The sequence below is a fragment of the Delphinus delphis genome, chromosome 1 (assembly GCF_949987515.2).
Source record: "Delphinus delphis chromosome 1, mDelDel1.2, whole genome shotgun sequence".
Lineage (NCBI taxonomy): Eukaryota > Metazoa > Chordata > Mammalia > Artiodactyla > Delphinidae > Delphinus > Delphinus delphis.
In genome coordinates, this window is record NC_082683.1 from 110,244,453 (window position 1) to 110,316,541 (window position 72,089).

The window sequence follows — 72,089 nt, forward strand, 5'->3', positions numbered from 1 at the left end:
AACACCCCCAAATCTGCACGGGTTGCCCTTAGTGGAGCTGCAGAGTCACCCTGAGGCCAGGGATCCACAGAAAACCTCCCTCAAAGGGCTGCACTGGTTCCACCTGCTGTTCTCACCTGTTGACCCACCCAGGCCCAGGGCTGAGTCTCCCCCAAGGAGAAGACTCCACTTCCCACCACCCCTCCTTCCAACCTCTGGCCTTGGTTGGCAGCGAGGGGGGCTGGGTGGGGTCTGGGCACCTATGGATCAAGCCAGGAATAGCCTGCCAGGGTCGGGACCTCCACGGTTCAGCCCTGGTCTCAACCCAGGCCTGGGTTAGCCTGGGACCTTGGAGCCTGCCATGACCTTCTGACATGAGGGAACCCACCGCCAACACAGGATCCCCAAGTGTGGACTCCCTTCTATTTCAAAGCCCAGTCCAGCTGCTCACTCCTGCCAACCGCTCACCCTATTCTCCCCCCACCCATTCACTTTCATCCTAATCAGCACTATATGGTCACAGTCAACATCTCCACAGAAAGTCACAGGACAACAAACAGACCGGTGGGTTTTTCACGCTCACTCGTTTCTTCATTTATTCGTGCACTCCTGTATTTATTAGTTCAACATATTGCTCTGTCCTGGGACCACGGAGGTGAGTCAGGCCACATCCCTGGCTCGGGGATCCTCAGCAGAGTGCAGGAGAAAGACCTGAAAGTCAAGAACTTCAGGCAGAGCAGAGGTCATGGCCTTCAGCACACGCCATGCTTCATTGTTAATGTTCTCATTTTCCTTTAAAATTAGTTCACGAAGGAGATTGTTAAAGATGGCGGAAGAGTAAGACGCGGAGATCACCTTCCTCCCCACAGATACATCAGAAATACATCTACACGTGGAACAACTCCTACAGAACACCCACTGAACGCTGGCAGAAGACCTCAGACCTCCCAAAAGGCAAGAAACTCCTCACGTACCTGAGTAGGGCAAAAGAAAAAAGAAAAAACACAGACAAAAGAATAGGGACGGGACCTGCACCAGTGGGAGGGGGCTGTGAAGGAGGAAAGGTTTCCACACACTAGAAGCCCCTTTGCGGGCAGAGACTGCGGGTGGCGGAGGGGGGAAGCTTCAGAGCCAAGGAGGAGAGCGGAGCCACTGGGGTGCGAAGGGCAAAGCGGAGAGATTCCCGCACGGAGGATCGGTGCCGACCAGCACTCACCAGCCCGAGAGGCTTGTCTGCTTGCCAGGGCGGACGGGGGCTGGGAGCTGAGGCTCGGGCTTCGGAGGTCTGATCCCAGGGAGAGGACTGGGATTGGCGGTGTGAACACAGCCTGGAGGGGTTAGTGCACCACGGCTAGCCGGGAGGGAGTCCGGGGAAAAGTCTGGACCTGCCAAAGAGGCAAGAGACTTTTTCTTCCCTCTTTGTTTCCTGGTGCACGAGGAGATGGGGATTAAGAGCGCTGCTTAAAGGAGCTCCAGAGACGGGCGCGAGCCGCGGCTAAAAGCACGGACCCCAGAGACGGGCATGAGACGCTAAGGATGCTGCTGCCACCACCAAGAAGCCTGTGAGCGAGCACAGGTCACTATCCACACCTCCTTTCCGGGGAGCCTGTGCAGCCCGCCACTGCCAGGGTACCGGGATTCAGGGACAACTTCCCCAGGAGAACGCACGGCGCCTCAGGCTGGTGCAATGTCACGATGGCCTCTGACGCCGCAGGCTTCACCGCATCCGTACCCGTCCCTCCCCCCGGCCTGAGTGAGCCAGAGCCCCCGAATCACCTGCTCCTTTAACCCCGTCCTGTCTGAGAGGGAACAGACGCCCTCAGGCGACCTACACTAAGAGGCGAGGCCAAATCCAAAGCTGAGCCCTGGGAGCTGTGAGAACAAAGAAGGGAAAGGGAAATTTCTCCCAGCAGCCTCCGAAGCAGCGGATTAAATCTCCACAATCAACTTGATGTACCCTGCACCTGTGGAATACTTGAATAGACAACGAATCATCCCGAATTGAGTAGGTAGACTTTGACAGCAAGATTTATTATTTTTTCCCCTTTTCCTTTTTGTGAGTGTGTATGTGTATGCTTCTGTGAGAGATTTTGTCTGTATAGCTTTGCTTTCACCATTTCTCCTACGGTTCTGTCCGTCCGTTTTGTTTGCTTGTTTGTTTTACATTAAAAAATTTTTTTTTCTTAATAATTATTTTTAATAACTTTATTTTATCTTTATTTTATTTTATCCTCTTTCTTTCTTTCTTTCTACTTTTTCTCCCTTTTATTCTGAGCTGTGTGGATGAAAGGCTCTTGGTGTTGCAGCTAAGTGTCAGTGCTATGCCTGAGGTGGGAGAGCCAACTTCAGGACACGGGTCCACAAGAGACCTCCCAGCTCCGCGAAATATCAAATGGTGAAAATCTCCCAGAGATCTCCATCTCAACACCAGCACCCAACTTCACTCAACGACCAGCAAGCTACAGTGCTGGACACCCTATGCCAAACAACTAGCAAGACAAGAACACAACCCCACCCATTAGCAGAGAGGCTGCCTAAAATCATAATGAGGCCACAGACAACCCCAAAAAACACCACCAGACGTGGACCTGCCCACCAGAAAGACAAGATTCAGCCTCATACAGCAGAACACAGGCACTAGTCCCCTCCACCAGGAAGCCTACACAACCCACTGAACCAAATTTAGCCACTGGGGACAGACACCAAAAACAACGGGAACTACGAACCTGCAGCCTGCAAAAAGGAGACCCCAAACACAGTAAGATAAGCAAAATGAGAAGACAGAAAAACACACCGCAGATGAAGGAGCAAGATAAAAACCCACCAGACCTAACAAATGAAGAGGAAATAGGCAGTCTACCTGAAAAAGAATTCAGAATAATGATAGTAAAGATGATCCAAAATCTTGGAAATAGAATGGACAAAATGCAAGAAACATTTAACAAGGACCACGAAGAACTAAAGATAAAACAAGCAACGATGAACAACACAATAAATGAAATTAAAAATACTCTAGAAGGGATCAATAGCAGAATAACTGAGGCAGAAGAACGGATAAGTGACCTGGAAGATAAAATAGTGGAAACAACTACTGCAGAGAAGAATAAAGAAAAAAGAATGAAAAGAACTGAGGACAGTTTCAGAGACCTCTGGAACAACATTAAACGCACCAACATTCGAATTATAAGGGTCCCAGAAGAAGAACAGAAAAGGAAACGGACTGAGAAAATATTTGAAGAGATTATAGTTGAAAACTTCCCTAAAAGGGGAAAGGAAATAGTTAATCAAGTCCAGGAAGCACAGAGAGTCCCGTAAGGATAATTCAAGGAAAAACACACCAAGACACATACTAATCAAACTGTCAGAAATTAAATACAAAGAAAACATATTAAAAGCAGCAAGGGAAAATCAACAAATAACACACAAGGGAATCCCCATAAGGTTAACAGCTGATATTTCAGCAGAAACTCTGCAAGCCAGAAGGGACTGGCAGGACACATTTAAAGTGATGAAGGAGAAAAACCTACAATCAATATTACTCTACCCTGCAAGGATATCATTCAGATTTGATGGAGAAATTAAAACCTTTACAGACAAGCAAAAGCTGAGAGAGTTCAGCACCACCAAATCAGCTTTACAACAAATGCTAAAGGAATTTCTCTAGGCAAGAAACACAAGAGGAGGAAAACACCTATAATAACAAACCCAAAACATTTTAGAAAATGGGAAGAGGAACATACATAACTATAATTACCTTACATATAAGTGGATTAAATGCTCCCACCAAAAGACACAGACTGGCTGAATGGATACAAAAACAAAACCCATATATATATGCTGTCTACAAGAGACGCACTTCAGACCTTGGGACACATACAGACTGAAAGTGAGGGGATGGAAAAAGATATTCCATGCAAACAGAAACCAAAAGAAAGCTGGAGTAGCAATTCTCATATCAGAAAAAATAGACTTTAAAATAAAGACTATTACAAGAGACAAAGAAGGACACTACATAATGATCAAGGGATTATTCCAAAAAGAAGATATAACAATTGTAAATATTTATGCACCCAACAGAGGAGCACCTTAATACATAAGGCAAGTACTAACAGCCATAAAAGAGGAAATTGACAGTAACACAATCATAGAACGGGACTTTAACATCCCACTTTCACCAATAGACAGATCATCCAAAATGAAAATAAATAAGGAAACACAACTTTAAATGATACATTAAACAAGATGGACTTAATTGATATTTATACGACATTCCACCTAAAAACAACAGAATACACATTTTTCTCAAGTGCTCATGGAACATTCTCCAGGATAGGTCATGTCTTGGGTCACAAACAAAGCCTTGGTAAATTTAAGAAAATTGAAATTGTATCAAGTATCTTTTCCAACCACAACGCTATGAGACTAGATATCAATTACAGGAAAAGATCTGTAAAAAATACAAACACATGGAGGCTAAACAATACACTACTTAATAACGAAGTGATCACTGAAGAAATCAAAGAGGAAATAAAAAAATACCTAGAAACAAATAAAAATGGAGACACAATGACCCAAAACCTATGGGATGCAGCAAAAGCAGTTCTAAGAATGAAGTTTATAGCAATATATTCCTACTTTAAGAAACAGGAAACATCTCGAATAAACAACCTAACCTTGCACCTAAAGCAATTAGAGAAAGAAGAACAAAAATTCCCCAAAGTTATCAGAAGGAAAGAAATCATAAAGATCAGATCAGAACTAAATGAAAAAGAAATGAAGGAAACGATAGCAAAGATCAATAAAACTAAAAGCTTGTTCTTTGAGAAGATAAACATAATTGATAAACCATTAGCCAGACTAATCAAGAAAAAAACGGAGAAGACTCAAATCAATAGAATTAGAAATGAAAAAGGAGAAGTAACTGACACTGCAGAAATACAAAAGATCATGAGAGATTACTACAAGCAACTCTATGCCAATAAAATGGACAACCTGGAAGAAATGGACAAATTCTTACAAATGCACAACCTGCCAAGACTGAATCAGGAAGAAACAGAAAATATGAACAGACCAATCACAAGCACTGAAATTGAAACTGTGATTAAAAATCTTCCAACAAACAAAAGCCCAGGACCAGATGGCTTCACAGGCGAATTCTATCAAACATTTAGAGAAGCGCTAACACCTATCCTTCTCAAACTCTTACAAAATATAGCAGAGGGAGGAACACTCCCAAATTCCTTCTACGAGGCCACCATCACCTTGATACCAAAACCAGACAAGGATGTCACAAAGAAAGAAAACTACAGGCCAATATCACTGATGAACATAGATGCAAAAATCCTCAACAAAATACTAGCAAACAGAATCCATCGGCACATTAAAAGGATCATACACGATGATCAAGTGGGGTTTATTCCAGGAATGCAAGGATTCTTCAATATATGCAAATCTATCAATGTGATAAACCATATGAACAAACTGAAGGAGAAAAACCATATGATCATCTCAACAGATGCAGAGAAAGCTTTTGACAAAATTCAACACCCATTTATGATAAAAACCCTGCAGAAAGTAGGCATAGAGGGAACTTTCCTCAACATAATAAAGGCCATATATGACAAACCCACAGCCAACATCATCCTCAATGGTGAAAAACTGAAAGCATTTCCACTAAGATCAGGAACAAGACAAGGTTGCCCACTCTCACCGCTCTTATTCAACATAGTTTTGGAAGTTTTAGCCACAGCAATCAGAGAAGAAAAGGAAATAAAAGGAATCCAAATCGGAAAAGAAGAAGTAAAGCTGTCACTGTTTGCAGATGACATGATACTATACATACAGAATCCTAAAAATGCTACCAGAAAACTACTAGAGAAAATCAATGAATTTGGTAAAGTTGCAGCATACAAAATTAATCACAGAAATCTCTGGCATTCCTATCCACTAATGATGAAAAATCTGAAAGTGAAATCAAGAAAACACTCCCATTTACCATTGCAACAAAGAGAATATAATATTTACTAATAAACCTACCTAAGGAGACAAAAGACCTGTATGCAGAAAATTATAAGACACTGATGAAAGAAATTAAAGATGATACAAATAGATGGAGAGATATACCATATTCTTGGATTGGAACAATCAACATTGTGAAAATGACTCTACTACCCAAAGCAATCTACAGATTCAATGCAATCCCTATCAAACTACCAATGGCATTTTTCACAGAACTAGAACAAAAAATTTCACAATTTGTATGGAAACACAAAGGACTCCGAATAGCCAAAGCAATCTTGAGAATGAAAAATGGAGCTGGAGGAATCAGGCTCCCTGACTTCAGACTATACTACATAGCTACAGTAGTCAAGACAGTATGTTCCTGACACAAAAACAGAAAGATAGATCAATGGAACAGGATAGAAAGCGCAGAGATAAACCTATGCACATATGGTCACCTTATCTTTGATAAAGGAGGCAGGAATGTACAGTGGAGAAAGGACAGCCTCTTCAATAAGTGGTGCTGGGAAAACTGGACAGGTACATGTAAAAGTATGAGATTAGATCACTCCCTAACACCATACACAAAAATAAGCTCAAAATGGATTAAAGACCTAAATGTAAGGCCAGAAACTATCAAACTCTTAGAGGAAGACATAGGCAGAACACTCTATGACATAAATCACAAGATCCTTTTTGACCCACCTCTTACAGAAATGGAAATAAAAACAAAATTAAACAAATGGGACCTTATGAAACTTCAAAGCTTTTGCACAGCAAAGGAAACCATAAACAAGACCAAAAGACAACCCTCAGAATGGGGGAAAATATTTGCAAATGAAGCAACTGACAAAGGATTAATTTCCAAAATTTATACGCAGCTCATGCTGCTCAATAACAAAAAAACAAACAACCCAATCCAAAAATGGGCAGAAGACCTAAATAGACATTTCTCCAAAGAAGATATACAGATTGCCAACAAACACATGAAGCGTTGCTCAACATCACTAAACATTAGAGAAATGCATATCAAAACTACAATGAGATATCATCTCACACCAGTCAGAATGGCCATCATCAAAAAATCTAGAAATAATAAATGCTGGGGAGGGTGCGGAGAAAAGGGAACACCCTTGCATTGCTGGTGGGAATGTGAATTGGTACAACCACTATGGAGAACAGTATGGAGGTTCCTTAAGAAACTACAAATAGAACTACCATATGACCCAGCAATCCCACTACTGGGCATATACCCTGAGAAAACCATAATTCAAAAAGAGTCATGTACCAAAATGTTTATTGCAGCTCTATTTACAATAGCCAGCAGATGGAAGTAAACTAAGTGTCCATCATCGGATGAATGGATAAACAAGATGTGGCACATATATACAATGGAATATTACTCAGCCATAAAAAGAAACAAAACAGAGTTATTTGTAGTGAGGTGGATGGACCTAGAGTCTGTCATACAGAGTGAAGTAAGTCAGAAAGAGAATGACAAATACCGTATGCTAACATATACATATGGAATCTAAGAAAAAAAAAAGTCATGAAGAATCTAGGGATAAGACGGGAATAAAGACACAGACCTACTAGGGAATGGACTTGAGGATATGGGGAGGGGGTAGGGTAAGCTGTGACAAAGTGAGAGAGTAGCATGGACATATATACTCTACCAAACATAAAATAGATAACTAGTGGGAAGCAGCCGCATAGCACAGGGAGATCAGCTCGGTGCTTTGTGACCACCTAGAGGGGTGGGATAGGGAGCACGGGAGGGAGGGAGATGCAAGAGGGAAGAGATATGGGAACATATGTATATGTATAACTGATTCAATTTGTTATAAAGCAGAAACTAACACCATTGTAAAGCAATTATACTCCAATAAAGATGTAAAAAGAAAAAATTAGTTGACGAATCTTATAAGCAGGAGTTTTCACATAAAATTTCAGATTCCCTGGACCTTCGGGAGGTCCATTAACACCTGATCCACTTTCCCACGTGGCTGCCTTCCCCTGAGGCAGAGTACCAGCTGCCCCTTCAAGTTAGGAATGCTCTCATTTGCCACAGTCCTCACCACTCCCTAGTGTCCCCAACCCTGAGGCCCCATGTCGGTTGTCACGAGTCACGCTACTGATGGTGCTCTTGGTGTTCTCCAGCCCACACCGCTTCACCACTTTACTCCAGGTCCCTAGTTCCTGCAAGCTTGTGTCTTGAGATCCTTGGTCCAGAGTGAAATGTGCCCTGGTAGAGGCAGCAGAGGGCGCTGTGGACACACACAGGAGAGGCGCCCTGGGCACCTGCTGGGATGGAAGGATGCAGGCTGCTGTCTGTGCTTCCTCCATCAGCCCGAACAATGGAGCGCAGGTCCCTCGCCCTCCTAAGAGCACTCATCACAGGGCCAGGCAGGGCCATCCTTGTTGGACTGCCCAACATGGGGAGACAGAGTGGGTTGGCCACCTCAGGGGTCCTCAGCCCACCACCAGACACTGGCTATTGCAGGCGGGAAGGCACAACCTCAGCGGAGACAGGGGGAGAGAGGGGTGCCAGAGGAGAGGCAGCTTGCTAGCTTGCTCAGGAAGGGCAGGGCTGTGGTGTGGAGGGGAAGTGGACTAACCAACCAGCTTCCTCCCAAACCAGCTCCGGGTCAGGGCTTGGAATTTCACAAAAAGGCAAAAAGGGCTTTGTGAACATTTCTTGTCCCGGCCCAGCCCCGTTCCTGGCAGTGACACAGCCTAGCTCAGGGTTACCACACTGCTTACCTGTGAAGCAATCTTCCCGCAAGAAGGCTGAGTTTCTCAGCCAGAGGCCTATAAATGCTGGGCCCCCATCTTTCTGTCAAACCCCTCTGTGTGACTCCTGGGCTTGGGTAAGTGAGCTGCCAGTTTCCCCGGGGCCGGAGCCTGCCTGCTGACTCTTTACTCCCCTCACCCATCTTCATTTCAAACCTCCTCCTGGAAGCCCTCCTTGATTGACTGCTCACTTTAAAGCCTCCTTCCCGTTTTCTTAGGTCATGTTCTGCTGCAGCCTCCTGTCCTCAAAGGCTCTCCTTTTCGGCACTCCCTAGATAGTCTATAAACCATTCCTACCATGTGTGGAACAGGGTCATCTCCCAGTTCTGTTGCAGCCCCTGCTTTCTTTTTATTCTGTTTCCCCCCTTCATTCCTGCGTGCGTCCAGTAGGAGGTGTCAAGGAAGCTTAATGGTCTTTTCTTCTAAGCACCAGAACTCTTGCTTCTCCTTTGCTCAAACAGAGTGCAGGAAGATGGCTGACCAACTGTCGCAGCTGGAAAGCAGCATAGAAACCATCATCAATATCTTCCACCAGTACTCTATACGGCTGCAGCCCCCGGACACCCTGAACAAGAAAGAATTCAAACAGCTGGTGAAAAAAGAGCTGCCAAACTTTCTCAAGGTAGGGCTGGACCCCTGTCAGAACTGACCCGGGCAGTCTGGGCTAAGGATGGAGAATAGGGGTGCAATCTGCAATGGTCAAGGAAAAAGCTCTTGCCCCTTCAACCTAGCCTCCAGAGGCAGTGGGCTCCGTGTTTGGAACAGGATTTGGACACTGTCACTAGAGGTCATCCATGTTAGGTGGCACCAACAGACTGAGCATGTGCGGTGTGCCAGGTCCCATCCTGGGCAGGGCGTGTAGTGGCCCACCGGGACCCACTGTCCTGACGGGAGAGACACGCAACAAACGTGTTGACCAATCAAGAACACGGATAGATCCACAGCCAATAAGTACCTGAAAGAAAAACAGAGAGAGCACTGTGGGTGATGTGGGCTGGGTACGGGGAGAGGAGACTAGTTAAATGGACATGAAGGGCCCCTCTAAGGAGATGACCTTTGAGCTGAGACCTGAATTTTGGTGGGGGGAAGCAAGTGAAGACTACCCTTGGCAGGAAGCCAATGAGATTGTAAGCCTCAGATGGACTTGGAGTGGAAGACCCCAGAGGGCTTTTCTAATCCAAAGGCTCTCTGGTAAGAAACAAATGAACAGCATGTGGGAAAGGACCCAGCCCAGCACCAGTGTGTATAAAGCACTCAGTAACATGTTAGTTTATTTCCCTGATCTGAAAATGATTAAGCAGCTCTAAGAAAAGGAGGATTCGTTCCACAGGATCTTTTTGTTTTCTTTACAAATTTGGTGACTTTGGGGACACAGAAGACTGGACTAAGAAGGGTGGGACATCTAGGTCCCAGACTCAGTTCCATTCCTGGAGCGAGATGTTCCGGGATAGGTGGCCAGCCCTGCCTGGAGCCCCTCCCCACCTTGGAAAGGTGGAGAATCACAGCTGTCGGAGGTACTGGGGTTGCTGACAGCTCCCTGAAATTGCAGACCTCAGCAAGCAGGACGCTCGGTCAGGGTAGACAAGAGAGGATACAGCCAAGAGGTTGTGTGGGCAATGTTTTCCTTTGTGAGACCCCTATCCCACCCCATCCACCACGCCCCACATCCAGAGCAGATAGGCCAGGATGGGAAGCTGGGCCCCCTCCTACGGGCTGCTCAGGAGCCAGGGATCTGCCAGAGTGATGCCAAAGGTGCAAAAAAGCAGATCACGCTGAAGTGTTGCAGAGTGGGAAGGGCGTGGGAGGTGAGCTGGGCACCTGCAGTTTCCCAGGAGGAGCCTCAGCGGGGCTGCCCCAGCCAGTGGGAGGCAGGGCTGGAACCCAGTGGGGCCTGGACCCTTCACCTCCCCTCATGCCCCCTTGCACACTTATCACACCACACTGCTCTCTGTCCCCATCTCGTTTCCCTCGGGTGCTTTTCCGCCATGCAGGCTGAAATGAGTGTCACTAAGTAGTAACCTGGAGAGGGAGTGGGGAGGCAGGAAGAGGAGGGCGTGACATGGATAGGAGTAGAGGGAACGGGACAAGACCGGGCTCTGAGCCAGATCGGAATGTGCGTGTCCACCCTTCTGCTCCCAAGCCTTGTCAATCTGCACAAGGTAATTACCGTTTGTACGACTATTTCCTCAAGTCTTCCTCAAGGAAGATTCCAAGTCTCCCTATCATTGTTATAAGGACCAACTGAGGAGACATCTCTGTACTTATGAACGTGTGTGACCTCAGGCAAGTCACTCGACCTCAGTTCCTCTCCTGTAGAATGGAGAGAATTGTGGTGGCCAGGAATCAGAAAGTGTCCAGCAGATGCTCAAACTGAGGCCCAGGAGCCTGGTGTCACTCTGCCTTTGCCATCGGGTCACTTGCTGTGCTCCCCGTCCTTAGCCCTGACCACACCCAGCCCTGACTGCCCTGTGTCTCCCACCGGCAGAAGGAGACAAAGGATGACAAAGCCATAAACGAGATCATGGAGGACCTGGACACAGATGTAGACAAGGAGCTGAACTTCCACGAGTTCTCCGTGCTGGTGGGCAAGCTGACGGAAGCCTCCCACGAGGAGATGCACAAGACGGCGCCCCCAGGAGTAGGCCACAGGCACGGGCCAGGCTTCGGGGCAGGTGGTTCAGGCCACGGCCACAGCCATGACAATCACGGCCACAGCCATGGCAATCACGGCCACAGCCACTAATCGGGTCAGGCCACCAGCCCCTGCCCACCTAGGGCCACGGGGCTGCCTTAGCTGCAGGGCAGGGAGATGGGGGTGAAATATAAAGTCTTCCTCCAAGCCAGTGTTCTGTGTGCTTCTTTCCCCACCCCCTTCCCAACCTGACCTTCCTGGAGGTCTGGGGGTTTGACAGCCCTGTGGCTTAACTGGGCCTCAATGTCTGCATTCAGTAAGAACAAAACAAGAAGCAACAAAAATGTGGGTCTCTTCTGGGCCCTTTGGATTCACCTCCCTGACCGTCTCCCCACCTCTGACTCTAGGCCCCCCTGCTTAGGTCCCCGTCACCCTTCCCCAGCTCAGGACCTCTCTGTCCAGACAGTCAAAGTGGCCCTTGTCACCATAAAAAGCAAAAGGGGAGTTTCCCTTCCCCTCAACCTTCCAGCCACCCCCCAATCCTGCCCCTACCCCCTCTTCACCTAGTGCTCTCCACACGGCCATCTCTCTCCTACCAGAACCTTAGTCCTCTAGACAGAACGTGTCTGTGGAGGAACACTGAAGTCCAGGACAGAAGGGGTGTGTTACCCACAAATGGAGTTCTGAATCCACGGGGGCATTGGGTGTCTCTCAGCAGACCTAGGGTCCTCCATGGATACGGGGGTAGGTAAGCACACGGATGGGAAGCAGGGGTCTGGCCCCGGGTGGACAGGAGTGTGAGAAGGGTACCTGCCTGCCCGTTGGAAGAAACAAGATCCACCCCTGGCTCTGCAGCTACAGAGCCTAACCACCGAGGGGCGGAGGTTGGACACTGGGTCCAGAGAGCCTCTCAGGCCTGAGGACTCTTATCCTAAGCCTCGAGGGCAAGCTGACCTCCCTGAGACGGCCGGGGTTCCTCCAGGCCCCAGTGGGTGGATGAGACCTCAGGCCAGCAGAAACCCTGGCTCCTCTGCAAACTCGCGGCTGGCCTGGCTGCCAGCTTCCCTGCAGCTGCTGCCTCTGGTCCTCACCTCAGCAGCCTCCAGACCACTCACTTCAGAGACATCCAAGGGACTCCAGGCCTTAGAGCAATGCCGTAAAGTCCCCCTACTGGGTCATTACCGGGCTGGGGTGGGCCTTCCAAACTCCAGAGCCCAAATCAGGGTCGTCTGCTCTGCCCTGTGCTTTCAGCAAAGAGAAAACTCTGATAGGATTAGGATTGGGGGTGCTGGGAAAAGACGGACAGCATCCATCCCCCAGGTTACAAGTGAAGAAAGTGAGGCATAGAGTCGAGAAGGGACCAGTTCAAGGTCATACAGTGGTGATTGGTGAAGATATTACAGAGAGCCTTGAATCCATCTTCCCTGCAGCCTAGATCTCACAGCTCCTTCCCCAGTGCTGAGCATGAAGCCAGGAGCGGCGGTCAGACCCCAGCTCCTCCCAGGCCACTTGGCTGTAGCCTGGCCCCTGGCCTGCCTGCTGTGGACCGTGTAGGCCCTGTTCTAAGAGCCTTTGCTGTGGCGACAGGGATTTCCGGGCTCCCACTTGAGGGTATGAGGGTGCTTCCAGGAACCACTCCAGGCTGTGAGCTTGGGGAGAAGGGTTCAGAAGCCCCCAGCCCCTGGGGGATCCCATAGGTGGGGAGACTCATCTCCTGACAGCCCTGCTAACCCACCCTCACGTCCCTGCTGTGCAGCTTGGTGCAGGAGAAAGAGAGCTGGGAGGCCTGGGTTCTACCAGTGGCCTGGCCAGGACTAGATACCTCAGGTAGGGTAGGCTCCCCCCAACCCCTCTGCCCACACAATGTGTCATAAATATGTCTATGACTCTGCTTCCTCACTAGACTGTGAACTCCACGAGGTCAAGTCCATGGCATCTGTCTTATTCTCTGCTTTATTCCGAGCACCTAGAGAGGTGGCTGATACACGGTAGGTTCTCAACAAATACTGACTGTATAGATGTTCTAAAATTCCCCACATGCTCCAGGCTCCCTTCTTGGGGGCAGGTGTAGAGAAAGGAGGGAGAGGAGGTGGGCTTAAAACCAGCAAAATGTCCCCACAACCAGTCGCCAAAGCTTCAATAAAATGCCTCAATCACTGTGAAAAAAAAAAAAAACAGAAGGCTCTAACTATGGAAAACAGTATGGAGGTTCCTTAAAAAACTAAAAATAGAACTACCATATGACCCAGCAATCCCACTACTGGACATATACCTTGAGAAAACCATAATTCAAAAAGAGACATGCACCACAATGTTCATCGCAGCACTATTTACAATAGCCAGGACATGGAAACAACCTAAATGTCCATCTACAGACGAATGGATAAAGAAGATGTGGCACATATATACAATGGAATATTACTCAGCCATAAAAAGAAATGAAATTGAGTTATTTGTAGAGAGGTGGATGGACCTAGAGTCTGTCATACAGAGTGAAGTCAGAAAGAGAAAAACAAATACCATATGCTAACACATATATATGGAACCTAAAAAAAAAAAATGTTACTGATGAACCTAGTTGTAGGGCAGGAATAAAGAGGTAGACATAGAGAATGGACTTGAGGACATGGAGAGGGAGGGCGAAGCTGGGGCGAAGTGAGTAGCATCGACGTATATACACGACCGAATGTAAAATATTTGGCTGGTGGGAGGCAGCAGCATAGCACAGGGAGATCAGCTTGGTGCTTTGCATTGACCTAGGAGGTGGGATAGGGAGGATGGGAGGGAGACTCAAGAGGGACGGAATATGGGGACATGTGTATGCATATGGCTGATTCACTTTATTGTGCAACAGAAACTAACATGGTATTGTGAAGCAATTATACTCCAATAAAAATGTATTTTAAAAAATCCAGGGCTTCCCTGGTGGCGCAGTGGTTGAGAGTCCGCCTGCCAATGCAGGGGACACGGGTTCGTGCCCCGGTCCGGGAAGATCCCACATGCCGCGGAGCGGCTGGGCCCGTGAGCCATGGCCGCTGAGCCTGCGCCTCCGGAGCCTGTGCTCCGCAACGGGAGAGGCCACAACAGTGAGAGGCCCGCGTACGGCAAAAAAAAAAAAAAAATCCAGAAGGTTCTGGATGTCATCATGGCATCTCAAACGGGAAGGTAAGGGCAGCAAGGGGATGGGACTCTGGAGCCCCCTCCTCAGCTTTATTCAGTCTTACCAATTCTGCCTTCATCTGCTGCACACTAGAAGCTTCCATTTGAATAAAGCGATTTGTCTTGAAAAAAGTTTGAACATTATTTGTTTAACCCAACCTGCCTCACCCTCATGCTTGAGTGATTCTCCCCAGCATCCCTGCCATGCGCTTGGCCCAGCTCTGCCTGAACTCCTCCAGGTAAGGGAGCATCCTCCTTTGGTGCTGACACTTAGAAAGTCCTTCATTACACGGAGCCAAAATCTGTCTCCTCACGCCTGCCAAGCATTAACCCTGGTTTCCTCCCACACCACTGGGGATGCAGAATAAATCTAACCTCCTCCACGCACGCAGCTACCCATCCACTTCTTCAAAATCACATCCAGGCTTCCTACAGCCTCTACACAGTTGTACCAGGAATGCTCTCCCCACCCTGAGATCTCTAGTGAGTCCCTTAGGGCCCATGAAGTCCTAGAACCTATGTCACCACCTCCATGAAGATTCCCCTGACCACCCACCTTCCTCAAGCCCATGGGGGCTTCCTCCTCCAGGCCCGTAGAACTCTCCGGTACGTCTACCTTTGCACTTGCAATAGGGAACTGTAACCCCTTATCTGCAAATCTGGCAGTGGCCCTGGATGCAGGGACAATGGCTGATTTGTCCCATGTCCCCAGGTACCAACGTGGAAAAAGCTCTCAGTGAGCATTTCAAATGGGCAAGGGAAGGTAGGGTGGTCCTAGGACCCTGTGGAGCTGGAGGGTGAAGCTGGAGCTTGCATGAGGAGAGGGTAAGGTGGGGACTGCTTTGGGCATAAAGGCTGTGCCCTTGGTCTGGCGATCTGGAGGCCAGGAGATGGTGGAGCCACTGGGCATCAGGATGGCAGGGGACAGAGCTTCATTGATCCCAAGTGTTCCCCCTTTTGCCTATCTCTCTGCTAGCTTGGTCTGAGAGGAGGAGGCTGTTCTAGGCCCCGCGGGAAGGTCTACAGCAATCCACTTTCACAAAGCCCTGTAGGATTTTCTTAAAAAAGAGCTGATCGAGGTGACTTAGCCCTTCCATCCCATTAGTCCCCTTCACCCCCAAAAAGACTGGTTTTATTGAGTAGAGAAGAGCTGGATTCTTCCCTCAGGTAAAGAATAAGAGTGTCAGGGTGAAGGTTAAGATTCCCACTCCAAGTGAAAATTGCTGACTACCTCTAGGATTAATGAGTCCTTTCAAGGAACAAAAGCTTTGGGGGTTCCCCAGCATAACAGTGATTAAAGAACAGAGAAAGCCTGTTGTCAGATGCCTGTCCCTCAGTTCCTATAAGAGGGAGTTGCCCTCCTTGGCAGTGGAACCTGAACTTCTGTGTACCTTTCTGGGCATGGTGAAGAAGTACAGTGGCAGCTGCTGGATGCTGCCCAGAGGCTTAACAACGCTCAGAACATGTTCTGGGGACTCGGTGGTATGAAATGCTTCCAGAACTGGCCACAGAGATGAATTCTTATAGCATCTACTCATTTGTCTTCTCATTCACTCATCAGACGTTAACACCAGACTTGCTGTATGTCGGGCTCTGTATAATGCTCTGAGGGGCCCCCATGATAAATATGGCTTCATTCTGTCATTAAGGAACTCCCAGGACTGCAGGGCAGACAAGACAGCTCCTCAAATGATTCCGATATGAAAAAATGAAAGGCCAGAAAGGGATAAAGTTCTGTGAGGCTTAGAGATAGGAGGGCTGTCCTTCAGCTGGGCGGTCTCCCTGCAGGGCATGAGTTAAGTCTGGTGGCCACAGGCATCCCGGGAAAAACGTGCAGATGCTTCAGGAGGAGGAGAGCATGTGTGCAAAGGCCTGGACGTGGTCAGATGTGGGGTTTGAGCAACAATGAGGACCCCTGGGGGTGGAAAAGGGGGAGGTGGGAGATGCAGAGGAGAGGGGGACAGACACTAGGCCACAGAGCTACAATTTCATCCGGAGAACGGAGGGCAGAAGCAGTGGAGGTTTGGGGAGGGAAATGATATAATCATACTTGTATTTTAGAAAAGTCTGTCTGTGGTGTGTGGGATGATTTGGGGTGGAAATGAGACAGGTTAGGAGGCTGCTGCGATAGTCCAGGTGAGGCTAGGAGAGCCCGAGATGGTACTTCTCAGAGAAGATGATGCCTTCAGCCAGGGTCTCAAACTACCCAGGCCCCAAGTCAGCAAGGCAGGCATGCCCCACAACCCCTAGAGGAAGAAGAGAATTGTGTGCTGTTTCCCAAGACCTTGCCAGAAAGAAATGCCTCAGCTTTCACCAGCCGGCTGAGGCAATCTTACGCAAGCCTGACACAAGCCCTTCTGTGAAGTACACTCCAGAATCCAACCTCTACACCCTGCCCCCTCCCAGGAACTACTGAAAACATGGTTTAGAAAGCCCAGTGTCATAGATTTTGACACTCCAATTACCAAAGGGACAACAGAACTGAAACAATTTGTTGCTCAAGTCCTGTTGCCTCTTGGGACTCAGGCCTGAAACAATTCCTCTACCCCAAGACTCAGGTCATCCTCCTGGCCAAACTGGACCCCCAACCCCTGTCCTCAGAGGTCCCCACTGCACACACAAGACAGGGAAAGTGGACACCAGGGGACGGCTGGCCTCCTGTGAGCGTCCCAGGGTTTCCCTTTTCTCTGCGAACTCTCCCACTTTTGCCCATGTACCCAGAATTGTCACATGTATGGTGAGATTGTACAGTGAGAGGGGGACTGTTGCCAAGACCTGAGGCGAGGGGTGAAGAGGAGGATGATCCCCGGACGGGTGCATCAAGGTGGCAGGATTCCGGCTTGGGGCACGGGGCAACCCAGCTCACTTCCGTCCATCCCCCTCCTCTCTTCTCCCTCTCCCTCTTGTTTGTCCCTCTCTTTCTCTATCTTCCCTTCCTACATTCTCTCTGAGTCTCTCCCTCACTTGCTGCTTTCTGCCCTCCTGGTCTCAGGGCTGAGGTGCAGTCCCAAGGTGCTTGGGTGCTGCCAGGGAGGGGAATGCCTTTGAGATGTAACTCAGGGTCACATCTCACCAGGGATGATGCCTCCAAAACAAAAGATGCTCAGCTTTCAAGATGCCCATTAACAATGAAAGGAGAAAATCACAAAGGGAAACAGTTGAAGGCTTGAGAGCATTGAGCCTGGAAAAGAGAAGCGGGAGCATGTCCTCTCCACAGCAAGGTCTCCAAAGCCTTCTGTGATGGGGCATATTTGCTGCCAGTTCCCCCCACCCTCCATCACAAGCATCTCACTTTTTAGCTGTTGGTCCCTTCAGTTAGCAAACAGTAACTCAATTCTACTAAACCAACATTCATCAGTTATTCATTCATTAAAGGACCCCGGTAGGCAGGACACTGTCACAAGCCCGTAAAACACAGCAGGTCCCTGTTCGGTTGGAGCTTATGCTTAGGGAGACTCAGGCAAGAAACAAATGGCGGAAGAAAGAACAGATCATTCCAGGTGGGTATGAGCTCCACTGCAAGAGGAAGACGTGCTAGAACAACTACTAGCTGGGCTGGGGAACCAGACAGGGCTTCCCTGGGGAGGTGACAATGGAAATGAGACCTGGGTGACAAAAAGCACTGGAGAAAGTCTGGAGGGTCTTCGTCAGGTAGTGACACATGAATTATGTTTGGCCATCATGCTGGCTGTTGTGTGGATGAGGGGTTGGGGACCAGGTTGGAGGCTGTTGCAGGGATTTATTGAGCCCAGTCTTTGTGTCAAACACTCTGCTAGGTCCCCTGCCCTCAAGGAGCCTTCAACCTAATGGGGGCAACAGACACCTAAATAGCTATTTTCAATATTACGTTGTGGCCAAAAGAAAAGCAACGGTAATAAGGACCAGATGCCCCGGGAGCACAGAGGAGGTGCTTTTCTTCTGTCTTCTTGGGCAAGTGCAGGCCTGCCTGAGGGGGAGGAAGGATTAAGGAAACATTCCTCAGGCTAATGCTGAAAGGGCGAGGGTTCTGCTTGCCTGGGGCTGGGTTAGGTAATGAGAGAAATCAGAGAAGCATAGGAAGTCAGGGCCTTGCCCTTCACAGCCTGCTTTGCTTCCTTTTAACTTTGAAGACTTTTATATTGACCAAGTTATATGAAGAGTCCTAGCCATTCTTGCACCAGGGGGTCCCTGTAACCATCCCATTGAATCCAGATCCTTCTCCTGACTTCCAAAGCCCCAATATGCAAGTTGGCTTGACTCACAATGTGCAACAGCCTACCGGCCTGCAACATCCTCCCAAAGGGCATGGGTGCAAACAGAGCACCTGAGAGAGCGCTTGGGGTCCCTTATCACATACTAACACTCTTGCCCAGAGGGCTCTGTCAGACTCATCATCCCCAAAGCAGCCTGTCGGCAGGACAGGAAGGTAAGTCCTAGAGTGCCCAAGTTGAAAGCCACTCTGGATAAGAGGTGGAAATATGGGAGGGGGTGTGAGCAGGAGAGCTCCCTGGAGGTTGTGCCATTTTGATTGGGCCTTAGTGGGTGACCAGGAGTTCCAGAGCCAAAGAAGGGCCCGGTAGCTTGGTAACTACAACAGGGTATCAGACACTTTTTTTTTTTTTTTTCGGTATGCGGGCCTCTCACTGTTGTGGCCTCTCCCATTGCGGAGCACAGGCTCCGGACGCGCAGGCTCAGCGGCCATGGCTCACGGGCCCACTCCGCAGCATGTGGGATCTTCCCGGACCAGGGCACGAACCCGCATCCCCTGCATTGGCAGGCGGACTCTCAACCACTGCGCCACCAGGGAAGCCCCAGACACTTTTTAAATGTTTGTGAATGAAGGGAAAAGAGGGCACTTCAGACAAAGAGAACAGTAGGACAGCAGGTGCAAAATCCAAGAAGTCTGACAGTCCATGGGGAAACTGGAGAACGTTCTGGAATGGCTGGAGACTAGGGCTTATGGCGGTGGACAGGAGGTCAATGGCGAGATACTGGAGAGGACATGTCCAATCTCTGTGGTCCTGTGGTTCTAACTGTCCTCGTATCTGTTTGCTTGTTTCGTGCTACCTGCCATCGTCCGGGGACCAGGCTCTGCATTTTGACGAAGGGACCAGAGATCACCTGGTCCAAACATCGCACTTTAAAGATGAGAGACCAGCTCAGAGAAGCAAGGTCATTTGCTCAAACTCACAGAGCCAAGAAGCAGTTGAGCCGGGAGGCTAACTTAGTACATTTTATTCCAGGTTGAAGGCTCTTTTCATCAGCCTTGGGTGCCTCTCCAACAGATGGATTTTGACCACGTTTGGGGACCCTTAACATTTTTCTAAATATGATTGAAGTTCAATTTGTGGTTCAGTTGGCTATTTTGAAACAAAATCATGGCTGTGATTGTTTTCACAATAGCAAATGTGCTCGCTTTTGTTCTTATTGGTTGGTTGGTTGGGTGGGTGGGTGGGTGGTTGGCTGGCTGGCTGGTTGGTTGGTTAGTTGACTGGCTGGATGGATGGATGGTTGGCTGGATGGATGGCTGGATGGCTGTTTGGTTGGGTGGTTGGCTGGATGGCTGGTTGGTGGCTGGTTGGTTGGTTGGTTGGTTGCTGGTTTGTTGGTTGGTTGGTTGGTTGGTTGGTTGGTTGCTGGTTTTTACCAGATGCTAACATTACCATATACATCAGAGTGGCCACAGATACACATGAATGCATTAAGCAAGGGCACAGCTTGTTGCTCTGGCCTTTCGTTTAAAGGCCTTTAGAGAAAGACAGCACCTAACTGCCCTTAGTTACTTGTTTAATACTGGTCAACTTTACCCAAGTTACCCCTAAAATGTAACCTAAATCTGTGCTTTGGTTTAAAATAACCTTTACCTGTTGTGGCTGCAGCAGAGAGAAGATAGCTGACCAACTGTAACTAAAACCTCCTATATAAATTAGTATTTTACTATTAATGCTAATACCTAGTGAGTGCTTACTCAGCATCAGATGCTGTGCTAAGTGCTTTACACGTGTTGCTAGGTTATCTAATCCTCACCTCAACTCTGGGAAAGGTGCTGCTTTTATTCCCATTTTATTGATGGGGCAACTGAGGCTTAGATATTTTAAGTAACTTGCTCAAGGTCTCACAATTAGTAAGTGGTAAAACTAGGATCTGAATCCAGAAATATAACTTTAATCTTCATACTTGGGCCACTACCCTTTCAGTGCCCAAATATAACTTCATTCTAGATCCTACTCAAAGTTCTCCATCCCATCCAAGTATCTCAGAACATTAAAATTGGATGACACCTGAGTGTTCACCTAGTCTAAACTCTTCAAATGAATTCACCAAATTCCTTTGAATTCTTCAAAAATGAGGACAGAGATCCAGAGAGGCAAACTGTTTTTCCCAAGGTCACTCAGCGAGTGAGGGCTTTCCCTGAATGGTCCCCCTTTCTCATTCAGTGATGGAAGACTTCCAGGCTTGGGCCCCAAGACCGCCTTCTCTGGGTCCTGAATTCCTTCATCTTTGACCAATCCCACTCCACCCTCATCTTCAGCCTCTCCCCCTGCCCCATCCCCAGGAGAGGGTCTCCACAGGCTCCTGCTTCCTCGCATACTTTCCACACTTCCCACCTGCCTCAGCTTTGCCTCAGATCCACATCTCATGACATAGTAGTTTCCTCTGCTGGGCAGCCCAGCAGACCTCCAGCCCTGGGGCTTCTGTGGCCAGGACTCGTCACTTTCTGGCCTCAGTCCTGAATCCCAGCTTCCTGTGCACCATATCCCCCCAGGTTTGCACCAAATAAACCAAAATACAAACCCACCTCTGCCCCAATATAAAGCTTCTCTTCTCACTTTTCCTCATATCAGTCATACCTGGGCTCCAGCAAGTTACCTCACCTTTTAAAAATGTCGTCATACACTCTGCCCTCCTGGCCTGTCCCTCCTGCTGAGGAGGGGGCAGGGGAGCAGCCACTGGTGCGTCTGCCAGAGGCCAAGGCTGTGCCCTGGCTGCTGCGACTGTGGTGTCCTAGCCTGCTTAGGCTGCGAGAACGAATGCCATAGGCTGGATAGCTTAAACAACAGACATTTATTCTCCCAGTTCTAGAGGCTGGACACCTGGGATCAGGCTGCCAACGATGGTTGGGGGCCTGGGGAGGGCTCTCTTCCTGGCTTGTAGACTTGCTGTGTGCTCATGGAGAGAGAGAGAAATCTCTCTCTATTCTTCTTCTTATGAAGGCACTAATCCCATCACGAGGGTCCCACCCTCGTGGGACCACCCTCTAATTACCTCGTGGTCCCACCCTCTAATTACCTCCCAAAGGCCCCATCTCCAATTACCATCACACTGGGGGTTAGGGCTTCAACAAGTGAATTTGGGAGGGCACACAAACATTCAGCCCATAACATACAGGTATTCTGACATCTTGACAAAATTGACCTCTTGACCTCTGGACTAAAGGGACACCCCATCTATCCCAGACCTGATTCAGCACCAGACAGGAGTTGGTGGGCAGGGAGGTCCCCAGTGATTTCTGCCCATTCAGACTGAATGCACTTTTCACCAGGGAATAGTGACCCAACACTTGCCCCCTAGGGAGATTATTCCTGTCCTCAGAGACCATGCTCCCTCCTGTTTCCCTCTGGACCATTTACAGGGAATCAAATCAATAGCCTATTGATTCCCATACATTCATCCTTGTAAGAGATATTTCTGAAACACCTACTGCATGCCAGGCACAGTGCTGCTGCTAGAGACCCAGTGCCTACTCTCACACACACCCATCCATTGAGGAGATGGACATAGAACAAATAAACACATTAGTGGATACAGAATCACAGCAGGAGAGAAGAGCACAGAAGGAGAGCAGCTTAGTCCTAGGGGAACATTTCACAAAGAACCTGGACTAGACCAGCATGGGGAGGGAGTCTGGCCCAAGAAGTCTTCCCTCCCCTTATCCTGTGCTGGACAGAGCTCATGCTCTCCCCCTCCTCCTGTCACTCTTCTTCTCACACCCTTTCAAAGTTCAGCCCCAAGTTTCATGGCCCATACAGGAAACTTCTGTCACTCTTCTTCACACACCCTTTCAAAGTTCAGCCCCAAGTTTCATGACCCATACAGGAAACATAAGTGAAATCAATCATCTCACTCTCTTGCTCAAAACCCCCTGTGGCTCCTTAGCACACTTGGCACAAAGTCCAAGGCCCTCCCCACAGGCTGTAAGCCCCTGCTCCCTGCTCCCTGTTTCCTGAAGGCTCTGGTCTCCCACCAGCCCCACCTCAGATCTGCATCCGCCACTGTGCTGGTCTTTGAGCAGGTTAGACACATGCCCGTCTCAGGTCCTCAGCCTCTCTCTGCAGGAACTCTTGACCCACAGACAACGGCAAGCTGCTCTCCTTCCTTTCTTTTAGATTTCTGCTCAAACACATCCCTCAATTATCATGTTTACAGTATCCCTATCCTTCCCTCTGCCCCTTATTTCCTTGCTTTAGCTTTCTTCATATCACATATCATTACCTACCAGTGTATCATATGATATATCTCTATGCTAATACCTAGTGGTTTGTCTGTTGGTTCATTTTCTATCCCCTCCCCAGTAGAACGCAAGACCCAAGAGGACAGGGACTTCACGTCTTTGGTCTCTGGCTATTATAGATGCTCAGTAAATATTTGTTAAATAAATGAATAAATGAACAAATAGGGGACATTTAATAAATTATTGGTGAACAAATGAACAGAGCAGGGGTTCTCAGAGGTCTAAATGGGGACTGTCAGAACACCAGGGGTGAGGAAGGATCAAGTTTTGTGAAAGAAAAAAAGTACACAGACACTGTTATGAACTGTTCAAGGGTACTTTTATTAACTCTCGCTTCCTTCAGGCAAGGCAAACTTCGGTGAGGAGAAGGGAAAGTCTTCTTGGGGACATTGCTGGGAAGGGCCCATCAGAGCTTCTACTCTTTGTGGATATCAGCATGGGCAGTCTTCAGCACCCTGGACACCAGGGCTACGAATTCCTCAAAGGTGACCTGTCCATCTTTATCAGCATCCAGCTCTTGGAATACTTTGTCAATGGAAGGTTGGTCTTTGGTGTTCTTGGAGAAGGGGAAGCAGGGACAGTGAGCTCCCCTTTATCCAGGCCTCGAATCCCTCAGAACTCAGCTTAGGGAGGCCCAGGAACACCAACTGATTAGCCAAAACTATGTGGGAGAATCCAATGTGAGAAAACAGAAGACAGAGAGAAGCAGCTGTCTTGGGCCATCCTAGAATCAAGTCTTAACCTGGAAGATGCTGTGTAGCTCAGCAATCCAATCCCGCCCTGCCCTGCCTCTCTCCACTCTACAGAGACAGGAAGGAGCAGAGCCTAAGGTGATGGTGGGAGTTATTCAGAGAGGGAGGCAAAGCCCCTGTCCCACAGCTGGTGGGGGGGTGGGGGGAGACATCCTTGGAAGCTCAAACTGGGAAGAACCCACCCCTTGTCCCACCATCATCCTTCAGGCCTTGCCACTGCCCTCTGCCACTGCAGGGGGTCGGGCAACTTTTCCAAGAGAGGAGCATCACATACCTTGAGGGCATTTGGAAGTTCCTTTGTGATCAGCTTCTTCAGCTCACTCTTGTTGAGGGTGTCATAATCCCCCAGCCGAATGGAGTACTGGTGGAAGATGTTGATGACTCCCTCCAGGTGGTCTTCCAGCTTCGTCATCTCCCTAACTTCGCATTCACCTTCAAAGAGACAAGGGAGGTCTTGTCAAGGGGCAGTTCCTCCCCCACCCCACAGCACTTCCACTCTCTCCTCTCTGTCCGTATCAAAGGTTTAGACAAGGGATGACTACCCCTGGGTCTGCTCTGCGTTCTCTCTGCTCTGTGTTTGATCCACGGTGAATGTTCTCATTTGCAGATAGGATGGGGAGAGAAGGACATAGAATACCGCCTAAAGTCTAAAAGAATCAGCCTTAACTGTCGCGGAGTTCCATGTCCCCCCGTCTCCTGGGGACTATAGTCCAGAGGGTGTTAATCACTCAAGCTCACCTGGGAAGGGTGCTGTGGTTGGCCAGGCTGTTCCCTTTCCCCCAAGTGTTGGTACTTAAGGGCCCTTACAGATACCAGCCACCCCACCCACCTTGGCCATCCCCAAGTCCTGAGACTGGGTCTTCCTAGCACAGCAAGAGCTGGCATCCTTGGGCCCAAAATGCAGTCAGCCCAGAGCAGCTCCAGCAGGCAGGGGATTGTAGGTTCCAACAGCCTGCCAAGAGGCCCCCTGAAGGCCCAGCCAAGGAAAGGACACTTACCCCTCAATGCACAGAAGTGTGGAGGCAGCAGCACTGGTGAGGAGCCCTGAGCCAGGGAGGTTTTTATAAGGCAGGTGTCACCTTTGACCTCGAGTGAAGAAACTTCTCTCATTCACCATGGGGCATGTTTCTCTGTTGCTCAAGAGAAGCTTCAAACATGCGGCACTGACTGCAAAATGGGCAGCTCAGATTGCAAGAGAACAAGTTTCACTGCAGGCATGGCTCCTACCCGGAAAGGGAAGGGCTGGGGAGAGGCATTTGCTGAGTGTCTATGCAACAAAAGTGATAGTGATAATAAAAACAACCAAAGTAGACATGTAATCTGGGAAAAGAAAAAGGACATTGGTTTAAAACTAAAGAAATCTGAATATAAAGTATGGAACTTAGTTGATAATAACGTGTCAAGAGCAGCTGATTAATTGTAACAAATGTACCACACTATGTAAGATGTTAATAATAGGGGAGACTGCGTGCAGGAATACTGGAACTCTCTATATTATTTTCTCAATTTTTCCATAAATCTAAAAATGTTCTGAACTAAAGTCTAAGTGTTTGTTTGTTGGCCGCGCAGTGCAGCTTCCGGGATCTTAGTTTCCTGACCAGGGACTGAACCCAGTCCACAGCAGTGAAAGCACCTAGTCCTAACCACTGGACCACCAGGGAATTCCCTAAGTGTTTTTAAAAGTGACCATGTATTGGGCACTCACATCATGCCAGACACTGCCTTACATAAACCCTCACTTAATTCTCCAAACAGGCTTCACTCCAACAGCGCTAACGGTTTCCCCATTTTGCAGATGAAGAAAATGAGTTAAGGTTAAGGAACTTTTCTAAGTGCCAAATCCAAAATTGTCTACTTTCAAAACCTTCGCCATTTTGTAATTTTTCCCTAAAATGAGAATAGTTTTTTGTTATCAAAAATAATACATGCTTGGGGCTTCCCTGGTGGCGCAGTGGTTAAGAATCCACCTGCCAATGCAGGGGACATGAGTTCGAGCCCTGGTCCGGGAAGATCCCACATGCCGTGGAGCAACAAAGCCCGTGCGCCACAACAACTGAGCCTGCGCTCTAGAGCCCACAAGCCACAACTGTTGAGCCCACGTGCCACAACTACTGAAGCCCGTGTGCCTAGGGCCCATGCTCCGCAACAAGAGAAGCCACCACAATGAGAAGAAGCCCGCGCATCACAACGAAGAGTAGCCCCCGCTGGCCGCAACTAGAGAAAGCCCGCGCGCAGCAAAGAAGACCCAATACAGCCATAAATAAAATAAATAAATAAATTTATTTTTAAAATAATAGTAATACTACATGCTCATACATTTTGTAGAAAACCTAATTTTTGGTAAATGACACAATCTTATATCAGACCCTGACCTTTTTCTTCCAGTTTGTGTCCTAATGCCATCAATTCTTGATTAGCCTTTTTAAAAATTCTTTCTTCCACGCTCCCCCACACCCTCCAACTCACTGTGTGAGACTCGGGGACAGAGCAGCACAAATTCCGTGGCTGCTCTCCCGGAGTTTGCAATCTAATGGGTTCAGACACCTTCCTGAATCGTAGGAAGAGTTCACCACATGTAATGGGGGTGGGGGGTTGGGGGGCACTAGTCAGGCCAAGACTAGCGACCTGGATTCCACACTGGCAGGGGGACTTGGGAGAACAAGGGCTGCCTGGCAGGCCACAGTGGGAAGGGTGCCAGGGACCAGCTTGTGCCCTTGGGCAAGCCTTTGACCTCTATGAGCCTGTTTCTTCATTTGTGTGGTCACCTCACCGGACTCCTTTAGTTCCCAGATTTGTTATGAGGCTCAGCTGACAGAATATATGAGAAAAGGCTTGAAAACAGTAAAGTGCTATCTTTAAGTTGGTTTTACTTTTGCCCTTACCCACCCAGCATGGATGTGTGGATCATTTAGCCCAGCCAGCATGAACATGAGCCCAGAGCCAGCCCTCCGGGGCCTGGCCACTGAATACTGGGGGTCTCCTAGCAGAACAAAGAGACCTGCCTCTTCTGTGTCTTGAAGAGCGTCCACTGGTGGAGGAGCCTACACTCCAGCTTTCCCTCTGAGCACCAGTCCCTACACCTGTGCCCGTCCAGAAAGGACTTCCAGAAGTCAAGGGAGTTCACACAGAAGGCTCCTGACACAGTTCCTGGCACAGGGAATAATATCACTTGTCTTACCTTCCTCCTTCCTGCCACCTGACCTCACTGAAAAGGTAGGATTGGGCCCAACAGGAAAGGCCAAGCCCAAGTGATGTTCCCTCCTGCTGCTGGCCTTGGTGCTCCCAAGGGTATTCCAGAGACTGGTGGCCTCCTGGCTATTCTTTGGGCTGGTCCTACCTCCCCATCAATAGGAACTCCTCGAGGCCAAGACTGTGTAGGAAGCTGATGCTCATGGCAACCAAGAAGGATGAAGAGTATGGGAAACTCTTTTGTTGATAGTTTGATATAGATGATACTGCAATGGTAGATGCATGTCATTTTACATTTGTCAAAACCCATAGAATGTACAATGCAAAGAGTGAACAGTAACATGAACTACGGATTTTGGTTAACAATAATGCATTAATGTTCGCTCATCGATTGTAGCAAACATACCACACCAATACAAGATGTCAATAACAAGGGAGCTGGGGGAGTGAGGGCTAAGGGAGTATTTGAGAACTCGCTGGACTTTCTGCTCAATTTTTCTGTAAACCTAAAACTGCCCCTGAAAAATAAAGTTTATTAATTAAGAAAAATACTACTGCCTCTGAAGTCATTATGCACAAAAAGTAATAGCATACTACACAACAGGAAACAAACTTTTCAAGTAAATTTTGAGCCAAATTGATAGAGATTTACTTTCACAACTTCCTCTATAAAGTTGGTCAAAATACCTTGACAATGGTGGGGAACCTAGCACATTAGAAAAAATTTTAACTAGCAAAAATGTGAATTCATTCTAACTCTTCTAACCTCAACAAGAAATAAACACATGCTCTAAAGTAGAAGATAGACAGAGCTTCAGGAGGAATACACTGAATGTGATCATGTAAACACCCCGAAAAAGTATATCAAGATAACTAAATTTTCATAATGCAAAAAACAATGAATTAAACTGGTAAATCTGAGTAAAGAGTATATGGGAATTGCCTGCACTGTACTTGCAATTCTTCTATAAGTTTGGACTTATCAAACTAAATTACATCAAATTGAAATGATACCAAAACTTTAAATTACCCAAAAAGTACTCATGGCAACCGAAATGACTCTGTTAGTCACATCAAGAAGTGGGGAGCGGCACACGTAGAGCATAAAATGGGGCAGGGTGACCAGAAGGGGCAGAATGGCAACCCACCGAGCTGGGTTTACCCTCCAAGTTAGCCCAGAGCCTGGCTCTGGGTAGAGACAATAAATATGAGTGCCCTACCCTTATAGAGGCACCTTCTCTGAAAAATCCTTCTCCAGGAGGGAAATAAACTCCCAGGTAAGCAAAGAGAGGGAAAAAGAGGGTGACATTGCTTTAAAGGATGGGAGGCGTTGGGTCTAAAGGGATACCATCCCCAGAGATGTGAAGAGAGCCTCAGATCCACTCTTACTTCTGAGCAATGATGAGAAGAGGAGTGTGGGTTTCTTCACCTGGCAAACACTTCCTGGCCCTTCATATCTGGTAGTCACTGCTGGCCAGGCACTGGGGAAAGCAACCATGAACAGGACAGACATGGTACTGACCTCACTGAGCTTACAGTCTTGGGAGGACATAGACGGGAAAGGCTCTCTGGTAAGGCGGGGACAGAGCTAAAAAGGCCAGGAAAGGAGAGGCGTTGCTTCTTCTTGTTTGAACAAAATTAATCATCAGCTTTATCCTCAGTTTTGGCAAGCAGAATGTCAAAAATCTTTTATGGCTAAGGGGGGAGGAAAATCTCTCCCTCAGTTATTCTGGGGTGCAAAGCTAGTCACTGGACCAGCTTTCAAAAAGTATCCCAGGGTTTTCAGGAAGTGAGACAGCAATCCCTCTATGCCTTCCCCCACTTTCCCGTCACAGCCTCCAAATTTGGAAGTTAGAAAAAGCTGTCAAGTTGGGCTATGATGACCATGATCAAAGTGCCATGGTAGGAAGAGGTTATCAAGACCTCTGAAATAAAATCTTTTGAAGTCTAGCCTGGTGACCTCCATTCAGTACCACAGACTCCCCTGCATGCTTTGTGGTAACCCAGTTACCATAGCAACATATACAGAAAGGAGGAGGGTCCAGGCCCCATATGGAGCACCACTGAGGCGTGGATGAGGACCTGCACCACCCCAGCAGCAGTGGCTAGCAGTTTGCCCCTAAAACTGCACAGCCCAGGCTTCAATGACCACACCTTACAAGCACAAGAAGCTACTGCTTTTGGGGGACAAGTGAGTGAGACCCCAGCTCCCTGCCCCTTTGGCTTGTGGAGGCAGAACAGATCCCAGCAATGGGTTAAGAAAACCCCTGGGGTGTTTGAGAAATTCAGGGATGGGGAGGCCACAAGAGGAGAAACTGGACAGGTAGGAGCATGAGCAAATGGCAGGAAAATAAGATGCTTGCAATGGTGTGTTTATCCGCAACTGAACAAATCACGTCACGATTCAAATTGAAGTTTCATCCAGATTACTCAGCATCATGGACTAATTTGCCCTTCAGAATTAGACAACTGGCGGGGGTGATGATTTGGGAGATTGGGATTGACATATATACACTAATATGTATAAAATGGATAACTAATAAGAACCTGCTGTATATAAAAGTAAATTTAAAAAATTCAAAAAATTAAAAAATAATTAGACAACTGATGTTGAGACCAGGCTGTGATTATGTTAGGAAATTGGGTGTGGCAGAGACTGTCCAAGGTCACTGTTTCCTTTCTTTTTACTTTTTCAGGTGAAATTAACTGGTTTTTTAACAGCTTTATTGAGACATAATTGATGTACAAAAACTGCACATACTTAATGCGTAAAACTTAATGAGTTTGGACATATGCAAACACCTATGATACCGTCACCACAATCAATGTCATAAGCACATCCGTCACCTCCAAAATTTTCTTTGAGTACCTTTAGTTCTGGTTTTGGTTTCTGTGGTAAGAACACTTAGAGTGACATTAGCTGCTTAACAAACATTTGCGTGCACGATACCACATCATTAACCGCAGTCACTGTGTTGTACAGCACGTCTGTAGGTCTTTTTCATCTTGCAGGACTGTAAATTTATGTCATTGAACAATAATAGTCATGCTGCCTTTGAGGATGCCACTCGAAGGGGTGAGACTGATTAAAGAACTCCAAAAGGATGCTTCTTTTTGTTTGTTTTCTTTCCCTCCCTTACTACTGCATTCCATATCGTTTTCAGACATACAAAAGACTACACATAGCATATGTCCCTTATAAGACAAAATAAAACAACAAACATCTGTAAATCTACAGGAGGTCTTAGTCCCCTGGACAGAAACCAGGTGATTGGCAAAATATTCCAGAAAGCAGAGAAGAAAGAAATTAAAGAATTTCTTGTTGGGCTTCCCTGGTGGCGCAGTGGTTGAGAGTCTGCCTGCCGATGCAGGGGACACGGGTTCGTGCCCCGGTCCGGGAGGATCCCACATGCCACAGAGCAGCTGGGACCGTGAGCCATGGCCACTGAGCCTGCGCGTCCGGAGCCTGTGCTCCGCAACGGGAGAGGCCACAACAGTGAGAGGCCCGCATACTACAAAAAAAAAAAAAAAAGAATTTCTTGTTTGCTAAAAAATGTAATTCTCTGAGAGGCCCCAGACAAGCCAGCAGAGTAGTCAGGTGTGCTTCAAGAATGATTTGTTGGGCTTCCCTGGTGGCGCGGTAGTTGAGAGTCCGCCTGCCGATGCGGGGGACACGGGTTCGTGCCCCGGTCCGGGAGGATCCCGCATGCCGCGGAGCGGCTGGGCCCGTGAGCCATGGCCGCTGAGCCTGCGCGTCCGGAGCCTGTGCTCCGCGGCGGGAGAGGCCACAGCAGTGAGAGGCCCGCATGCCGCAAAAAAAAAAAAAAAAAAAAAGAATGATTTGTTACTAGCCAAGACATGGAAGCAACCTAAATGTCCATGGACAGATGAATGGATAAAGAAGATGTGGTATGTATATACAATGGAATACTACTCAGTCATAAAAAAGAATGAAATAATGCCATTTGCAGCAACATGGATGAAACTAGAGATTTTCATACCAAGTGAAGTAAGTTAGAAAGAGAAAGACAAATGTCACATGATATCACTTATATGTGGAATCAAAAATATGACACAGGGGGCAGAGTCAAGATGACGGACTAGGAGGACGCAGAATTTGGGTCTCTGCACAACTAGGACACCTACCAGGCACCGGTGGGGGACCATGGACACCTAAGGGGATGGGAGGAACCCCCAGTGACCGGGTAGGACGTGGGGCAAGGGGGGTAGTGAGGGGGGAGGAAAAGTGGAGGCGGGATGGGACTGATGTCCCTGAGGGGTGGCTGGAGGAGGGGAAGAGATCCCACGTCCAAAGGGGGAAATTGGGGGGACCACTGGGAGGGCAGAGGATCAAAAGGGAGTGTGACCAGGTTTCCCCTGCCCACTTGGGCCCCCGGGAGTCTGCTGAGATCCCAGGCCTGATGCTCTGTCCACCAAGGCCCCCTCCAGCCTCATGGGTCCTGAGGGAGAGGGAGGGAAGGGGGAGCAAAAGTAAAGCCCAGACCTACAGGACTGGCACCCCTGAGGGGTGGCTGGGGGAGTGGAAGAGTGTTCCTAAACCCAGCGGGATCCACCCATGGTTAGGGGTCCAGTGGGGACAGGGGAGACCCTGGGGGAGACCCGGGGAGGGGGGCACAGAGGAACAGAAGGGAATGGGGCCAGTGCTTTCCCTGTCCACTTAGGGACCTGGGGAGCCCGTTGGGCTCCCAGGCCTAATCCTCTGCCCTCGGAGGTTCCCTGCTGCCATGCAGAGCCCAAGCCCCGCCCCTACAGCCCCACCAGGGCCCTACCTCTACACTCGGAGACTCCCTCTGAGACCCCCTCCAACCACACTGGGCCTAAACCCCATCCACATGCCCTCAACCAGGCCCTTACCTCCAAACTCCGGAACTCCACAATCCAGAGGCCCTCCTTTCCATGTGCTGCCTCTCCCCTTCCCCCGCAGGTCCTAAGCAGAGGCCCCGCCCACCCGACGCTTGAAAATCACCTGCCTAGGCCCCGCCCCCAGAGCCTTTTCTGGCTAAGTGGGTCCTGAGCCTAGGCCCCGCCCCACACTCAAACACCACCCCCCCACCCCCCCAGGTCCCACCCATCCTAAACCCCACCCCTGCCTAAATTCCACCCCTGCCTAAACTCTGCCCCAATAGCCAAGGCTTTTTTTTTTTTTTTCCGTTTTTCCTCTTTCAGATTGGGGCTCTGTTTTACCTTGTTGATTCATTGTTGTTAATTCATTTATATTTTTATTTATCCTAATAAATCTTTTATTTTTCTAATTTTATTTTATTCCTTATACTTTGTTATTGTTCTGCTCATTTTGGCTTGTTCCGCCCCCCCTTTTTTTTCTTTATTCTGTTGTGGTTTTATTTTTACCTTGTTGCAGTTGTTTCAATTATATTTTTATTTTTGCTAATATATTTTTTACCTATTTTTATTTTGTTTTTTATCCTTTGTTACTGTATTACTCCTTTTTTTTTTCTTTTTTTTGCCATGCCACACAGCTTGCGGGATCTTGGTTCCCAGGCCAGAGGTTGGGCCCAAGCTCCTGTGGTGGGAGCTCTGAGTCCAAACCACTGGATTAACAGAGAACCTCAGACCCCAGGGAATATTAATCAAAGTGAGGCCTCCCGGAGGTCCTCATCTCAGCACCAAGACCCGGCTCTATCCAACTGCCTACAAACTCCAGTGCTGGATGCCTCAGGCCAAACTATGATTAAGACAGAAATACAGCCCCACCCATTAAAAAAAAATGAAATGACAAAAAAATATGTTACAGACAAAGGAGAAAGGTAAAAACCTACAAGAGCAAATAAATGAAGACAAAATAGGCAACCTACCTGAAAAAAATTCAGAGTAATGATAGTAAAGTTGATCCAAAATCTCGGAAATAGAATGGAGAATATACAAGAAACATTCAACTAGGATCTAGAAGAACTAAGGAGAAAACAAACAATGATGAACAACACAATAACTGAAATTAAAACTACTCTAGAAGGAATCAATAGCAGGATAAGTGAGGCAGAAGAACGGATAAGTGAGCTGGAAGATAAAATAGTGGAAATAACTGCCAGGGAGCAGAATAAAGAAAAAAGAATGAAAAGAATTGAGGACAGAATCAGAGACCTCTGGGACAACATTAAATGCACCAACATTCGAATTATAGGGGTCCCAGAAGAAGACAAAAAGAAACGGTCTGAGAAAATATTTGAAGAGATTATAGATGAAAACTTCCCTAACATGGGAAAAGAAATAGTCAATCAACTCCAGGAAGCACAGAGAGTCCCATACAGGATAAACCCAAAGAGAAACATGCCAAGACACATATTAATCAAACCATCAAAAATTAAATACAAGAAAAAATATTAAAGCAGCAAGGGAAAATCAACAAATAACATACAAGAAAATCCCCATAAGGTTAACAACTGATCATTCAGCAGAAACTCTACAAGCCAGAAGGTAGTGGCAGGACATATTTAAAGTGATGAAAGGGAAAAACCTGCAACCAAGGTTACTTTACCCAACAAGGAGCTCAGCTCATTTCATGGAGAATTCAAAAGCTTTACAGACAAGCAAAAGCTACAAGAATTCAGCACCACCAAACCAGCTTTACAACAAATGCTAAAGGAACTTCTCTAAGTGGGAAACACAAGAGAAGAAAAAGATCCACAAAAACAAACACAAATCATTTAAGAAAATCGTAATAAGAAGATACATATCAATAATTCCCTTGAATGTAAATGAATTAAAGGCTCCAACCAAAAGACAGAGACTGGCTGAATGGATACAAAAACAAGACCCTTATATATGTTGACTACAAGAGACCCACTTCAGACCTAGGGACACATACAGACTGAAAGTGTGGGGGTGGAAAAATATATTCCATGCAAATGGAAATCACAAGAAAGCTGGAGTAGCAACACTCATATCAGATAAAATAGACTTTAAAATAAAGACTGTTACAAGACACAAGGAAGGACATTATATAATGATCAAGGGATCGATCCAAGAAGAAAACATAACAATTTTAAATATTTATGCACCCAACATAGGATCACCTCAATACATAAGGCAAATGTTAACAGCCATAAAAGGAGAAATCGACAGTAACACAATAATAGTGGGGGACTTTAACACCCCACTTTCACCAATAGACAGATCATTGAGACAGAAAATAAATAAGGAAACACAAGCTTTAAATGACACAATAGACCAGATAGACTTAATTGATATCTTTAGGACATTCCACTTGAAAGCAGAAGAATACACTTTCTTCTCAAGTGCACATGGAACGTTCTCTAGAATAGATCACATTTTGGGTCACAAATCAAATCTTGGAAAATTTAAGAATATTGAAATCGTATCAAGTATCCTTTCCAACCACAACATTATGAGATTAGAAATCAATTACAGAAAAAAAAAACAGTAAAAAACACAAATACATGGAGGCTAAACAGTGCACTGCTAAATAACCAAGAGATCACTGAAGAAAGCAAAGAGGAAATCAAAGAATACCTAGAAACAAATGACAACAAAAACACGATGATCCAAAACCTATGGGATGCATCAAAAGCAGTTCTAAGAGGGAAGTTCATAACAATTCAAGCTCACCTCAAGAAACAAGAAAAATCTCAAATAAACAATCTAACCTTACACCTAAAGCAACTAGAAAAAGAAAAACAAAGAAAACGCAAGATTAGTATAAGGAAATAAATCATGAAGATCACAGCAGAAATAAATAAAATAGAAACAAGAAAACAATAGCAAAGATCAATAAAACTAAAAGCTGGTTTTCTGAGAAGATAAACAAAACTGAATAACCTTTAACCAGACTCATCAAGAAAAAAAGGGAGAGGATGCAAATCAATAAATTCAGAAATGAAAAAGGAGAGATTACAATTGACACCACAGAAATACAAATGCTCATAAGAGACTACTACAAGCAACTATATGCCAATAAAATGGACAACCTGAAAGAAATGGACAAATTCTTGGAAAAGCACAACCTTCCAAGACTGAACCAGGAAGAAATAGAAAATATGAACAAACCAGTCACAAGTAATGAAATTACAAATATTTAATTTTTTGAAAAAAAATTTGATTTGATTAAAAATCTTCCAACAAACAAAAATCCAGGACCAGATGGCTTCACAGGTGAATTCTATCAAACATTTAGAGAAGAGTTAACACGTGTCCTTCTCAAACTCTTCCAAAATATAGCAGAGGGAGGAACACTCCCAAACTCATTCTATGAGGCCACCATCACCCTGATACCAAAACCAGACAAAGATGTCACAAAAAAAGAAAATTATAGACCAATATCACTAATGAACATAGACACAAAAATCCTCAACAAAATACTAGCAAACAGAATCCAACAACACATTAAAAGGATCATACACCATGATCAAGTGGGATTTATCTCAGGGATGCAAGGATTCTTCAATATACACAAAACAATCAATATGATACACCATATTAACAAATTAAAGAATAAAAACCATATGATCATCTCAATAAATACACAAAAAGCTTTTGACAAAATTCAACACCCACTGATAATAAAAATCCTCCAGAAAGTGGGCACAGAGCGAACCTACCTCAACATAATAAAAGCCATATATGACAAACTCACAGCAAAAATCATTCTCAATGGTGAAAACTGAAAGCATTTCCTCTAAGATCAGGAACAAGACAAGGATGTCTACTCTCACCACTATTATTCAACATAGTTTTGGAAGTCTTAGCCACAGCAATCAGAGAAGAAAAAGAAATAAAGGAATACAAATTGGAAAAGAAGAAGTAAAACTGTCACTGTTTGCAGATAACATGATACTGTACAGAGAAAATCCTAAAGATGCCACCAGAAAACTACCAGAACTAATCAATGAATTTGGTGAAGTTACAAGATACAAAATTAATGCACAGAAATCTCTTGCATACTTACACACTAACAGCAAAAGATCAGAAAGAGAAATTAAGAAACAATCCCATTTACCATCACAACAAAAAGAATACCTAGGAATAAACCCTACCTAAGGAGGCAAAAGACTTTTACTCACAAAACTATAAAACACGGATGAAAGAAATCAAAATTAACATAAACAGATGGAGACATATACCATGTTCTTGGATTAGAAGACACAATATTGTGAAAATAACTATACTACCTAAAGCAATCTACAGGTTCAATGCAATCCCTATCAAATTACCGACGGCATTTTTCACAGAACTAGAAAAAGAAATTTTACAATTTGTATGGAAACACAAAAGACCCCAAATAGCCAAAGCAATCTTGAGAAAGGAAAACGGAGCTGGAGGAATCAGGCTCCCTGACTTCAGACTATACTACAAAGCTACAGTAATCAATACAGTATGGTACTGGCACAAAAACAGAAAGATAGACCAATGGAACAAGATAGAAAACCCAGAGATAAACCCACGCACATAGGGTCACCTTATCTTTGATTAAGGAGGCAAGAATATACAATGGAGAAAAAACAGCCTCTTCAATAAGCGGTGCTGAGAAAAATGGACAACTACTTGTAAAAGAATGAAATTAGAACACACCCTAACACCATACACAAAAATAAACTCAAAATGGATTAGCAACCTAAATGTAAGGCCAGACACTATCAAACTCTTAGAGGAAAACATAGGCAGAACACTCTATGACATAAATCACAGCAAGATCCTTTTTGACCCACCCACCTCCTAGTGTAAGGGAAATAAAAACAAAAATAAACAAATGGGACCTAATGAAATTTAAAAGCTTTTGCACAGCAAAGGAAACCATAAACAAGACCAAAAGACAACCCTCAGCATGGGAGGAAATATTTGCAAGTGAAGCACCTGACAAAGGATTAATCTCCAAAATATACAAGCAACTCATGCAGCTTAATATCACAAAAACAAAAAAACCAGTGCAAAAATGGGCAGAAGACCTAAATAGACATTTCTCCATAGTAGACATACAGATGGGCAACAAATGCATGAAAAGACACTCAACATCACTGATCATTAGAGAAATGCACATCAAAACTACAATAAGGTATCACCTCACACTGGTCAAGATGGCCATCATCAAAAAATCTACAAATAATAAATGCTGGAGAGGGTGTGGAGAAACGGGAACCCTACTTCACCATTGGTGGGAATGTAAATTGATACAGCCAATATGGAGAACAGTATGGAGGTTCCTTAAAAAACTAAAAAGACAACTAACTACATATGACCCAGAAATGCCACTACTGGGCATAAACCCTGAGAAAACGATAATTCAGAAAGAGGCATGTGGAGACTCACTTGAAAGATGGCGGAAGAGTAAGACGCAGAGATCACCTTCCTCACCACAGATACACCAGAAATACACCTACACGTGAACAACTCCTACAGAACACCTAATGAACGCTGGCAGAAGACCTCAGACCTCCCAAAAGGCAAGAAAGTTCCCACGTACCTGGGTGCGGAAAAAGAAAAAAGAATAAACAGAGACAAAAGGATAAGAATAAACAGAGACACCAGTGGGAGGGAGCTATGAAGGAGGAAAGGTTTCCACGCACTAGGAAGCCCCTTCGCAGGCGGAGACTGCGGGTGGCGGAGGGGGAAAGCTTCGAAGCCACGGAGGAGAGTGCAGCAACAGGGGTGCGGGGGTCAAAGCGGACAGATTCCCGCACAGGGATTGGTGCAGACCAGCACTCACCAGCCCGAGAGACTTGTCTGCTCACCCGCCGGGGCAGGCGGGGCTGGGAGCTGAGGCTCGGGCTTCGGTCGGAGCACCGGCACAGGACTGGGGTTGGCGGTGTGAACACAGCCTGCAGGGGGTTAGTGCACCATGGCTAGGTGGGAGGGAGTCCGGGGAAAAGTCTGGAGCTGCCAAAGAGGCAAGAGACTTTTTCTTCCTTCTTTGTTTCCTGGTGCGGGAGGACAGGGGATTAAGAGCACTGCTTAAACTGATTCATTTTGTTGTAAAGCAGAAACTAACACACCATTGTAAAGCAATTATACTCCAATAAAGATGTTTAAAAAAAAAAAGGAGCTCCAGACACAGGCGTGAGCCGCGTCTAACAGTGCAGACCCCGGAGACGGGCATGAGACACTAAGGCTGCTACTGCCGCCACCAAGAACCCTGTGTGTGAGCACAGGTCACTATCGACACCCCGCTTCCGGGGAGCCTGTGCAGCCCGCCACTGCCAGGGTCCCGAAATGCAGGGACAACTTCCACGGGAGAACGCACGGCGCGCCTCAGGCTGGTGTAACTTCCCGCTGGCCTCTGCCGCGGCAGTCTCGCCCCGTATCGTCCCCCTCCCTCCCGCTGGCCTGAGTGAGCCAGAGCCCCCGAATCAGCGGCTCCTTTAACCCCGTCCTGTCTGAGTGAAGAACTAACGCCCTTCGGCGACCTACACACAGAGGCAGGGCCAAATCCAAAGCTGAGCCCCGGGAGCTGTGCGAACAAAGAGAAAGGGAAATGTCTCCCAGCAGCCTCAGAGGATGTGGATTAAAGCTCCACAATCAACTTGATGTACCCTGCATCTGTGGAATACCTGAATAGACAACGAATCATCCCAAATTGAGGAGGTGGACTTTGAGAGCAAGATTTATTATTTTTTCCCCTTTTCCCCTTTTCGTGAGTGTCTCTGTGTATGCTTCTGTGTGAGATTTTGTCTGTATAGCCTTGCTTTCACCATTTGTCCAAGGGTTCTATCTGTCCATTTTTTGTTTGTTTTGTTTTGTTTTTACTTTTTAAAAAAATTTATTCTTAATAATTATTTTTTATTTTAATAACTTTATTATATTTTATCTTACTTTATTTTATTCTTTTTATCCTCTGTCTTTCTTTCTTTCTAATTTTTCTCCCTTTTATTCTGAGTCATGGGGATGAAAGGCCCTTGATGCTGCAGCCAGGAGTCAGTGCTGTGCCTCTGAGGTGGGAGAGCCAACTTCAGGACACTGGTCTACAAGAGACCTCCCAGCTCCACGTAATATCAAATGGCAAAAATCTACCAGAGATCTCCATCTCAACACCGAGACCCAGCTTCACTCAACGACCAGCAAGCGACAGTGCTGGACATACTATGCCAAACAACTAGCAAGACAAGAACACAACCCCACCCATTAGCAGAGGGGCTGCCTAAAATCATAATAAGGCCACAAACACCCAAAAACACACCACCAGATGTGGACCGGCACACCACAAAGACAAGATCCAGCCTCATCCACTGGAACACAGGCACTAATCTCCCCCACCAGGAAGCCTACACAACCCACTGAACCAAATTTAGCCACTGGGGACAGACACCAAGAAGAACGGGAACTACGAACCCACAGCCTGCAAAAAGGAGACCACAAACACAGTAAGATAAACAAAATGAGAAGACAAAAAACACACCGCAGATGAAGGAGCAAGATAAAAACCCACCAGACCTAACAAATGAAGAGGAAATAGGCAGTGTACCTGAAAAAGAATTCAGAATAATGATAGTAAAGATGATCCAAAATCTTGGAAATAGAGTAGACAAAATGTAAGAAACATTTAACAGGGACCTAGAAGAACTGAAGATGAAACAAGCAAAGATGAACAACAAAATAAATGAAATTAAAAATACTTTAAAAGGGATCAATAGCAGAATAACTGAAGCAGAAGAACGGATAAGTGACCTGGAAGATAAAATAGTGGAAATAACTACTGTAGAGCAGAATAAAGAAAAAAGAATGAAAAGAACTGAGGACAGTCTCAGAGACCTCTGGAACAACATTAAATGCACCAACATTGGAATTATAGGGGTTCCAGAAGAAGAAGAGAAAAAGAAATGACTGAGAAAATATTTGAAGAGGTTATAGTTGAAAAATTCCCTAATATGTGAAAGGAAATAGTTAATCAAGTCCAGGAAGCCCGGAGAGCCCCATACAGGATAAATCCAAGGACAAACATGCCAAGACACAAACTTATCAAACTGTCAGAAATTAAATACAAAGAAAACATATTAATAGCTGCAAGGGAAAAATAACAAATAACACACAAGGGTATTCCCATAAGGTTAACAGCTAATCTTTCAGCAGAAACTCTGCAAGCCAGAAGGGAGTGGCAGGACATATTTAAAGTGATGAAGGAGAAAAACCTACAACCAAGATTACTCTACTCAGCAAGCATCTCATTCAGATTTGATGGAGAAATTAAAACCTTTACAGACAAGCAAAAGCTGAGAGAGTTCAGCACCACCAAACCAGCTTTACAACAAATGCGAATGGATCTTCTCTAGGCAAGAAACACAAGAGAAGGAAAAAACCTACAATAACAAACCCAAAACAATTAAGAAAATGGGAACAGAAACATACTTATCGATAATTACCTTAAATGTAAATGGATTAAATGCTCCCACCAAAAGACACAGATTGGCTGAATGGATACAAAAGCAAGACCCATATATATGCTGTCTACAAGAGACCAACTTCAGACCTAGAGACACATACAGACTGAAAGTGAGGGGATGCAAAAAGGTATTCCATGTAAATAGAAACCAAAAGAAAGCTGGAGTAGCAATTCTCATATCAGACAAAATAGACTTTAAAATAAAGACTATCACAAGAGACAAGGACACTACATAATTATCAAGGGATCAATCCAACAAGAAGATATAACAATTGTAAATATTTATGCACCCAACATAGGAGCACCTCAATAACATAAGGCAAATACTAACAGCCATAAAAGGGGAAATCGACGGTAACACATTCATACTAGGGGACGTTAACACCCCACTTTCACCAATGCACAGATCATCCAAAATGAAAATAAATAAGGAAACACAAGTTTTAAATGATACATTAAACAAGATGTACTTAATTGATATTTATAGGACACATTCCATCAAAAAACAACAGAATACACATTTTTCTCAAGTGCTCATGGAATATTCTCCAGGATAGATCATATCTTGGGTCACAAATCAAGCCTTGGTAAAATTAAGAAAATTGAAATTGTATCAAGTATCTTTTCTGACCACAGTTCTATGAGACTAGATATCAATTACAGGAAAAGATCTGTAAAAAATACAAGCACATACACATGGAGGCTAAACAATACACTACTTAATAATGAAGAGATCACTGAAGAAATCAAAGAGGAAATAAAAAAATACCTAGAAACAAATGACAATGGAGACATTTATAGCAATACATTCCTACCTTAAGAAACAGGAAACATCTCAAATAAACAACCTAACTTTGCACCTAATGCAATTAGAGAAAGAAGAACAGAAAAACACCAAATTATCAGAAGGAAAGAAAGTGTAAAGATCAGATCGGAAATAAATGAAAAAGAAATGAAGGAAACGATAGCAAAGATCAATAAAACCAAAAGCTTGTTCTTTGAGAAGATAAACAAAATTGATAAACCATTAGCCAGACTCACCAGGAAAAAAAGGGACAAGACTCAAATCAATAGAATTAGAAATGAAAAAGGTGAAGTAACAACTGACACTGCAGAAATACAAAAGATCATGAGAGATTACTACAAGCAACTCTATGCCAATAAAATGGACAACCTGGAAGAAATGGACAAATTCTTACAAATACACAACCTGCCAAGACTGAATCAGGAAGAAATAGAATATATGAACAGACCAATCACAAGCACTGAAATTCAAACTGTGATTAAAAATCTTCCAACAAACAAAAGCCCAAGACCAGATGGCTTCACAGGCGAATTCTATCAAACATTTAGAGAAGAGCTAACACCTATCCTTCTCAAACTCTTCCAAAATACAGCAGAGGAAGGAACACTCCCAAACTCATTCCAAGAGGCCACCATCACCCTGATACCAAAACTAGACCAGGATGTGACAAAGAAAGAAAACTACAGGCCAATATCACTGATGAACATACATGCAAAAATCCTCAACAAAATACTAACAAACAGAATCCAACAGCACATTAAGAAGATCACACACCATGATCAAGTGGGGTTTATTCCAAGAATGCAAGGATTCTTCAATATATGCAAATCAATCAATGTGATACACCATATGAACAAACTGAAGGAGAAAAACCATATGGTCATCTCAATAGATGCAGAGAAATCTTTTGACAAAATTCAACACCCATTTATGATAAAAACTCTGCAGAAAGTAGGCATAGAGGGAACTTTCCTCAACATAATAAAGGCCATTTATGACAAACCCACAGCCAACATCGTCCACAATGGTGAAAAACTGAAAGCATTTCCATTCAGATCAGGAACAAGAGAAGGTTGCCCACAGTCACTACTCTTTATTCAACATAGTTTTGGAAGTTTTAGCCACATCTATCAGAGAAGAAAAGGAAATAAAAGGAATCCAAATTGGAAAAGAAAAAGTAAAGCTGTCACTGTTTGCAGATGACATGATACTATACATAGAGAATCCTAAAGCTGCTACCAGAAAACTACTAGAGCTACTCAATGAAGTTGATAAAGTAGCAGGATACAAAATTAATGCACAGAGATCTCTGGCATTCCTATACACTAATGATGAAAAATCTGAAAGTGAAATCAAGAAAACACTCCCATTTACCATTGCATCAAAAAGAATAAAATATCTAGGAATAAACGTTCCTAAGGAGACAAAAGACCTGTAGGCAGAAAATTATAAGACACTGATGAAAGAAATTAAAGATAATAAAAATAGATGGGGACATATACCATGTTCTTGGATTGGAAGAATCAACATTGTGAAAATGACTCTACTACCCAAAGCAATCTACAGATTCAATGCAATCCCTATCAAACTACCACTGGCATTTTTCACAGAACTAGAACACAAAATTTCACAATTTGTATGGAAACACAAAAGACCCTGAATAGCCAAAGCAATCTTGAGAATGAAAAACGGAGCTGGAGGAATCAGGCTGTCTGACTTCAGAAAATACTACAAAGCTAGAGTAATGAAGACAGTATGGTACTGGCAGAAAAACAGAAAGATAGATCAATGGAAGAGGATCGAAAGCCCAGAGATAAACCCACGCACATATGGTCACCTTATCTTTGATTAAGGAGGCAGGAACGTACAGTGGAGAAAGAACAGCCTCTTCAATAAGTGGTGCTGGGAAAACTGGACAGGTGCATGTAAAAGTATGAAATTAGAACAGTCCCAAACGCCATACACAAAAATAAGTTCAAATGTATTAAAGACCTAAATGTAAGGCCAGAAACTATCAAACTCTTAGAGGAAAACATAGGCAGAACACTCTATGACATAAATCACAACAAGATCCTTTTTGACCCACCTCCTACAGAAATGGAAATAAAAACAAAATTAAACAAATGGAACCTAATGAAACTTCAAAGCTTTTGCACAGCAAAGGAAACCATAAACAAGACCAAAAGACAACCCTCAGAATGGAAGAAAATATTTGCAAATGAAGCAACTGACAAAGGATTAATCTCCAAAATTTACAAGCAGCACATGCAGCTCAATAACAAAAAATCAAACAACCCAATCCAAAAATGGGTGGAAGACCTAAATAGACATTTCTCCAAAGAAGATATACAGACTGCCAACAAAAACATGAAAGAATGCTCAACATCATTAATCATTAGAAAAATGCAAATCAAAACTGCAATGAGATATCATCTCACACCGGTCAGAATGGCCATCATCAAAAAATCTAGAAACAGTAAGTGCTGGAGAGGATGTGCAGAAATGGGAAAACTCCTGCACTGCTGGTGGGAATGTGAATTGGTACAGCCACTATGGAGAACAGTATGGAAGTTCCTTAATAAACTACAAATGGGACTACCATATGACCCAGCAATCCCACTACTGAGCATATACCCTGAGAAAACCATAATTCAAAAAGAGTCATGTACCAAGATGTTCATTGCAGCTCTATTTACAATAGCCAGGAGATGGAAACCACCTAAGTGTCCATCATTGGATGAATGGATAAAGAAGATGTGACACATATATACAATGGAATATTACTCAGCCATAAAAAGAAACAAAATTGAGTTATTTGTCGTGAGGTGGATGGACCTAGAGTCTGTCATACGGAGTGAAGTAAGTCAGAAAGAGAAAGACAAATACCGTATGCTAACGCATACATATGGAATCTAAGAAAAAAAGAATGTCATGAAGAACCCAGGGGTAAGACAGGATTAAAGACACAGACCTACTAGAGAATGAACTTGAGGATATGGGGAGGGGGTAGGGTAAGCTGTGATAAAGTGAGAGAGTGGCATCGAGATATATACACTACCAAAAGTAAAATAGATAGCTAGTGGGAAGCAGCCACATAGCACAGGGAGATCAGCTTGGTGCTTTGTGACCACCTAGAGGGGTGGGATAGGGAGGGTGGGAGGGAGGGAGACGCAAGAGGGAAGAGATATGGGAACATATGTATATGTATAACTGATTCACTTTTTTATAAAGCAGAAACTAACACACTATTGTAAAGCAATTATACTCCAATAAAGATGTAAAAAAAAAAAAAGAGACATGTGGACTTCCCTGGTGGTACAGTGGTTAAGAATCCGCCTGCCAATGCAGGGGACACAGGTTCGAGCCTTGATCCAGGAAGATCCCACATGCCACGGAGCAACTAAGCCCACGCGCCACAACTACCGAGCCTGCACTCTAGAACCCACGTGCCACAGCTACTGAGCCCACATGCCACAACTACTGAAGCCTGCGTGCCTAGAGCCCATGCTCCATAACAAGAGAAGCCACTACAATGAGAAGACTGCGCACCACAACGAAGAGTAAGCCCCGCTTGCTGCAACTAGAGAAAGCCCGTTTGCAGCAATGAAGATCAATGCAGCCAAAAATAAATAAATAAAAATAAAGTTTTTTTAAAAAAAAGGCTTTAAAAAAAAAAAAGAGAGAGAGTCATGTACCACAATGTTCATTGCAGCACCATTTACAATAGCCAGGACATGGAAGCAACCTAAATGTGCATTAACAGATGATTGTATAAAGAAGATGTGGTACATATATACAATGGAATATTATTCAGCCATAAAAGGGAATGAAATTGAGTTATTTGTAGTGCAGTGGATGGACCTAGAATCTGTCATACATTGCGAAGTAAGTCAGAAAAAGAAAAACAAATACTGTATGCTAACGCATATATATGAAATTTTAAAAAGTGATACTGATGAACCTAGTGGCCGGGCAGGAATAAAGACGCAGAGGTAGAGAACAGACTTGAGGGCATGCGGGGGAAGGGGAAGCTGGGATGAAGTGAAAGAGTAACATTGACATATATACACCACCAAATATAAAATGGATGGCTAGTGGGAAGGTGCTACATAGCACAGGGAGATCAGCTTGGTGCTCTGTGATGACCTAGAGGGATGGGATAGGGATGGTGGGAGGGAGGCTTAAAAGAGGGAGGGGATATGGGGATATATGTATACATATAGCTGATTCACATTGTTGTACTGCAGAAACCAGCACAACATTGTAAAGCATTTATACTCCAATAAAGATGTGGGGGGGGGGGGAGAAAGAAAATATGACACAAATGAACCTACCTACAAAACAGAAACAGACTCACAGACAGAGAGAACAGACTTGTGGGGTTGCCAAGGGGGAGGAGAGTGGGGGAGGGATGGACTGGAAGTTTGTGATTAGCAGATACAAACTATTACACAAAGAAGGAATAAACAACAAGGTCCCACTGTATAGCACAGGGAACTATACTCAATATCGTGAGATAAACCATAGTGAAAAAGAGTATAAAAAAGAATGTATATATATATCTATCTATACGTGAATCAGTTTATTGTACAGCAGAAATTAACATGACATTTTAAATCAACTCTACCTCAATTAAAATTTTTAAAAATTTAAATAAAATAAAAAGTCTTTTAATAAAAAAAGAATAATTTGTTACTACAAAAAAAATCAGTAATTTTAAATAAGGCAAGTACTTCCCCTTAGGAAAAAAAAAAGGAATGATTTGTTAGCTCTCTACCTCAGACTAAATTTCTTAAGACACTGAGACTCTTCCTGGAAGAAAGCTGGCCCACAGTGCTTGGATCAGAGGGTTCTGGGAATGAGGCCTCCCCAAGGCTCTGACCCAACCCCAGGGCAGTTGGTGGAGGCAGTCAGGTACAAAGAGGGAGTGTGGTTGATGGGAGTTGACATTACAGCCTCAGGGAAGCATCATTCCAGACAGGACTGGGAACCTGGCTGAAAATTTTAAGAGAAAAGGAGACATGAAGGAGGTCATGAAACCCCTCAAGATCCATATGGGCTTCACATAGAGAAAGCCTCTGCCACTGTGGTGGAGAAGCAGAGGCCACACAATGTGTACTTGCAGCTGTGATGAATTATGTGGCCCCAGCGGGATTTCCTAGAAACCTGGGAAGGCGACTGATATTGCTAGGTCCTGTGCTCCAGAAGCTGCTGGAGAAGGCGCCAGGGCCCAAGGGTGCACCAGGCAGACTCGACCAGGCTGAGTCATGGGGATGGGGGCCACCCATCACAAAGGTCTCTGTGCTGAGCGCCTCCAGCCTGACTGGTGTCCCTGAGGCTAGTTCCAGAAGGTGGTGGAGGGGAGTAGGCTGCGATCCATAGCAAGAGGAAAAAGACAGACAGACACATCTCATTTGAGAAAGCAGCTTAGGGCCCCATACAGGCCAAGCCACCTGGCTGGGACTTTTGAGTTCCACTCATGGCAATAGTCAATGTGAATTTCTAAAGCTCTGAAGGTCTGAGAAGGGGCTATTTCTGAGACAACCTCTAAAGGCCTTGAAAAAAATGAAAATGGCCATCCTCTCACCTACCTGTGGGAAAGATGCCCATTTTATGCTGACCTAACCCCACTCGGTGAATCTGTCTATAGCATTCCAGAGGCTAAGGTAACGTACACAGGAGATAGCTCCTGAGGAGCTCCCCACCCCACAGGATTCAGCTCAGTTAATACGAGGGCCTCTTCCTTCCCCCGGGGAAGAAACACTAGAGGAAGGTGGTAAAAACTCAGGTCAGGGAAAGGTGGCCATCCAAAAGAAAGTCAGTAGAGATCTCTGCTCCCCCAGCTGCACCCCACCCCAGAGAACAGGAGAGGAAGGAGAGAGGGTTTCCTTGGCAGGGAGCGAGAGCCACCCCTTCCCAGCCTGGGGAGCCCCAGAACTGGAGAAGTCCACCACCCTGCAGGTGAGAATGGCATGAGTGATTGATCAGCCACTAGTGTCCAAATCCAGATGGATTAAAGCCTGAAACAGGAGCTGTTTACCTGTTTTCAGAATAGGGAATGCAGAGAGCTATCTTGAAGCACTTCTGTTTTGCTCTGCGGGTCAGTGGTATTGAGTTGCCTGCCCTCTGACCCCTGGTCAGCCTCACTGCTGGCTGATCTGGGGAAGAGAAATCTCCTGGAAATGTGAGGCAGGAGAAATGTATTGGCTCCATCCAGATCCATAGGCAGGAAGTTTCCTGAAGTCAAATTACCACGAGGAAAAGGGGAGACCATGCCAGTGACAAAGGAGACCCAGGGATAATAAGAGTGATGGAAATTCTTCCAAGCCCAGCCTTCCTGTGTGCTTTGGGTGACAATGCCTGGGCATCAAAGTAGGAAGTAAAAAGAACAGAACTTGTTTCCCAGCGCAGAGCACCACAGAGCCTGGCCTTTATAGAGGGCATCCCAGCAGCTTTCTAGAGAAGCATCATCTACAGCATTGTGCAGACTGGCCTTCAACATCAGCTCCTATAGCAAAGAGAAGGAACCACAAAAGAGACTGCTGCTGTTCATGAGAGCAGAATTGATCCCCACACCCTCACTGGCCTGAGTGAGCCCTAGCCTCAAGAAAGAGATACCAGGCTTCCTCTTAATAGGGGATGTGGAAGCCTGAACAGCTAACTGGGAAAATAAAAAACACGTGACTGTAATTGATCAAATCGTACCTATTGCATTTGGGCGTTCCTTGGAAGACTCCCGTCTGCCTTGTGGATCAATTGATTTCCCTGGAATTGGAGCCAGCTGCTTTATGAGACAGTAGCTATAACTGTTGAAAGTTTGGTTTATGGGGACGGATGTGATGTTGACTATCAAATGTCAGTGCTGGGATGGGCTGAGTTTGAAGGATTCCTACAGGATACCCTTGGACAGTACAGAGTGGTGGGCAGAATATTCTGGAGTAAAAAGAAGGCAAATAAATAAAGCATTTTTTGAAATTAGTGAAAAGGTAATTCTCTGTGAGACCCAGAATAGATAATAGAAAAGGAGTGCACCAGAAATGACTTTTTGAAGTCCCTACCTCAGGCTGTAAATTTCCAAATTTCTGAACTGTTTCCTAGAGGAGGGGACTCTTAGTATCTGATGTCTCCAGAGTGCTACAGTATGGCACCCTCTATTCTGCTCCAAGCCTGGGTGTTCCAGATGCAGGCTGTGGAAAAGACCGTTCATCCTACAGAGGGAACTAAGAAACACCAAGTCAGTAATGTTACCAGTAATGTTTTCCAGTAATGACATTAATAGCCTCAGGGGAAGAATTAACTTCAACTTGGATGGACACATTCCTGAAAAAATAGTAGCAGTTATCTAGAAGAAGAAATAAGGGAGGCAATGAAATGCAGAAACAAGAGTGCCCTGCAGGGTATTAGTTTACTTCACATGGTCAATGCCTCCAGATCTCCCATTACTTCACATTTAGTTTTCCTTGTCTTATAACACTGGCTAGGGCCTCCAATACAAATATTAAATAGAAGTGGTAATGGAGTCATCCTTGTGTTCTTCCTGTCATTAAAGATGAATGTCTGTGGAAGCAACCTAAATGTCCATCAACAGTTGAATGGATAAAGAAGATGTGGGGCGGAGGAGCTTCAACATGGCAGAAGAGTAAGACGCGGAGATCACCTACCTCCCCACAAATACATCAGAAATACGTCTGCATGTGGAACAACTCCTACAGAACACCTACTAAACACTGGCAGAAGACCTCAGACCTCCCAAAAGGCAAGAAACTCCCCCACGTACCTGGGTAGAGCAAAAAAAGAAAAAGAAAAAAAAAGAGACAAAAGAATAGGGACAGGACCTGCACCAGTGGGAGGGAGCTGTGAAGGAGGAAAGGTTTCCACACACTAGGAAGCCCCTTCGCGGGCAGAGACTGTGGGTGCCGGAGGGGGAAACCTTCGAAGCCGCGGAGGAGAGCACAGTAACAGGGGTGCGGAGGGCAAAGCGGAGAGATTCCCGCACAGAGGATCAATGCTGACCAGCTCTCACCAGCCCGAGAGGCTTGTCTGCTCACCCGCCGGGGCGGGCAGGGCTGGGAGCTGAGGCTCGGGCTTCGGTCGGAGCGCAGGGAGAGGACTGGGGTTGGCGGTGTGAACACAGCCTGAAGGGGGCTAGTGGGCCGCAGTTAGCCAGGAGGGAGTCCGGGAAAAGTCTGGAGCTGCCAAAGAGGCAAGAGATTTTTTCTTCCCTCTTTGTTTCCTGGTGTGCGAGGAGAGAGGTTTAGAGCGCTGCTTAAAGGAACTCCAGAGACGGGCGCGAGCCGCGGCTAACAGCACAGACCCCAGAGACGGGCATGAGACGCTAAGGCTGCTGCTGCAGCCACTAAGAAGCCTGTGTGCAAGCACAGGTCACTATCTGCACCGCCCCTCCTGGGAGCCTGTGCAGCCCGCCACTGCCAGGGTCCAGTGGTCCAGGGACAACTTCCCCGGGAGAACGCACGCACGGCGCTCCTCAGGCTGCTGCAACATCACGCCGGCCTCTGCCACCCAGGCTCACATCACATCCGTACCCCTCCCGCCCCCCGGCCTGAGTGAGCCGGAGCCCCCAAATCACCTGTTCCTTTAACCCTGTCCTGTCTGAGCGAAGAACAGATGCCCTCAGGCGACCTACACGCAGAGGTGGGGCCAAATCCAAAGCTAAACCCCAGGAGCTGTGCGAACAAAGAAGAGAAAGAGAAATTTCTCCCAGCAGCCTCAGGAGCAATGAATTAAAAGTCCACAATCAACTTCATGTACTCTGCATCTGTGGAATACCTGAATAGACAACGAATCATCCCATATTGAGGAGGTGGACTTTGGGAACAACGATATATATATTTTTTTAGCTTTTATCTTTTTGTGAGTGTGTATGTGTATGCTTCTGTGTGAGATTTTGTCTGTATAGCTTTGCTTTTACCATTTGTACTAGGGTTCTGTCTGTCCGGTTTTTTTTTTTGGTTTTTCTTTTCTATTTTTTTTTTTACTTAAAAAATTTTTTTCTTAAAAATTATTTTTAAGTTTTATTTTAATCACTTTATTTTATTTTAATTTAATTTATTTTATCTTCTTCTTTCTTTCTTTTTTCTCTACCTTGTATTCTGAGCCATATGGAGGACAGGCTGTCAGTGCTCCAGCCAGGCATCAGGGCTCTACCACTGAGGTGAGAGAGCCAAGTTCAGGACACTGGTCCACAACAGACCTCCCAGCTCCATGTAATATCAAACGGCGAAAATCTACCAGAGATCTCCATCTCAATGCCAAGACCCAGCTCCACTCAACAACCAGCAAGCCAGAGTGCAGGACACCCTATGCCAAACGACTAGCAAGACAGGAAAACAACCCCACCCATTAGCAGAGAGGCTGCCTAAAATCATAATAAGGCCACAGACACCACAAAACACAACACCAGATGTGGACCTGCCCACCAGAAACACAAGATCCAGCTTCATCAACCACAACACAGGCACTAGTCCCCTCCACCAGGAAGCCTACACAACCCACTGAACCAAGCTTAGCCACTGGGGACAGACACCAAAAACAACGGAAACTATGTATTTGCAGACTGAGAAAAAGAGACCCCCAACACAGTAAGTTAAGCAAAATGAGAAGACAGAGAAACACACAGCAGATTAATGAGCAAGGCAAAAACCCACCACACCTAACAAATGAAGAGGAAATAGGCAGTCTACCTGAAAAAGAATTCAGAATAATGATAGTAAAGATGATCCAAGACCTAGGAAATAGAAAGGATAAAATACAAGAAACGTTTAACAAGGACCTAGAAGAACTAAAGAGCAAACAAACAGTGATGTACAACACAATAAATGAATTTTAAAATTCTCTATAATGGATCAATAGCAGAATAACTGAGGCGAAAAACGGATAAGTGACCTGGAAGATAAAATAGTGGAAATAACTACTGCAGAACAGAATAAAGAAAAAAGAATAAAAGGAATTGAGGACAGTCTCAGAGACCTCTAGAACAACATTAAACACACCAATATTCGAATTATATGGGTCCCAGAAGAAGAGAAAAACAAAGGGACTGAGAAAATATTTAAGAGATTATAGTTGAAAACTTCCCTAATATGGGAAAGGAAATAGTTAATCAAGTCCAAGAAGCACAGAGAGTCCCATACAGGATAAATCCAAGGAGAAACACACCAAGACACATATTAATCAAACTATCAAAAATTAAATACAAAGAAAACATATTAAAAGCAGCAAGGGAAAAACAACAAATAACACACAAGGGAATACCCATAAGGTTAACAGCTGATCTTTCAGCAGAAACTCTGCAAGCCAGAAGTGACTGGCAGGATATATTTAAAGTAACGAAGGAGAGAAATCTACAACCAAGATAACTCTAGGCAGCAAAGATCTCATTCAGATTTGACGGAGAAATTAAAAGCTTTACAGACAAGCTAAAGCCAAGAGAATTCAGCATGACCAAACCAGCTTTAAAACAAATGCTAATGGAACTTCTCTAGGCAGGAAACACAAGAGAAGGAAAAGACCTACAATAATAAACCCAAAACAATTAAGAAAATGGTAATAGGAACATACATATCGATAATTACCTTAAATGTAAATGGATTAAATTCTCCAACCAAAAGACAGAGACTGGCTGAATGGATACTAAAACAAGACCCGTATATATGCTGTCTACAAGAGACCCACTTCAGACCTAGAGACACATACAGACTGAAAGTGAGGGGATGGAAAAAGATATTCCATGCAAATGAAAATCAAACGAAATGTGGGATAGCAATTCTCATATCAGACAAAATAGACTTTAAAACAAAGACTATTACAAGAGACAAAGAAGGACACTACATAATGACCAAGGGATCAATCCAAGAAGAAGATATAACAACTGTAAATATTTATGCGCCCAACATAGGAGCACTTCAATACATAAGGCAAATACTAACAGCCATAAAGGGGAAATCGACAGTAGCACAATCATAGTAGGGGATTTTAACACCCAACTTTCACCAATGGACAGATCATCCAAAATGAAAATAAATAAGAAAACACAAGCTTTAATTGATACATTAAACAAGATGGACTTAATTGATAATTATAAAACATTCCATCCAAAAACAACAGAATACACATTTTTCTCAAGTGCTCATGGAAGATTCTCCAGGATAGATCATATCTTGGGTCACAGATCAAGCCTTGGTAAATTTAAGAAAATTGAAATTGTATCAAGTATCTTTTCTGACCACAACGCTATGAGAAGAGGTATCATTTACAGGAAAAAATCTGTAAGAAATACAAACACGTGGAGGCTAAACAACACACTACTTAATAACCAAGAGATCACTGAAGTAATCAAAAAATACAATGAAAATACAATGACCCAGAACCTATGGGATGCAGCAAAAGCAGTTCTAAAAGGGAAGTTTATACCAATACAATCCTACCTTAAGAAACAAGAAACATCTCAAATAAACAACCTAACCTTACACCTACACCAATTCAAGAAAGAAGAACAAAAAGAACCCAAAGTTAGCAGAAGGAAAGAAACCATAAAGATCAGATCAGAAATAAATGAAAAAGAAATAAAGGAAATGATAGCAAAGATCAATAAAACTAAACGCTGGTTCTTTGAGAAGATAAACAAAATTGATAAACCATTAGCCAGACTCATCAAGAAAAAACAGAGAGAAGACTCAAATCAATAGAATTAGAAATGAAAAAGGAGAAGTAACAACTGACACTGCAGAAATACAAAGGATCATGAGAGATTACCACAAGCAACTATATGCGAATAAAATAGACAACCTGGAAGAAATGGACAAATTCTTAGAAATGCACAACATTCCAAGACTGAACCAGGAAGAAATAGAAAATACGAACAGACCAATCACAAGCACTGAAATTGAAACTGTGATTAAAAATCTTCCAACAAACAAAAGCCCAGGACCAGATGGCTTCACAGGCGAATTCTATCAAACATTTAGAGAAGAGCTAACACCTATCCTTCTCAAACTCTTCCAAAATATAGCAGACGGAGGAACACTCTCAAACTCATTCTACGAGGCCACCATCACTCTGATATCAAAATCAGACAAAGATGTCACAAAAAACGAAAACTACAGGCCAATATCACTGATGGACATACACGCAAAAATCCTCAACAAAATACTAGCAAACAGAATCCATCGGCACATTAAGAGGATCATACTCTATGATCAAGTGGGGTTTATCCCAGGAATGCAAGGATTCTTCAATATATGCAAATCAATCAACGTGATACACCATATTACCAAATTGAAGGAGAAAAAACATATAATCATCTCAATAGATGCAGAGAAGGCTTTCAACAAAATTCAACACCCAATTATGATTAAAAACTCTGCAGAAAGTAGGCATAGAAGGAACTCTCCTCAACATAATAAAGGCCATATATGACAAACCCACAGCCAACATCACTCTCAATGGTGAAATACTGAAAGCATTTCCACTAAGATCAGGAACAAGACAAGGTTGCCCACTCTCACCACTCTTATTCAACATAGTTTTGGAAGTTTTAGCCACAGCAATCAGACAAGAAAAAGAAATAAAAGGAATCCAAATTGGAAAAGAAGAGATAAAGCTGTCACTGTTTGCAGATGACATGATACTATACATAGAGAATCCTAAAGATGCTACCAGAAAACTACTAGAGAAAATCAATGAATTTGGTAAAGTAGCAGGATACAAAATTAATGCACAGAAATCTCTGGCATTCCTATACACTAATGATGAACAATCTGAAAGTGAAATCAAGAAAACACTCCCATTTACCATTGCATCAAAAAGAATAAAATAACTAGGAATAAACCTACCTAAGGAGACAAAAGACCTGTATGCAGAAAATTATAAGACACTGATGAAAGAAATTAAGGATGATACAAATAGATGGAAAGATATACCATGTTCTTGGATTGGAAGAATCAACATTGTGAAAATGACTCTACTACCCAAAGCAATCTACAGATTCAATGCAATCCCTATCAAACTACCACTGGCATTTTTCACAGAACTAGAACAAGAATTTTCACAATTTTTATGGAAACACAAAAGACCCCGAATAGCCAAAGCAATCTTGAGAAAGAATAACAGAGCTGGAGGAACCAGATGCCCTGACTTCAGACTATACTACAAAGCTAGAGTAATCAAGACAGTATGGTACTGGCACAAGAACAGAAAAATAGATCAATGGAACAGGATAGAAAGCCCAGAGATAAACCCACGCACATATGGTCACCTTATGTTTGATAAAGGAGGCAGGAATATACAGTGGAGAAAAGACAGCCCCTTCATTAAGTGATGCTGGGAAAACTGGACAGGTACATGTAAAAGAATGAAATTAGAACACTCCCTAAGACCATACACAAAAATAAGCTCCAAGTGGATTAAAGACCTAAATGTAAGGCCAGAAACTGTCAATCTCTTAGAGGAAAACATAGGCAGAACACTCTATGACATAAATCACAGAAAGATCCTTTTTGACCCACCTCCTAGGGAAATGGAAATAAAAATAAACAAATGGGACCTAATGAAACTTCAAAGCTTTTGCACAGCAAAGGAAACCACAAACAAGACAAAAAGACAACCTTCAGAATGGGAGAAAATATTTGCAAATGAAGCAACTGACAAAGGATTAATCTCCAAAACATACAAGCAGCTCATGCAGCTCAATATCAAAAAAACAAATAACCCAATCCAAAAATGGGCGGAAGTCCTAAATAGACATTTCTCCAAAGAAGATATACGAATTGCCAACAAACACAAGGAAGAATGCTCAGCATCATTAATCATTAGAGAAATGCAAATCTAAACTACAATGAGATATCATCTCACACCAGTCAGAATAGCCATCATCAAAAAGTCTACAGACGATAAATGCTAGAGAGGGTGTGGAGAAAAGGGACCCCTCTTGCACTGTTGGTGGGAATGTAAATTGATACAGCCACTATGGAGAACAGTATGGAGGTTCCTTAAAAAACTAAAAATAGAGCCACCATACGACCCAGCAATCCCACTATGGGGTATATACCCTGAGAATACCATAATTCGAGAAGAGTCATGTACCAAAATGTTCATTGCAGCTCTATTTACAATAGCCAGGACATGGAAGCAACCTAAGTGTCCATCAACAGATGAAAGGATAAAGAAGAAGTGGCACATATAAAAAATGGAATATTACTCAGCCATAAAAAGAAATTAAACTGAGTTATTTGTAGTGAGGTGGATGCACCTAGAGACTGTCATACAGAGTGAAGTAAGTTAGAAAGAGAAAAACAAATACCGTATGCTAACACATATATATGGAATCTTAAAAAAAGAAAATTGGTCAGAAGAACCTAGGGGTAAGATGGGAATAAAGATGCAGACCTACTAGAGAATGGACTTGAGTATACGGGGAGGGGGAAGGGTAAGCTGGGACAAAGTGCGAGAGTGCCTTGGACATAAATACACTACCAAACGTAAAATAGATAGCTAGCGGGAAGCAGCCACATAGCACAGGGAGAACAGCTCGGTGCTTTGTGACCACCTAGAGAGGTGGGATAGGGAGGGTGGGAGGGAAGGAGATTCAAGAGGGAAGAGCTATGGGGACATATGTAAATGTATAACTGATTGACTATGTTATAAAGCAGAAAGTAACACACAATTTTAAAGCAATTATACTCCAATAAAGATGTTTAAAGAAAAAAGCATATTCAAAAAAAATTTTTTAAATGTGGTACATATATATGATGGAATATCACTCAGCCATAAAAAGAATGAAATAGTACCATTTGCATCAACATGGAGGGACCAAAAGATTATCATACTAAGTGAAGTGAGCCAGACAAAGACAAATGTCATATGATATTGTTTATATGTGGAATCTAAAAACAAATGATACAAATGAATTTATTTATAAAACAGAAACAGACCCACAGACAGAAAACAAACTTTTGGTTTACCAAAGTGGAAATGGGGGACAGGGATAAGTTGGAGGTTTGGGATTAACATATACACACTACTACATATGGAGTAGATGATCAACGAGGACCTAGTGTATAGAACAGGGAACTATGCTCAATATATTGTAATAACCTATAAGGAAAGGAATCTGAAAAAGAATCGATATATATGTATATATAACTGATCACTGTGCTGTACACCTGAAATTAACACAACATTGTAAATCAACTATACTTCAAAAAAAAGAGATAAATTTCTCCATTAAGTATGACATTTATGATTGGGTCTTAATAGATACACATTATCATTGAGGCTTCTAGGACCAAAGCAGGAAAGAAATCCGGAGCATCCTATCTGGGTTAGATATTTTGCTCTAGAAAGCACAGGGGGGGAAACATGTGCCATAGCAAAACAAGATGCTGAGCAAGTTGAACTGGATGGAGCCCTTGCTGGGCTAGGTTGATGCAGAGCCTCTGGCTTTGGCTGTAAGATAGTCCCATGCTTTCTGCTGCTAATGAGGCCTATTCAGGAGGAAGAAGAGGAGGTTTCTGTCCAAAGAAAGAGGAATGGGTACAGATCATTTGAATGGGTACAGATCATAAAAGTCTATGCCCTGATCTTAGCAGCCAGTTCAGACTGTGATTTTGCAAATGAGAATTATTCACATGAGAATTTCCACCACTCCTAAGACTGGAAGGAAGGTCCCCAACCCAGAAGGAGGCACAAACCCTAAGAGCTTACAGACCTCAAAATGTCAATCCTCTGTTCTACAGTCATTGTCTGGAGGATTGCTCATACCAGGAAAAAAAAAAAAACACAGTAATTCAGCCCCAAGGCAGGGTGAGCTCCTGGGCAGAAGAAAGAGGCCCAAGAGAGAAGTTCATTCTGGCACCTGGGGCCCTGCTCTTCACCCCTGGATGGCAGAGACCCTTCAGGGGGTCCTCACCCTTCTGGTCCTCAAAGAGACCAGAAAGGCCAGCAGAGGAAGGGCGGGCCCTCTGCACTCACAGGATGGAAATCAGCTAGAAGAAAGTGCTTTCATGTCTGAACCAGGGTTTCTCATCTGGAGACAACCACAGATCTAATCCTAGCTCTGACATTTGCCAGATTAATAATTCTGTCAAGTTTCTTAACTTCTCGGAATCTCCTCATATGCAAAATGGAAATAATAATTACGTGTCTTATAAGATTGTTACAGGATAAGCTATCACAAAGTCTAGTGCTTAAAAGCAAAATTATCAACAAATATAGTGGGCCCATGTCAAAATTCTTGTTTGAATTCATTAATGAGAGAATCAGCAAAGAAGGTTTTTAAAGCTGGTTTGAAGAATATTTGAGAATACATAAAGACATTCAGGAAAGGAATGCCTAAGTAAGATTCGTAATTTAAAATATGACTCTTTTAACTTTCAATAGGGTGATAAAAATTAAAACAGGAGTTTAACATCTCTACCAGGCTATAAAATCATATTACCCCATCAAGCAGATGTAAACTGCCTACTTCTTTATCCACCGTGACTTGTTAATCAAATATGCTGTGCCGACCATGTTACATTCCCCAAGAGTGTCAGACGATAGAAGGTTAACAAGTAGCAAGGACTTGCTTCAATTCAGGCAGACTCTAGCATGAGATCTAAGCAATAGATCTAAGCATGATTGCTTAGATCTCTAGCATGAGATCTAAGCAATCACCAGTTTGTCTTTCTCTAGGTTTGAGGCGATTTTTTTCCTTTCACACCAACAACTAGAAGGAGCCCAGTAAGTGTTAGCAGCTTTCCCTCCCCTCCTCAGCCCCTATGAAATTAGGATGAATTCCCTAGGTCAGGAGGCCAGAAGATAGGCTGGTATCTGGACCCGACCAGAATCATTCTGGCTCCCAAGTGGAGGGATGTACGGGGAAGTCTTTTCCACTGGAATAAGCTCTGTGTTCAGCTGCTGGACGCCAGTTGCCCAATTCCAGATATTCCCCACGCTCTTTAAGACTTTTGTCACAATTGTGAGACACTTGGCTGAAGTCAGGAGTCTTGGGTGGAGAAGTGGGATTTCAGACAGGTCATACTCTAAGGCCCCGGAAGTCTTAGTGGCCAGATCTGCCTCAGTTGGTGAGCCAACGTCTCCTTTGTGGGCTCGAATATTGCATGAGGCTTCCTGCTACACCACTTATTTCTCAACTTCCCGCCGCCTTGTTCTTCTTTTGTAGCTGGGGAAACAGGAAACCAGATTATCTTGCGCTGTGCTACAAGCCCGTCTGACTCTGCCCAGTAGGTCCTGTAATGGCACAGCCTTGCTCGTAAATTACCATCTGCAAGCCTGCCTACTCCATGGACCTTCCAAGGATGGCCTCCCTCACCTCCACCTCATTCTCCAGGTGGCCAGTGCCAGCTGGGCCACCTCCCATGTCCAACCATGAGCCTGGGTATCAACCATTTGATAGCTCCAGGTCAATGCAATTCTTCACAACCAGTGGCCCATCACTTATGGTGAAACTCCAAAGGGCACTCTGGGCTACCTTCTGCATGGTCCTCTGAGAGGACTCAGAGAAAGCAGACTCATTGAACTTTCAGCTAATGGCAAACAGTTAATAATGGTAAATCTCCCCCAAAGGATCCATTAACAGCAAGTCTAACAACGCATTTTCAAGGAGAGAGAAAGGCACTGGGATATGTTGCCCCTCACCCACACTCAGATACACACACACACACACACACACACACACACACACACACACACACACACACACCCCACCACCACCACCACCACCACCACCACCACCAATGTGGATAACTGAGAGGCAGAATCAGGTTGCTCTCTCCTTTTGTGCATTCACCCATGATATTCCCTAAATATTGAGCGAAGCCTGGGATGCTGCTTGATGAACGCTACCAACCCTTCCCATCTTTTTTTGCCTGGGCCACATTTGGGCCAGCAGCTCAACTTGAAAGGTGCTTCTGAGAACTGCATGAGAGTTTCCTCAACGCAGAGGGTGGGTTCACACTCCTGAATTAGGTGGAAGCACTTGCTTGGGGGAATAGATAAAGTGATCCTTCAGGAAAGATGAAAAGGAAGTAATTTTGTCCCTAGCCTTCCCACGCTTGCCCAGAAGGAGCCCATCTCCATATCTGATGACTAGACACCCCCCCCATCCCATTTTATGTCCCAGTCTTAGTTCTCTGCTGGCTGCCAAACATTTTCACTAATATGTTAGCTGATAATAAAACTGGTTGGTAATTAAAGCCTTGGTCAGTGAATAAGGGTTTAAGCTGTTACCTTTCCCTGTTCATTTGCATTTCTATATAAGTAAAGTCTACTACAAAGGAAAAGCCCTGTGATCTGGGGTGAGTAATCTTCAGCATTGGGATCCAGTTCATCTGAGTGGCATTTTGTTGGGTGGGAGAGGGACTTGCTCCTCCTGAAATGGGGGGGAATTGGCCACCTCCTCTTCTCCTCCTGGGCACGAAGCACTTCTGCCTTCTCCAAAGATGCCCTCCTTCTCCCAGCCCCACCCCTCAGGGTCGGGTTCCTCTTCAGCCCAGGCTCCTGGGGTCAGAGGCATACAATCATCCCAGAGAGGGTTGAAGGACCACTACTGTTTATGCAGAGGCTCAGTGCCCCATGCATACGGTGGGACCCCAAGCCAGCTTCCGTCTCCCAGGACATAGTGCACCCCCAGCTTCACAGAGCAGGAGCGTTGTGAAGGGGTAGGGGCAGCAGCAAAGAAACTGATTTAGGCCTTAGCAGCAGACATCCCCACCAAGTCCAGCCACACACAAAACAACAGTAGAAATACTCCACCTTTCATTACTAAAATCCAGCAGCCATGACAAGTGTTCTTAACCTTTTAGGGGTCTTTTGACCCTTTTTTAATAGTGAAAGGAGGGCTCCCTGGTGGCGCAGTGGTTAAGAATCTGCCTACCAATGCAGGGGACACGGGTTCGAGCCCTGGTCCAGGAAGATCCCACATGCAGCAGAGCAACTAAGCCCATGCGCTACAACTACTGAGCCTGCACTCTAGAGCCCGCAAGCCACAACTACTGAGCCCACGTGCCACAGCTACTGAAGCCCACTCGCCTGGAGCCCGTGCTCTGCAACAAGAGAAGCGACGACAAAGAGAAGCCTGCGCACCACAACGAAGAGTAGTCCCCATCACCACAACTAGAGAAAGCCCGCGCACAGCAACGAAGACCCAATGCAGCCATAAATAAATAAATAAATATTTTTAAAAAAATAGTGAAAGACTCAGAGGAATGAGTTTATACATATACACTCAAAATGATGCATTCAACTTTGATTCCATTCCAGAGATATACCGTAGACCAAGTTAAAACCCCTGGTGTAGAGATTCTGGTGACAGCTCCCAACCCCCTTCCCCATTACTAACACCACCGCCCCATCACCTAAGTGGGGACAACAGAAAATGTCCCAAGGCACAACATGGAAACTCAACTTGGGAGCTGGGTTCTGGTGAGAGGTGCCCATTCATCTTCTGGCCCTCCCATTTCCCCAGACCCTTGGAAATCCGGAGTAATGATGGGGAGATTATTTTAGATAAGTCACTGATTACCAAAGCATTCAACCCAAAGGGAAGCATTTGAGTACCCTATTCTTTGAGTTGATCTTTATTAATGTATTAGCCTATCTGCCCATTCCTTTATTATTTAATCAAGTTAGGAGGAGGTTGGGAATGGAGAGAGAAGGAAAGCTTCCAAAATCTCTTAAGGAGAAATTACAAGTGTAGAGCCAGGGGGCTTATTAGTGTTACTTTGTTAGAACTCTAAGCAACCACCTAAATTCACACCACACATAGAATCAATCTCTCTCTTTCTCTCATACACACAGAGACACACTTCTACATAGTTATCTCCCTGATTTCCTAAAAGTTACATCTAAGATAATTAGCTGGAAATTACAACTTAGAGAACACTATGAGCTTTCCTTACGTCACCCTGTTCTCATATCACCCATTTGGGAACAAGTAGGAAAATCAACAGCTATAGTGTGTTGGACTCTGTAGAATCCTTAAGTCAATGGAACCCATGACTCAGGACCGTGGGGCTGGAAGAGCCTTGGGAATCATTTAGGGAGAACACGGGGAAGAAAGGTGACAAGCAGTAAGCACACAGGGCTCGTGAGAGATGGGGAGTGGAGGCAACAGAGGTTTGTTTTTCTTCCTTGGGTTTTCCAACCCTCCCTCCAACCCCCAGGAGCCTCATTCCGCAAGAGAAAAGCAAGAAACCAAGAGAGGCCTGAGGTATCAATTACTTTATTACTCTGAGGGGACAAGTCCAGGGGACCAGACCCAGGGCTCTATAGCTCTGTTATTCTTTGTGAATGTCTTCATGGGCTGCCAGGCCCACCTTTATTACCAGTGAGAGGAACTCCTGGAAGTTAAGTGCACCATCCTCATTGATGTCCAACTCTTTGAACCAGGTGCCTACATCCTTTTTCTGTGAAGATTGGAGAGAAAGAAGCCAGGGTGTAAAGATCTCAGGGAACCTGAGGCATGGCTGTCTGCACAGGGCAACGCCAGGGACCAGTGACCCAGGGCGTCATCAGAGCCGAGCAGAGAACCCCGACCACACCCAGCCCCTCCTCACCGTCATAAACTTAGGACACTCCGTCTCTAACAATTTCTTCAAGTCATCCCTATAGATGGCGTGGTAATTCCCTTTCACCAGGGAGTACTTGTGGTAGACCTCAATGAGGGAGTTCATGGCAGTCTCCAGGTCCGTCAGCATAGTGCCAAGGATTTGCCCTACCTGGAAGACAGAGCACACAGGCAACCCCGACATGGGGAGGGTGCCTAGGGGGACACTCTGAAGGCTCATACTCCAAGGGATGGCTCTGCCCTGGATGGTACCATCCAGATAACTAAACCCAGCATAGGGCTACGGCTATGATGGGAAGTGGGGGACGACGTGGATGAGGATGTGGAAGGAAGCAGGGTATATATACACACACACACAGTTACTGCCAGCTCTCCCCATGCCCCCAGCCGCTTCCCAGGAAGGGCCCAGCTTGGGAATCAAACGTGCCCTCACCCAAAAATACTAGAGCACCCGGCTCCTTCTTCAGCCCTGGCTCACGCTTCTCTTCCGGGAGCCCTGGACTCAGTCCAGACCTCCCCAAGCTTTCTCTCCCCTCCTCAGAGAAGGCTGCTGCACTCCTCAGCCCTCCCCAGGGGAAGCCCAAAGTGTGGGACAGACTGGGGCAGTTCCACTTACCAGGCCTCCCCAAAACAGAGTTGACAAAAGATATGCAGGGCTGAGTGTCGGCTCCCTTTTATAGCAACGAGGCTTGGCCAGCTGCCCAGGACCTCAGACCACTCAGAGGCAGCTGCTCCCTTTGAGGATTGCTACAGCCTCTGGTTTCCCAACAAGGTGAGTGGGGCAATCACTGCACAGAATGAAAAGTTCTGATGCGGAGCTTGGAGCGGTGTGGGGGGAGCACAGGAAAGGTAGAAGGAGGAAGGTTTTTGCCAGGCAGGGATGCACAGCAGGAGAAATCAGGAAGACGGCATGGTGAGGACTCCTCTTGTAAGCTGCTAGCAACCCCTGGCTTGGTCAACCAGGATGCCCACTTCTGAGTCCTTCCCACGGTTGCTGTGGCTATTCCCATGGCTAGTGGCCAGTCTGTGCATCTCAGAAATGGAACTGAAGTTGAGTGCATCATTTTGAGTGCATGAGTATAAGCTCATTCCTCCATAGCTTTCATCACATTCTCAAAAGGGTCCAAAGGCCCCTGAAAGGTTAAGAACACTTGTCATGGCTGCTGGATTTTAGTAATGAAAGGTGGAGTATTTCTACTGTTGTTTTGTGTGTGGCTGGACTTGGTGGGGACATGTGCTGCGAAGGCCTAAATCAATTTCTCTGCTGCTGCCCCTACCCCTTCACAACGCTCCTGCTCTGTGAAGCTGGGGGTGCACTGTGGCCCAGGAGACGGAAGCTGGCTTGGGGTCCCACTGTATGCATGAGGCACTGAGCCTCTGCATGAACAGCAGGGACCCTTCAACCCTCTCTGGGATGATTGTGTGCCTCTGACCCCAGGAGCCTGGGCTGAAGAGGAACCAGACCATGAGGGGTGGGGGTGGGAGAAGGAGGGCATCTTTGGAGAAGCCAGAAGTGCTTCGTGTCCAGGAGGAGAAGAGGAGGTGGCCAATTCCCTCCCATTTCAGGAGGACCAAGTCCCTCTCCCACCCAACAAAATGCCACTCAGATGAACTGGTTTCCAACACTGAAGATTTGTGGTGCATTTCTCTTGCTACAAAGCCCTTCAGACTCACATAACCTATTAATATACTCAGAACATGCCTATCAGGAAGGCGGGGCAGAGCCCACTCAGTCTACACACACAGAAGTCAAGCCCCCAGGAAGGTGAAGTGGTTCCTCCAGAGTTTCCCAGTGCAGATGTGTCAAAGCCCAGACCGGATCCCAGAGCATCAGGCTCCCAGAGTGTGATCTGACAAGAACATGACTCTGCTGAGAAAACTCCTCCCCTCTCTCCTTCCTTCATGCATTCAACAAATATTTACCCTGTGCTCTCCCAAGGCCTAGGCCATCACCGCCTCCTAGGGGAAGTAGATAGGATTAGCCTCTCTCTCCATGTTTCTACAGCCCTTTGGGCTCCATTTTGTCATTAACTTTATAGCTGTGTGACCTAGGGCTAATTACTTACCCTCTCTGTGCTTTAGTTACATCAATTATTAAGTAGAGATTAAAAATAGAGTCTACCCTCAGCCTACAGAATAGGAGAGAATATTTGCAAATCATATATCTGAGAAGGGATTAATATCCAGAATACAGAAAGCCTACAACTCAACTCCAAAAAAAACAAACAGCCCAACTGAAAACTGGGCAAATGTCTTGAATAGACATTTCTCCAAAGGAGATATACAAATGACCCATAATCACAGGAAAAGATGCTCCACCTCACTAATCATTAGGGAAGGCAAATCAAAACCACCATGAGATACCACCTCACACCCATTAGAATGTCTGCTGTCAACAAAGACAGAAAATAACAAGTATTGAAAAGGAGGTGGAGAAATTGGAACCCTTGTGTACTGCTGGTGGGAATGTAAAATAGTGCAACCACTGTGGAAAAAAGTATGGTGGTTCCTCAAAAAATTAAAAACAGAATTACCATATGATCCAGCAATTCCACTTCTGGGTATATACCCAAAATAATTGAAAGCAGTCTCAAAAAGATATTTGTACACCCATGTTCACAGAAGCATTATTCACAATAGCCAAAATGTGGAAGCAACCCAAATGTCCATCCACAGATGAATGGATAAATAAGTGTGGTATATACATGCAATGGAATATTATTCAGCCTTTAAAAAGGAAAGAAGTCCTGACACATGATACAACATAGGTGAACCTTGAGGACGTTATGCTAAGTGAAATAAGACAGACACAAAAAGACAAATACTGTATAATTCCACTTATATGAAGTACCTGGAGTAGTCAAACTCATAGAGACAGAAAGTAGAATGGTGATTGCCAGGGTCTAGGAGGAGGGGGAGGGCGGGAGTTATTGTTTATTGGGTGCAGAGTTTCAGTTGCGAGATGATGAGGGTTCTGGAGATTGGGTGCACAACAACGTGAGTACACTTAACACAACTGAACTGGACACTTAGAAATGGTTACAATGGTAAATTTTATGTTATTTGTATATTATCGCAATTTAAAATATTTTAAAATTCGAAACGCTTCCACCTAAAAAAAAATAAAATCTACCTGATAGTGTTGTTGTGAGGATTAATAATAGATGAAAAATATTTATGATTTGTGGGCTTTCATTAATTTGCATTATATTTTAATTAAAGTTTACACACACACAAAAAATGTGTGAAGTGCTTAAAGCAGCGCATAGTAAGCAAGCACTGTGTGAGTGTACAGCGTGATTACTGCTCTGTAAATATGTCTGATTCCCCAGCTGGGCTGTGAACCTTCGAGGACCCAGACTGGCTCATCCACCTCTGCCTCCCTGGGACCCAGCACAGTGCCTGGCATATACTATAACAGCAACAACAATCAATAAGAACAAATAGCAAAATAATAGCTAGTATTTACTGGGTTCTTACCATACACCAGGAATCATTGCAAGTGCTTTACTTACATTAGACCATTTAATCCTCACAGTAATCCTATGAGTTATGTTCTATCATAATTCCCACTTTACAGAAGAGGAAGCTGAGGCCCACAGAGATACAACATTTGGTGCATCAAAGGACTTAGGCGCTTATGACCCGCTGTGACAGCATCTACTTTCTGCACCTGCCTGGAATGCCTCTTTGCCATTAAAGTCGTCCTCATCCTTCCTGCCCCAGCCCAGGCACCATCTGCTCTCATCCATCCCTGACTCTCCTTCCCCCACCCTTATCAACACGGAGTTAATTCTTCTCTCCTCCATGCTACCAAACCCTTCTGCATCACAGCATTTGCCCTGTTGTATTAGGGTTCATCTGTTTATTGCCTGTCTTTTCTTTAGGTCTGGGAGCCCCTTTAGAGCAGAAACCACATCACATCCCGGGGCCTGGTGCCTACTAGGGGCTCAGTTAATACTTACTGAGGGGATAAGTGAATGCAAAATTGAACATTGATCTAGCCCTTACCCAATGCAAAAATCCCCTTTGTCATACCCAGCCACTTTAAGTGGTTTTGGGAACAAGACAGGATATAGATCCGTCAACCAAATGCAGTCTACCTTCCTTGGCTAGTCAACCTCTTGACAGGAAAATAGGGCTGTTTCCGACATCTAATATGACACGTTTTCAGCCAATGGTCAAGCAGTTGGTGCATACCTATTATTTGCCAGGCCCCTTCTATATGACCTGGCACAATACCATCTTACCCCAAATAGCGCATCATATTTTCAAAGTGTTTTTACCTCCACTAACTCTTTTGATAACCCTGTGAAATGGACATCACAGGTACAATTATCCCTATGTGACAGATGAGAAAACTGAGGCACGGGGAGTCACCTAAGGTCCTCTGGGCATGCATTCTGCTTCGTGTTGGTGCTTAGGTGCCAAAAAGCACACTTTAGAACAACAGGGTCGCTTTTTCTGAGATTCTATTTCGGCTTTGTTCACTAGCCCGGCATGGAGCTCACGCTGACCTCTGTCAAGGGGGGTGATGGTGAGGTTGATGAAGATGATGTTTTTCCCAGACCCCAGACCCCTTGGGAGATGCCTGCCTTGAAGCCACTCCCCTGAGAATGTCCCTGTAGAGACAGCTTTCTTCATCCAGAAAGGAAGGAAAACAAAGCCCCAGGTCCAGCAAGGGAGACATGAGCCATGACCCCCTCCAGCCTCATGCTTGTCCATGGAGCCTGCTGACCAGCGAGGCCATGAAATGCTGCCCCCAGAGATGCTCCCCCTGGACAGGCAGCCTTGGGGGCCTCGAGGAGAACAGGACCAGGCTGAGCTGACCAGGCAGGAGAGGGTGTCAGGAATTGGGTAAGCACATGGGGGAAAAGGCAGCTCCTGTAATCAGACTGACAGACATGGGGCAACCACTGGGGAGCGGAACCTAGACCTGTTTACAAGAAACAGCTCAGTCCCAGCTGTGTGTCCCAATACCAGGCTCTTGCCCGCGGCTAAGGAAATGTGGAGAGAGCCCACAGGGTCGGTGGAGAAACCCTCCGGGGAGGGGCAGGAGGAATGGGCTGAGCCGCCCCTTCATACTCAAAGCCTGTAGAACACAATACATTTCAGGTGAGACAGGCAGGGAAGACCCACCTGGGCCTGGGGCAAGGCTGTCCTGAGTCACCAGGCCAACTGTCTCCAAGTCTCTGGACGTGACTAAGCGACCTGCAGGAGGCAACACAGACCTGGATCATGGGATTCCGATCAGCAGGCACCATCCCTGCATCACTCCCTCCCTGAGCACGCTCTGTGTGACAATGCCGGGCCCTGTGCGGGACACGGAGACGACAGGACGTGGTGCCTGTCTTGGCGGAGGACACAGACAGCAACACACCTCCATGCAGCAGGACAGGCACCTCCACAGGGGAAGTCCAGACGGAAATGGGGGAGGGGGGCTGCTGACTTTTAAAAGGCGAGCACTGGGGATTGGCAAGCGTGGACGGGCATCCATGGCAGGCCTGCTTCCAAGCTCCACTGACCAGGAACAAAGGTCCCTGGCTCGGCCTGCAGAGCCCTGCGCCCCATGTTTGGTTCACAGACCCAGTTGGCAAAGGGAACCAAACCAAGTCCCTTAGATGACACCCCCAATCATCTGCACAGGGGAGCAACACAGATGATTATCCATTATTCCTCTAAAACTCATCGTTTCTATCACAATGCACTCAGGACGTGGGTCCTCAGACCATCCTCAAAGAATAAACCTGCCAAGAAGGACCCAGCAGGGCCTAAAGGCGGAGGAGACCTCCCCAAGAGACTCTGCATCAGATTCGTGGGCTCCCAGGGAGAGACGAAAACAAACAACGCAGAAACAGGCAGGGGAAGGTCTCAGCAGGGAGGGATCAGGGAGTCACAAATAGCCCAGATTCAGAAAAACACCCGCATCCCTCATCATTTTTTTCTTAGTAAAAATCACACCAAACCCTCCTCTTCTCCAGGAAGCCTTCCCTGATTGACAGTCACCCACGTCCCACTCCACTCTTCCCTTTGAAAGGCTGCATTGCTGGCTTTGCCCTTGACCCCATCTCTAACTCATAGTGGGAAAAACCCACCTCACAATCTTCCCTCCCAGACTGGCCTGATGTCAGTTACCAGTGTCATCTTCCCCTCCCTGTCCTGGCCCCTTCCCAGGCCCAGGCTGCTGCGCCATTGTTGGGACTCTCTTTTGAAGTTGGAAGAACTTCTGCCCTCCTAACTCGTATTCAGTCATGTATGTGTAGTGAATGACTGATCAGAACATCACTGGTGAGGCCTGGCTTCCTTGTCAAGGAGGCAGCTCCGCAAAAGAAGAGACTCCTTGCTCTCAGACTGAAAGCTGAGGGCAGGGGCTCTGTCTCTCTGCTCAGACAGGGGCTCCTGGGGGCAGGGGCTGTCTCTCACCCAAAGCGGATGACCCTCAAAGTAGGACCAAACCTCCTCTTTCTGGACCTGGAGCAGATGCCCAGAACCAGGAACTCAACAACATCCCGAAATGTTTACGAAGTTGCTTTATTCTCTTCCCTCACAGCTGTCCTTACCACAGACACACACGGCAGAGCTGTCCCTTCAGCTGCCCGTAGCCAGGTCGCGCCTGCTCCACAGCTGGCCCCTGTGGGGAGGCTGTCTGTGCTCCCCTTGATAGAGTCTGTTGGGCGCTGTGCCTGGCGCACAGCTGCTGGTGCTACTGCGGATGGTAGTCCTTCAGCAGCTTGCCCAAGCGGTAGAGGAACTCCTCAAAGCAAAGAACAGTTGTCCTTGTTCTTGTCTGCCACCCGGAACAACTCCATGATGGAGTACGGCTCCTTCCGGCCCTGAGGGGTGGACAGAGGGTCAACCACGCACCCAGGCATCGCCCCGCAGCAATGGCCAGGCCCTCCGCTGCCTGCCGGTGGGAGGACAGGGTGGGGGACTGTGGCCTGACCCTGCCTGGAGCGGGCTTGCAGAACATAGCTCCTCACTCAAACAGTCAGTGGCCAGGACAGCCTATGCGGCAGAATCCGGCCAAAGAGGCAGCGGCATGGTGGGCACCTCAGCTAACTGGACCTGGGGCTGCATGGGAGACAGAGGGTGCGGGCAGGGCTCCATTTGCTGGCTGACTGCACACCCCACAACACAATCCACATTCGTCCACCATCGGAGGCTGTTTCAGCCTGTCTCCCCTGCAGGGACAGCCCAGCCCAGGGGCTTCGGGGTGGAGAGCTGTGCCCACCTCCTCCACACTGGGAGCTCCCAGGGCAAAGCCCACCACCCCTCGTGTCTGCGTCTCCAGCACTGCTGCAGGGCCAGCACCAGGCAGGGTCACATGTCTGCATGCTGTGGCAACCGGCCCAGGAACTGTTTATGACACTGGGCCCATGTCACCTATGGAAGGGGTAGATCAAGGGAAAGGCCAGAGCCGTGGGCCCCGGAGCTGGCCAGGATGTCCCAGAGGAGGTGGCCCTCAGGGCTGAGAACTGGGGATGGTGTAGGGAGGAAAGGAGCACTTGAAGTGGAAGGGACAGCCAGGGGTCAGAGGGCAGGTGAGGACAAGGTGGAGCACTCGGCAGTGTCGGTGAGGCAGCTTTCAACAGGCTTTGGCTGATGGGCATGGGGGAGCCGGCGTGACGTTCTCAGAAAGCTTCCAGGAAGGACGTCGCTGCAGCCGTAAGCAGCTGTGGGCCTGGGGGCGACCTTCATCCTCATGGCAGGTCTCCCCCTCCAACTCCCCCACTGCCCCACCATCTACTTATAATCTTATCTCCTCTGCAAAGCTGGTTGACCCGGGAAACTGGAAGCCTACGGCCTTGGGCGGGCTCACCCCGGCTTCCCTCATCTCAGCCCCCTGCCCAGGCTGCTATGTCTGCCCTGTGAGCCCCCGAGTGCAGGGTCAGAGGGTCCTTGCCCAGCCCCACGACATAAACAACTGGCCCTGGAAAGAAAAAGTTCTCCCTAGAAACAGGGACTAAAAAGCCACCCTAGCCCCCGCCTTAGTGATCCTCATGGCTACACTCCAATAAACAGGGCAAGTCTGTCTCCTCTGATGTTTTCCAAAGGCAGTCAGGGGACACAAGAAGTGACCAGAGGAGGTGCCTCTCCTGGAATGCAGGGCCTTGAGTCGGGCACGACCTGAAGTCCTCTGGACATAACAGTCCAGAGACCCCGCCGGGGCTGGGCACTGAGGGCCGAGGGCAGCACCCCACAGACACTCCGCCGGCCTTGCAGTCCCCAAGGAGCCTAGTAATCATGGGGCTGGGCCTGATGACAGAGGAGATGCACCGGCCTGCAGAGGGTGATTGAGCCCCGCCTGGGTTCCGGGGGGAAGCGGGGAGCAGCTTGTGCAAACCCCAGGAGAAGGGCAGTCCTGGGGCCAGGCGCTGATTGAACTGGCCTGTGGGCAGAGGGAAGATTTAGGACCCGTTCTCGCCAGAAGCAGGTCAGGCAGAAGAATAAACAGGTTTGGGGTTAGGACTAAGTTTCAGGCAGGAAGTTTCAGGACAAGGAAAGACAGAAAATAAGGCTGGGCTGGGCCATGTTCCCCCCACCGCAGATCCTGCCCTCCACCCTCCCTCAAGCCCCCTCCCCTAGGTGGAAATGCTCTTGGGAGACAGCTGTACCTGCACTCTCACCACTCACTTCTAACCCCCCAACCAACCCCCTACTTCATCCCCACCCGACCTCAGACCCCACACACCAAGGTCTCCACGAAGCGGGGCACGTTGTCCATGAGTAGGGCCTTCAACTCCTCCAGGGACAGGGTCTCCAAGTCCCCTTCCCGGGCCGCATACTGGTGGTAGCAGTGGATGATTTGGAAGAGGGATTCTTCCACTGGCGTGTCTGTCATGATGGCTGGGCCTGGGCCCAGCACAGGGGCAGCTCTGGAGATGCAGCGGGGGAGCAGCAGGGGACAGTGGAGAATCTGGGGGAGAGCACAGCACAGCAGGCCACACTGAGGCCAGGCCACAGCAGGTGGGCACTTCCTCCAAGAATCCTCTGCCCAACCTGTCTCAGGCGCCCTCCCTGCCCTCCATCTGACCCCTTGCAAACTTGGCTCAGAGTCCCCGCCCTGCAGGAAACTTTGCCGTGAACTCTTAGGACAGGGCTCTGTCCCTTCCCTGAGACGGGAGTCTTCCAGGGGACAGGAGCTGTGTTCTCCACCCCCCAACCCTGCCCTCAGCTTAGGAGTCCCCGAAATCAAGAATGAGAAAACACTAGACTCTTCGAAGCAAGATGGTGTTTTCCAGTGGAAATATTTTTAAACCTCTTGAGACGGCAAGATCCCCAATACCATAGACTATTTTGTACCGCAAACAATATTGAAATAATTACACCATCCCAAAGCCCAGGCCTGCTCAAATGCTGTTTTCCTTTCTTGGTTGAATACAGACTGCACAGGGATCCCCATCTTTCTCCTACCCCTGCCGTGACCCTCTCTGAAGGAGTCTGTGTGCCATCTGCATGGCCCCGCGGCCTCCCATAGCTTCTGTGTGCTGACGCTGTTCAGTGCCCAGTGGCGGGGGCAGGCGGGGGCACTGCAGCCTCTCCCATCCCCCTGAAGCCCCATCCCGGTGTTCTGCACAGGTGAGGGACAGATGCCCTCAACCCCCAACCCCCCACTTCTTTTAGAGATGAGATCCCTGTTTTCGGGAGGCAGGGCTATCCTGTCGGGTCAGCTGTCCTCCTTGGATTCTGGGCAGATAAGACTCACAACAACTGGTTCCAACTCTTACAGAGCCAGCCAGGCACTGGGAGAAGCCCCTTATATACAGCATCCCATGTAATCCTCACAATGACCTTGTAAGGGAGGCATCATTCCCTCATTTTCCTGAGGAGGAAATGAAATCCAGAGAGGTTAAGTAAATTTCCCCAGATCACACAAATGACCACCTCCAGCTAGATTCAACCAATGCCTTTGGGAACAACCCCAAAGACATGCTTATAATTTGGGGCCCTTAACCCCTTCGGGGCCACAGTTATGCTGTTGGGACATCCATCTACACGGCACACATCCTCCAAAATGGGTAAGCAGCCCCTCTCTGCTCTCCTGGACCTGTGCAGACCCAACACAGCCCAGCCCACCCCTACAGCTCTCTTGGACGGGGTGCTGACCTCAGTCACTGCTGGGCTGAGGCTGCTGCGAATCCACCGTCCCAATCTGTGTTTTATCCTAGAGATTCCCCTGTGCTCAGGAAGGAGGCAGTTGTGGGAGCACAGGCTCCACCGCCCAGTCCCGCATGCTGCCCCTCCACGGTGCCTCCAATTATGGCAGCCAGTGCTGGGACTCTCCGCAGGTTCCTGGCAGCATGACTGAGTCTAAATTGCATCCCTGAGATGCCATCACGTG

General features: G+C 46.1%; 3 protein-coding genes across 3 annotated transcripts; 1 reads left to right on the forward strand and 2 right to left on the reverse strand.

Moving 5' to 3' along the window:
* Positions 1-8,829: 8,829 nt before the first annotated feature.
* Positions 8,830-11,606, forward strand: S100A7 (S100 calcium binding protein A7). The gene is made up of 3 exons (XM_060007565.1): positions 8,830-8,849; positions 9,234-9,394; positions 11,258-11,606. Exons 2-3 carry the CDS (start codon positions 9,245-9,247, stop codon positions 11,513-11,515), a joined length of 408 nt encoding a protein of 135 aa, XP_059863548.1. The 5' UTR covers positions 8,830-8,849; positions 9,234-9,244; the 3' UTR covers positions 11,516-11,606.
* An 11,755-nt stretch (positions 11,607-23,361) lies between these two features.
* Positions 23,362-24,931, reverse strand: S100A12 (S100 calcium binding protein A12). The gene is made up of 3 exons (XM_060007577.1): positions 24,805-24,931; positions 24,081-24,238; positions 23,362-23,610 (listed from the first exon to the last, which is right to left on the reverse strand). The coding sequence occupies exons 1-3, from the start codon at positions 24,914-24,916 to the stop codon at positions 23,470-23,472; spliced, it is 411 nt and encodes a 136-aa protein (XP_059863560.1). The 5' UTR covers positions 24,917-24,931; the 3' UTR covers positions 23,362-23,469.
* Positions 24,932-61,391: 36,460 nt separating this feature from the next.
* LOC132422702 (protein S100-A8) lies at positions 61,392-62,380 on the reverse strand. Its single transcript, XM_060007591.1, has 3 exons — positions 62,364-62,380; positions 61,737-61,898; positions 61,392-61,586 (listed from the first exon to the last, which is right to left on the reverse strand). The coding sequence occupies exons 2-3, from the start codon at positions 61,875-61,877 to the stop codon at positions 61,458-61,460; spliced, it is 270 nt and encodes an 89-aa protein (XP_059863574.1). The 5' UTR covers positions 61,878-61,898; positions 62,364-62,380; the 3' UTR covers positions 61,392-61,457.
* Positions 62,381-72,089: the final 9,709 nt, after the last annotated feature.

What these genes read in the sequence shown, in the direction of transcription:
- S100A12 (XM_060007577.1), bottom strand. Translation starts at nt 24,916, where the DNA reads ATGAGAGAAGTTTCTTCACTCGAGGTCAAAGGTGACACCTGCCTTATA. An exon ending in ACACTTCTGTGCATTGAGGG is followed by an intron (nt 24,239 to 24,804) that starts GTAAGTGTCCTT and finishes GTCTCTTTGAAG; the next exon opens with GTGAATGCGAAGTTAGGGAG. An exon ending in AACTTCCAAATGCCCTCAAG is followed by an intron (nt 23,611 to 24,080) that starts GTATGTGATGCT and finishes CCCTTCTCCAAG; the next exon opens with AACACCAAAGACCAACCTTC.
- LOC132422702 (XM_060007591.1), bottom strand. Translation starts at nt 61,877, where the DNA reads ATGCTGACGGACCTGGAGACTGCCATGAACTCCCTCATTGAGGTCTAC. An exon ending in AGTGTCCTAAGTTTATGACG is followed by an intron (nt 61,587 to 61,736) that starts GTGAGGAGGGGC and finishes CAATCTTCACAG; the next exon opens with AAAAAGGATGTAGGCACCTG.
- S100A7 (XM_060007565.1), top strand. Translation starts at nt 9,245, where the DNA reads ATGGCTGACCAACTGTCGCAGCTGGAAAGCAGCATAGAAACCATCATC. An exon ending in AGCTGCCAAACTTTCTCAAG is followed by an intron (nt 9,395 to 11,257) that starts GTAGGGCTGGAC and finishes TCCCACCGGCAG; the next exon opens with AAGGAGACAAAGGATGACAA.